Here is a 71,615-nt window from a genome sequence, read left to right on the forward strand (position 1 = left end):
TAGCTAGATGTCTTGGTCACTTGCGGATTGTTTGTGGTGGAGTGTTGCTCCCACATATTGCAGATTGTTTATGGTGAAGTGTTACTCCCACATATATTGTGGATTGTTTGTGGTGGAGCGTTGCTCCCACATACGATGGATTGCTTGTGGTGGAGTGTTGTGTTGGTGCGGTTAGCACTAACGGTCTAACTCAGGTTTTGATGAATGACAAATCAGGTTAAGTTAGGTTTGTTGTTGTCTGAGACTTTTATCAAGTGTGCAGGAAAAGTCCAGCTAGGTCGACGGGCTGACCGGATAGCTGGCGAGAAGTCCAAGCGGGTCGACGGGCTGACCGGACGCTTGGCGAGAAGTCCAGCTAGGTCGACGGGCTGACCAGATAGCTGGCGAGAAGTCCAGCTAGGTCGACGGGCTGACCGGATAGCTGGCGAGAAGTCCAAGCGGGTCGACGGGCTGACCGGACGCTTGGCAAGAAGTACAGCTAGGTGACTGGCAGGTAAGTGAGGTAAGTCACTGGAGGGGAGTGACTGTGAGGACGCGTTCCCGGGAAGGGGACATTAGGCGTCGATCCGGCTTAGATCCATTTCGGATATCTAAGTCGAGATCGTGACTAGATTCCGGTCTCGGAAAGACGGAATCTAAGTCATACTTTTTCTCATCTATAAAACTGTGCTAACATTCTTTTGCTGCAGGGTACATTTGCCTCGGACTAACCTTTTCTTGCAGGAGAAGGACTTTCCGGAGAAGAGGGGTCCGGGCGCCCGGAGGTCCGGGCGCCCGGAAGGGATCCGGGCGCCCGGAAGGCAAATTTCATCCAGCCGAGTCGTCGCCACGTGGAGCATCATGGTTTGTGCAGCTACGTCACATTCCAGGCGCCCGGAAGGGATCCAGGCGCCCGGGACAGCATATAAAAGAAGCCCCAGGTAGGAGCTTCAAAGAAATCAAGTCTGCACTGAAAACTTACTGCTTGCTCTGCTGCTCTACGCTCCTGCGACGCCACGAGGCTATTCCGACAAAGCGCTTTCTTAAAGTCTAACTCTTCTTCTCTTGTCGGTATTTTATTTCTGTCAATTCTTGTACTTATTTGTAATCTTCATTCGAATTGATAGTGATTGCCCAACGAAAGTACTCACGGAGTACGGGCCTTCGAGTAGGAGTCGTCACAGGCTCCGAACGAAGTAAAAAACACCTGTGTCTATTTTAGTTTTCCGCTGCGTTTATACTCATCTTTATCGAATCGATATTCACCCCCCCCTCTATCGAATCCAACGGTCTTACAAGTGGTATCAGAGCAGGTACCGCTCTGATTTGGTGCAACCACCAATCAGGCAAAGGGGGGACTTTTTGAAAGAAAAATTAAATATCGTTTGTCTTTAAAATAAAACCTTACGCCTTTCGTTTTTTCCCTCCAAAACTGTTTTTGAAAAATACATCGTCATCTTTTTACTATTATTTAGTATCGACAAAATATTACATTTTCAAAAATTTGAGATAATATTTTTTATTAATATTTTAATAATATTTTATTATTTTTTTAAAAAAAAAATTAGTGAAATATTATTTTTTCAAGCACTGCTAATCCAAGACCAAGTCTTGGGATTTTGTCTTTGTTTCATTGTGTGCAAGAACAATGTCTTTTCAAGAAGGATGGAACCCCAATGAACCACCACCGTACGATGAAGATTTCAACTACTGGAGGCGAAGAATGGAATGCTTCTTAGGAAGCGTAGATATCGATTATATGCTAATATTGAAAAAACCTTCTCAGAACTCGGAACTGAATAAAAACGTAAGTAAAATTATTTGTAATATTTTACCTAACAATATCATATGCAGACTAGAAAAATACAAGAATGCATATGAGCTGTGGACCCAGTTGATCAAGCTTCACGAGACGCCAATGGAGCTAGAAGATCAAGTTAAAGTCGAATCCGGACTCGAGTCAGATCCAACGGAGAAGCCTGCTGAATTAGGGGTTGCGCTCAAGGTTAGTAATATTTACCAAAACACCCTTGCTAGTAGTAGTTTAAAATATGTGCATGTTAATTTGGATATATCTGAAAGTATATGTGAAAATAGTGTACATGACAATACTTGCGAAAATACCCCTAGGATATTTTCTGATAAAACAAATATAATTAATTCAGAAAATACAGAAAATACCCCTAGGATATTTTCTGATAAAACAAATATAATTAATTTAGAAAATACAGAAAATCTGAAAATAATTAATAAATCTAAAAATTCGAATTTAAACCTAAACAAATTTGAAAATTCAAACAAAAAGGATGACAAGGTCAATATCAATCTAGACACAATTAATAAATTGTTTAATAATCTAGACAATATCAATCTAGAAAATTCTATCCAAACCCAAGATAATTTAGTTAACAAAAAATTAAATTTTAATGATAAGACTTATTTAATAAATTCCACTAATTATATCAACTTAAAAGGTAAAGAAAATATAAGGATAAAATCAAACACTTTGATAAAATCAAAACGGAAGTTAACAAACTTAAAATTAAATGTTAAAGATAACATATTAAACAAAAATAATCTAGAAAATTCAAAATTAACAATTAATAAAAAGTTAAAAGACAAACCCTTAAAGAAATATAATTCAAACAATGTAATTAACTCAAAATTAAATAAAAACCTAAACTTTAAAAATAAGCTACTAAAGAAAGATAAGTCAATTAACCCAATACAATTAAAATTGAAAGAAAATTTAAATATTAAATATACTCTTTTAAAGAAAGATAATTTGACCAATTTAATTAATTCAAAATTAAAAACTTAAATTTAAATTACAAATTAAACATTAAAACTTAACTAAAACTAACTCTAATTATACAAGAAATCTTAAAAATAAAAATCAACAATTTAGGGGAGGCTCCGAATAGCTGGCACCTCAAAATAGCTGGCAATCAAACAAACTTACCCGGTAGGGTACCCAAAAACCAACCTACCTGGCAGGGTAGTTAGGAATAGAATAAACAAGGACAAAAAGTTTAACTTGACAAGTAGTACTGGTGAAGTTTTGGATGATAGTACGTTGGGGAAGCTTGGGCATCGCATGTCTAGAAAGATATGGCTTCGATCTGGTGCATTTGGCCAAGTGGAACTGACCGAAGCTACCCCTTACGGATCCTAACTAGGTAGACCAAGGTTTGGTACTAAGCTCCGTGGATAGGACTATTCGGAAAACCTCGAAGGGTTGGTTACTTCTAATGATGTCCAGGTGACTCACCAAGCTTAGAAGTTTATCCGAAGAATGCCTATTTGTTGAGACCAAAGCTAAATCTGAATCTAACACAAGTTAAACCAAACTCTATAATTAAATCTAATTCATCTCACAAAATTATAGGATTCCCTGATTGATAATCTAGATCGGGTGAGATGAATAAGGATTAAATTAAATAATTTTCAAATTAAAATTAATTTTCAAATTTCAAATTAAATTAAAATTTAATAAAATTAAATTTCGAATTTCAAATTCAAATTATAATAACTTTAAAAACCATTTTAAAAATTCTTTAAAAACCATTTTAAAAATTCTTTAAAAAAAAAAACTATTTTTAAAATTCTTTAAAAACTATTTTAAAAATTTTTTAAAAATAGCTATTTTAAAAATTCTTTAAAATCTATTTTAAAAATTCTTTAAAAAAACTATTTTAAAAATTCTTTAAAAACTATTTTAAAAATTCTTTAAAATCTATTTTAAAAATTCTTTAAAAAACTATTTTAAAATTCTTTTAAACTATATTTAAAAATATTTTAAAAATTATTTTAAAAATTTTTTAAAATTCTTTAAAATTTTTTAAAATTCTTTAAAAACTATTTTAAAAATTCTTTAAAAACTATTTTAAAAATTTTTTAAAATTCTTTAAAATCTATTTTTAAAAATTCTTTAAAAACTATATTTAAAAATTATTTTAAAAATTCTTTAAAAACTATTTTAAAAATTCTTTAAAAACTATTTTAAAAATTCTTTAAAAAAAAAACTATTTTTAAAATTCTTTAAGAATTATTTGAAAAATTCTTTAAAAAACTATTTGTAAAATTCTTTAAAAACTATTTTTAAAATTCTTTAAAATCTATTTTTAAATTTCTTTAAAAAACTATTTTTAAAATTCTTTAAAAACTATTTTTTAAAATTCTTTAAAAAACTTTTTAAAAATTCTTTAAAAACTCTTTAAAAATTATTTTAAAACATTTTAAAAAATTATTTTAAAAACTCTTTTAAAAATCATTTTAAACGTTAAAAAAAAATTATTTTAAAACATTTTAAAAACTATTTTAAAAATCATTTTAAACTTTAAAAAATTCTTTTAAAAAATTATTTTAAAACATTTTAAAAATTATTTTAAAAACTCTTTTAAAAAATCATTTAAATTTTTTTTTTAAAATTATTTTAAAACATTTTTTAAAATTATTTTAAAAACTCTTTTAAAAATCATTTTTAAAAAAAAAACTTTAAAAATTCTTTTAAAAAATTCTTTTAAAACCTTTTAAAAATTATTGTTATTTTAAAAATTATTTTAACTTAAAAATTATTTCAAAAATTATTTTAAAAAAAAAACTTTTAAAAATCATTTAAAAAATATTTTAAAAATCATTTTAAAACTATCTAAAAATTTTGTATCATTTTGAATGAAATTTTGTTAACTTAAAAATAGTAATAATAAATTATTTCTATAGATTATTTTCACTTTAAAAATTATTATTTTGACTTTAAACTCATTTTTAATCTTAAACATCATTTTAACCTTAAAATTAATTTTTAATTTGACTTAACTAAAAATTAAATCTTAAATTAAAACTTAATATTGAAATTAAAATTAAAATTAAAATTTTTAACTTAGAACTTGAAATTAAACTTAAACTTAAATTAACCACTAATATTAATTTAAATCTAAAATCAAAACTGAATCAAACATATGTTAATTGACATAAAACATATTATACAAATCATTTTAAATTCCTTTTAAATGCTGTTTTAGTAATCCCTTTAAATTTTTTTAATAATCATAATTATAACTAACACTTTCGTTGACCAGCTCAATCAAGTAATATGAAATTTAAATTATTTCACTAAGTATTAAATTATTAAATCAAGTGAAAACTAATCAATAAATTATTGATAATACTTAACTGTTATTGAATTAATAAAATCTTATCTTATTTAACCTTAAACTAAAGTTAAGCACCTGAATCTAAAATTAATTAATAATTGATTAATCAAATTCAAATAAACAGTTATACCAAGGATACAGAGATAATAATATATGTATTACTAAATTAGACAAATGTGTTAGGGCTTTGAAATTTAACACAACCAAACCTTAGTATTAAAGGGGAGATATTAAATTAAGGGGAGTAACCAATTCAGGGGGAGGTTCAATTTCTTTTAAATCCCCTAGAAAAATTAATAAATAAGGAGGATTAATAAATTAAAGGAATATCAAATTAAAGGAATATCAAATTCAGGGGGAGGTTTATTTTTTAATTATCTCCTTAAGCGTTATTTTTTTTAATCTTCTCTTTAAAATCTCTCTAGAAAATTCTACCTCATTTAAAAAAAAAAAAATTACTTTGAATATTTTTAACAAATATTTTCAAACTTTTAAGTATCAAGTTCAGGGGGAGAAATTAATTAAAATTTTGTGTGTTTGAAACATACTTTTTTACATCTATTTTAAAACTAACTTATTTTTAAAACACCAGTTTTCAAAAAGTTAAATTTAACTAAGTTTAATAATCTGTTTAAAATTGTGAAAATTTTAAACTCACAAAATTTGTTTAACCTTTCAAGTATTTTAAACCATGATTTTGAATCTAATATTTTTTAAACTTTGAAAAATTTGATTTTGAAAAACATATTTTAATACACCCTTGAAAACTAAAAGTAAAGATTTAAACTTAATCTTACTTAATTTGAAAGATAAATTGAGCTTTCTCAATATTAGTTTCCTTGATTTTGAAAATTGAATCTTAAACACCTAGTGTTGAAAAATAAATTTCAATTAGTTTTGAAAAATAGACCTTTCAAACTTAGTTTTGGAATTTCGGTTTTGAAAACTTATGTTTAAGTAGCATTTCAAAGTTAATCTGATCTTTTCTTGGATTTAAAAACTCAGTTATTTTTCAAAGTCTTATTGTTTTCAGTAATTCTCACTATGTTTGTTTACCCTCGGTTTTTGATGTATGCCAAAGGGGGAGGGTTAGGTTGGTTAAGTTAGAGCAACTTAATGCAAACTTAAAAAACTAACTTAAACCTTAAAAATCATGCTTGATTCTTGCATATTTTTTTCACTAACTTAACCAGGTTGTCATTCCATCAAAAAGGGGGAGATTGTTGGTGCGGTTAGCACTAACGGTCTAACTCAGGTTTTGATGAATGACAAATCAGGTTAAGTTAGGTTTGTTGTTGTCTGAGACTTTTATCAAGTGTGCAGGAAAAGTCCAGCTAGGTCGACGGGCTGACCGGATAGCTGGCGAGAAGTCCAAGCGGGTCGACGGGCTGACCGGACGCTTGGCGAGAAGTCCAGACGGGTCGACGGATAGCTGGCGAGAAGTCCAGACGGGTCGACGGGCTGACCGGACGTCTGGCAGGTAAGTGAGGTAAGTCACTGGAGGGGAGTGACTGTGAGGACGCGTTCCCGGGAAGGGGACATTAGGCGTCGATCCGGCTTAGATCCATTTCGGATATCTAAGTCGAGATCGTGACTAGATTCCGGTCTCGGAAAGACGGAATCTAAGTCATACTTTTTCTCATCTATAAACTGTGCTAATTCTTTCTTTTGCAGGTACATTTGCCTCGGACTAACCTTTTCTTGCAGGAGAAGGACTTTCCGGAGAAAGGAGGTCCGGGCGCTCGGACGGCGCCGGAAGGATCGGCGCCAAGGCAAATTTCATCCAGTGAGTCGCCGCCACGTGGAGCATCATGGTTTGTGCAGCTCGTCACATTCCAGCGCCCGGAAGGGATCCAGGCGCATATAAAAGAAGCCCTAGGTAGGAGCTTCAAAAAGATCAAGTCTGCACTGAAAACTTACTGCTTGCTCTGCTGCTCTACGCTCCTGCGACGCCACGAGGCTATTCCGACAAAGCGCTTTCTTAAAGTCTAACTCTTCTTCTCTTGTCGGTATTTTATTTCTGTCAATTCTTGTACTTATTTGTAATCTTCATTCGAATTGATAGTGATTGCCCAACGAAAGTACTCACGGAGTACGGGCCTTCGAGTAGGAGTCGTCACAGGCTCCGAACGAAGTAAAAAACACCTGTGTCTATTTTAGTTTTCCGCTGCGTTTATACTCATCTTTATCGAATCGATATTCACCCCCCCCTCTATCGAATCCAACGGTCTTACATGTTGCTCCCACATATGACGTATTCTTGTGATGAAACGATGCTCTCACATCTGATGATCTATTACTGTTTATCATACATGGTTATACTATCATATATATTATCCAGGTGTTATGAGCAGGTTTATTATTGATCCCTAGTGAGTTACTGATCATTATACTGTTTATGTTAGACCGGTATGGGTATGTATATTTATTATGTCATATCTATATGATCATGTTCTTATTTTTCTACTGAGATTGTATATCTTTGATCGCCTTACACTTTTGTTCATGCACTATCATATTCTTATTACTCGCTGAGTGATCCACACTCACCACTCCTGGTACTAATTTTTCTTTCGTCAAATAATAGGTAGATGATGGAGGAGTTGCTTGGAGGATCCTGACTGCCAGTCCCACGTCACATCTGAGTTCAGTTTTCCATGCTATTTTGTATTGTGCTATTGATACTTTGTATTTAGTTTTTGGTATTGTGTTATGTGGATTTGTTTATGGTTTTGAACATTGTAGCCTCATTTATTCGTTTTAGGTTTGTATTGTGGTGTAAATCATGTTGGCATATAGTTAGTCTATTATGTTGTATTATTTTTATGTTTTGTTTATGTCTTCCGCTGTGCTTTATTTCAGCCGTGTGGGATGTTTATCAACTGCATGGTTGTGTTTACTTTCAGCTGTGTGTGCTACTTATAACTGTGTGATTGTGTTTATATCCAGTTGTGTGGGTTGTTGATAGTTTATGAGTAGCCTTGTGGCATTGTATACATGTTTCATTTGTCACTGCTATAGGAGAAGTATTGTCCGACGAAAATCAGACAACCTTAGCCTCGAGGCGTGACACATATTCTAGTTATGTTACTACCTTGCCAGAATTTTCTAGTAATTTAATACTATATCATATGGTGTATTAGCTTCTTTAAATTTCAAGTAATTGAATTTAAGAAGCATCTTCTCAATATAATGAGATTGACAAAATGAGTAACCCCCACTATTTTTCATGACTTTTATATCTAAGATAGTATCTACCTCACCAAGATTTTTCATCTTAAATTATGAAATTAGATACTTCTTAGTATCATTTATACCTTGCATATTTGTTCCAAGGATAAACAAGTCATCAACATATAAGCATAAAATAACTCCAAAATCATTTATGAATTTTGAATATATGCATTTATCAACATTATTATGTTTAAAATCATGAGATAAAATAACATAATCAAACCTCTCATGTCATTTTTTTAGGAGCTTATTTTAATCCATAAAGTGATTTGACCAACTTACAAACCTTCTTTTCATTTCCAGGTAATACAAATCCTTCAAGCTGTTCCATATAATTTTTTTTCATTTAAATAGCCATTTAGAAAGGTGGTGTTTATATTCATTTGATGTACATGCAACTTATAAATTGAAGTAATAGCAAATAACACTTTTATGGATGTTAATCTAACTATTGAAGAATATATATCAAAATAATTTATACCACGTATTTGTTTAAAGCCTTTCACTATCAATCTAGTCTTGAAAGTTTGTAAAGACTCATCGCTATTGTACTTTTTTCTAAACAACTATTTATTGCTTATCGATTTAGATCCTAAAGGGAGGTCAACCAAAATCCAAGTTTGGTTAGATATTATTGAATCCATTTCATCATTGGTGATCTCTCTCCAAATGGAGGCATCACTTAATAACATCACTTTGGTAAAATTTTTGGATCTTCCTCTATATTAAATAATAAAGGTAATTTATTAAGTGCACTATTTCTATCTCCTTCGACTAAAAAGGTTAAAACTTGAGATGAGACCAATTCTGATGCTAATTTTTTTTTCCTTCCACGATGACTTATCTTTGGTTTAAAAGATATCATAGACTCTTTTCTTTTATTTTGAGTCGAGGTACCAGGAGTAGGTTCATGTGATTTAGTATTATTACTAGATTCCAAACTATTTGTACAATCAAAGAAGAATTTATTTTCGATAAATTCAACATCTCTTGATTTCACAATTACATTAGAATTTAGATTGAACAATCTATATGCTTTTGAATTTTCAACATAACCAACAAATACACTTTTAATTCCCCTTGCAACTAACTTTGATGATTTAGGATCATGTACTCTATATAAGACTAAACAACCCCATACCCTTAAATACATCAAGTTTAGTTTTCTTCCTTTCCATACTTCATAAGGACAAGCATGTGATTTTATAGAAGTAATTATATTATGAACATGACAGACAATAAGTAACGCTTCTCCCCACAAGTTATTTGGTAACTTAACATTAATACATTAAATTAATCATATATGTATAAATTTTATTATTTCTTTCATTCAAACCATTTTGTTGAATAAGTAGTGATAACTTTTGGTGAATAATACCATAATATTCATAGAAGGCATCAAACTCATTCAAAAGATATTCACCACCTCTATCACTTTAAACCATTTTGATCTTTTTAAACTTTTCAAATGCTTCATCTTTTGTTCTAATCAAATATTCATAGGAATATCTAAAACAATCATCAATAAAAGTAATAAATTATCTTTTTTATCCTCCAGTTAAAACACCATTATACTCACAAATATTAGTATGAATGATATCTAATATTTGTGTTTCATTCAGCTTTTGGAAATGACTTCTTAGTCCATTTTTACTTGTATGTAAATTTCACACTTAGCATATTTTGTATCTTTACAATTAATCAAACCATGTTTAGACATATATTTTAAAGATCTAAAATTTAAGTGTACTAAACAAGCATGCCAAATATCAAAGGAGTCAACAAAATAAATAGAATACATAAGTTGACTATCATTAACACTTAACTTATATATGTCATCGCATAAATAATCTTATCCTATGAAGGACTCATTCTTTGATACAATACATATATTACCCTCAAGTACAACCTCAAGTCCATTCTTACACATAAGACTAGCAGATACAAGATTTTTTCTAATGTCAGGAATATGGTAGACATTGTTCAAAGTTATTTTCTTCCTGGAAGAAAATTCAATCTGCACCATTCCTTTTCTGACAATCACCATTGCATTATAATTCCCCATAAGAATAGTTTAATTTGTTCTTAATTCTCAATTTAATTTGAGGAAAGTAATTGCTTGTTGTTGCAAACATGAATGGTAGCACCAAAATCAAGCCGCCAATCATTGGACTTTGTTACAGTCATGTTGGTTTTGATTATCATGTCAGTTTCCATTTCTGAGATCATTGCATAGATTTCTTCATGTTGTTTTTCAACAACATTGGTGTTATTGATATTGATTTCTTTCTTGTACCTACAGTCATTTTTACGATGACCTTTCTTGCCACAATTGAAACATTTACCAAGAAACTTTTTCTAGTCATTTCCGGACATCTTGAACTTTCTATAATTATTGACCTTAAAGTTCTTTTTAAACTTGCTTGCTTCGACAACATTAACTTTAGAGGACTCATTGCTATTACCCTTGGGATTACGAGACATAGTCTCCTCTTCAATCCTCAAATGTTTTTCCAAGTCATTCAAGGTTATACTATCTCTACTATGCAAAAGTTTCTTTCTATAACCATTCCAACTTTAGAGTAATTTAGCAATAATTGTACCCACTTGTAATGATTCAAAAATTTTCACTTTTAATTCACAAAGCTTGATAACAATGAGTTGCAGTTCATATATTTGATCAAGAACAAATTTGGTATCAATCATGACAAATTCAATGTACTTCAAATAAAGAATTTGTTTGTACCTTCTTTTTCGGCTTTATGTGGATTCCATATCTCTATTAGATATTCAATTGAATTGTAGAAATCATAGAATCTATCAGAGAGAGTATTGAGAATATGACTATAGCATATCACAATGTCTTCTTCACACTTCTTCCGTGCAACCTTGACTATATCAGAATCATTATCCATTGGTTCTAGAAATAACTCCAACTTTGGACTAAGAACATATGCACCCTTGAGAATAGTAAGTAGGAAAAATAATTTTCCTTTCCAATGGGTAAAATTGGTGTCGTCGAATCAATCAAGTTGAACATTTGGATTAAGAAAAGATGACATATTCTTTTCGGTTTCCTTTACATGAATAAAACCTTAAAGATTGTTGGAGGAATATCTAAGTAAGCACTTGGAAACGAAGAAAATCTAGAAACAAAGATCTATGAAGGTGGAACGAATTTATGGTTTATCAAAATGCTTGGGTTGAGGCATATGATGTTGGCACAGCGAGACCGACAAAAGGGGGGTGAATTGCCTAAAATAGAAAAATAAAACCCCTTCCCGATCCTTGGACTTAGACTAGAAACGCAAGTAAAAATAGAATTAACAACTTAAAGAAATAAGTAAAAGGTCACTATTTACTTGATTACAACCTAGTTGGTTGTTAATCCAAGGTGGTTGAAAAACTCACTGAAAATCTTCTTCTCTGAAGGCGGAGAAGCCTTTTACACACACTGAAAGCTCATAAATAACTAGGAAAGTGATTACAGAAGTTGTTATTAATTTCCTAGGTCCAGGAGTCTTTTTATAACCCTTAGAAAATCTTATCTGTGGCTTAAAGGCACCTCCAAAGAGGTTGGAGAGCATCTCCAGCGAAGAGCAGTGGATTTATCCACTGCCAACGGCTAACTTTCTGGTCGAAGGCGCCTTCCATGTTCATGGAGGGTGCCTTCCATTCTCATGAAGAATGCCTTCCATGCCCATGGAAGGCGCCTCCCGCCTGAAGGTTGCAGAGGCGCGGGGGCGCCTCGGAGGTGCCTTCAATGTCTTTTGAAGGTGCCTCTAGCAGCAAGTATAGTCTCTATATGCTCTTCTGCGGCTCTGATCGCCTAGGTGATTGCGGCCAAACGAAATAGGGCTAACCCAAATTCAATTTCCGACCTTCTCCTCGAGCAGGCTTCCGCTCAAGGAACGTCGCATACATTCTTCTCGTCTACCGGTGTACTCTTCCACAACACCTTGTCCTTCGGATGCACCGAGCCGGTCGGCTCCCTTCTCGTGTCATCCTTCTCGCTAGCTGTGTCTTCCACTCGACTTCCTGTGCTCCTAAGCTCCTGCACACTTAGATACAAGGATCAAACTAAAACAAGACCTAACTTAACTTGATTGATCACACCAAAACAACCACGGGATCCAACATATGAAAATACTTTCCTTTAAGATTTTATTTGCCCTCACTATCTACAATTTGTTAATGAGTTTTATCTACAAATCACTCCTAAGATACAACAACCCTTTCAACACAATATGTAATAAAATATTGAGTTGCCACAGACATGGAAATCTCTAGAAATCTAAATATTTATAGAGATTGGTCTCTTTTCACGAATCAATGTGTCTTTAAAAAAATACAACCATTCAACTAAGAGACCCATTGCTTTAAGAACAATTCAAATGAAAAGACACATTGAATCAAATCAAATTCTTCACATGTATTACAATCTCTTACACCTTTATTGCGAGCACAGAATAGAAAGAGCACGTCCAAGCGAGACTCGGACAGAATGTTCCTACATGTATGGGTTTTCCTCGAATACATCACATGTCTCCCTAAAGTCAAGTTGAGGAGTAAAGTGGAACAAAGTCTGATTCTGAAAACGTAGTGTGCTGAGCAATCTAAATATAAAACTGATCCATGAGCACAAGTCGGGGAGTCAAGTTGTTGAGCTAAAATAGTCAACTGCTCGATCCCACTATGGTCATGAGGATAATAAGAAGGAAGCAGCGGAGAGACATTCCCAATCGGGTGTGCTCTATAATGAATAAGCATTATAATGAATAAGGAGTGCAAGAATGTTCCCAAAATGAACGCACAGTTAAAATTGTGTGTGACTTTTTCAAGGATATTCTCAATAGGAGCAAAACAGATGATATCCTTCCTTCCAAATGGTCCAGTATTATCTACGCAATAATGTTTCCAATAGGGATGTTCATAAAGTGTTCATGAATAAAATCCTATGTCATCTTTCTCATGATGTTTCCAAAATGTGTGGACGGTTGAAATCATGTATGCTCTTTTATTGGGTCGTATGGACGATGAGTACCAAATTGTAAGACTGCCTGGCCTCATGGCCTAAGACATCTGTACGATGATCTATATGCTAGCCGTGTGCCTGAGAAATTCAAAGCCACCCTTGGCTGTGAAGCTGTTCAGAAATCCAGCCGCACGCACGAGGTGCTTAGAAATCTAGCCACGTGGTGCCTAGTCACTCGGAGTAATGCAACAGATCGCTCGCTTACTCATAAGGCGGCCACTCGGCTACTCCCTGCTCGACACTTCATTAATTTGATGGGTTCCGCATGGGGCATCTGGCGCTCTTCCCCGGTGGAAGGTCCATGGTGCATCACTCGAAAACAAATACGTTACTGCTGCAATTCGCATTCTTATTCGTGTGATAGCAAGCTGAGGAGAAAGAAACCCAGCAACTCATGCGCAATAGAAAGACCCAAAATCAGGCAAATACATAAACAAGCAGCATCTGATTCTTTTTTGAGGAAAATATGAGCTTCTTGCAGTGACCACTTCAATTCATCAAAGAATGAATCTTGCAGCACTTCATCAAGTTCATGCGTCTCTCCTTGAGTTCAAAGAACATGACATCACGGCTTCGCCGACGGAGAGGAATATCTTGTCCTGGCTTATCAGCTCTGTGAACTTCGCCAAATGGAGCTTCTGAATCACCACTGGGCCAGGGTTTGCAAGAACAAGCTGGAGGACAGATATGAAGACTGTAAGACTAGTTTATCAAAGAATTCGGTTGGTAGTCGGCAAGTGACTTCGGTTGTTACTAGAACGGGATAGCACTACTAACTACAAACCTGAACTTCTTGCTTTTGGAGGGTCTTGTAGAGTTCTTCAAAGGCGTGGATGCCACTCGTGTCGATATCTATCACAGCTGCAAAATAAGGTACATCAGAATTGTTTGATAACAAGGGAAGACAAACAAGAAAAAGCAATTAGCCGCTGACGTGACATGTCGACAATCAATATAGTTATTTTAGGTAGACTTTTAGCATTTAGCTGCTCCTCTTCATCTCTTAACCATCTTAGGATCCTGCAATATATAACCAGCCATAGCAATCATGAGTAGTTATGTGACTAAAGGAGTTTATAAAACCAGTATTTGCACTGAAATTTGAGAGCACTATACTAATAGTTCGTTGATAAAATGATAAATAGAACTGATGCTAAAAAAGGAAAACTAGCACACAATATCAGCACTATGAAAAACAGTGTGATCTTGATTGCCTACAAACGCATTCATGAAACATAAAACTAAGATACTGAATAGCACATTCTATCACTCAAACAACTTTTGAAAATTTATAAGATTGATTGCATTGGAAAATACAGAACCAAGAAGAAATCATAAAATTGAAAATACCCATTGTCAATTTGTCTTTACCTCTCCTTGACATAGTTAGAGTTCGTGAAGTACACAGCTGAATCAATTCTTACTATCAAAGCTCCGGGAACCTTGGCTGCTTCTGGGTACTGTTCAATGTTTCTATATAGTGTTGTTTTTGGAAGATTCCCAAGTAAAGCAGTTCTTGGTCTTGTTACTTGCAGGAGGATCTTTGCAAGTGAAATGCAGACCTATATGGAGGAACAATTTCATTGCAGATGAAAGTGGGGCAGCAATAATAAAAGGAGAGACGAAGATCAAATAGATTCTTACAGCAATCAAGAGACCAATTTCAACAGATACAAAAACTACTCCAAGGAAGGCTCCCATGCACGCAATAAAATCAAACTTATCAACTTTCCAAATGCGTAATGCTGCTTCATAATCAATGAGACCAATCACTGCCGAGATAATAATAGAAGAAAGTATCGCGTTTGGGGTGTACTTGAAGAGAGGTGTGATCAATAGCAAGGTAAGCATCACTACCAGTGACATAACAATATTGGACACAGTTGTCTGACAGCCAGACATGAAATTGACAGCTGAACGTGAAAAGGAACCTGCAGGAAATACATATTTCGATATCTTAATGGCGGTGATAGTTCTCCTCCATCAATGAACAATTTCAGATAATGCCTAATTCATTACCTGTTGCCACATAGCAGGAAGTCATTGAGCCAATTATGTTCATGGTTCCAAGTGCAACCATTTCCTTGTTTCCATCCAACTGGTAATCCTTCATGGCAGCAAATGTTCTTCCAATTGCAATTGCTTCCTGTGGATGTACAGTGTGTCTTCTAACTTCAATTGAATTGGAAATATTAATTTTTGTGATTTTAGTGTCACGGTTAGGGTTTGGTACCGTTAAAGCTATCATTCCAGCTACCACTCCGATTTTGAATCCTTTTGCAGCGTAAGGGCCGCTGAAATGAATCTGGGTGACAGAGGATGGATTGATTCCTCTGTCTATCTTTTTCACCTGCATAGAATTTGCAAATGAAACCCAGTTCAGTATACTAACTGAATATAATTATCGTCACTTGCACAGCTATAGCAGAGGTAAGAACTTACAATCTGTACGCCGTGCTTATCAGCCCTGGTTATGTATACGAAAAAAGTGGAGACGATAACCGATACCAGTGGTGCCATTGCAGGTACCCAAAAAAACTTTTTCCTTTTCTTCCCCTGTAAAATTAATTGCAATTACTAAAAGATGTAAAATTAATCATAAAAATTCTCCCGTTTGCATTCTTCTTGAAATGAGGATTGAGGGCGCACAATGTACTTAGCGAACATTAGAAATGCCAAAAAGGATGCTCCAATCAATATTGTCTGCCAGTTCCACTGCAAAATTGTCAAACTTCAGTGAGATTTAGCGAAACAATCAACTCGCAATAAGTAAAAGACAGGGATAGTTAGTAGAATTACCCCATGGTGAACAGAACCCCAAACAGACTTCATCACGGAAACAATATCTGTATTCTTGGTGAAATTTTTAATTCCAAGAAATCCCTTTAGTTGCTGAAGAGCGATAGTAATTGCAGCACCACCCATAAATCCAACAATTGCAGCATGTGAGAGAAATTCGATAAGAAAGCCTAGCCTGTATTATCAAACAATAGAACTGGCATCACTTTTTGAACTAGGATCATGCACAGAGAGAGAGAGAGAGAGGGAGAAAATTCACCTAAGCAAACCCAATGCTGCTTGAACGACACCAGCAAAAAAGGTTGCTGTGAATGCGAGCTGACGGTATTCCTCCTTGTTAGTTGTAGGATCTATTTCATTTTGTAGAAGAGTTCCAAGCAAGAGAGAGATAACTGCTACTGGTCCAATAGCAATATCCAATGAGCTACCCATTACCGCATAAATTAGTGGTGGAACAAAACTAGAGTCTGACAGGGAGAAAAGTGGTTAGTTTTAAATTTAAATCATAAAGGACATTAAGTTTACTTCGTGTGATCTAAAGAAGTCTAACTTACAGAGCCCATATTTTGGGTCAAGATTAGCAAGTTTAGCGTATCCAATGTCCTAGTTCAACAGTGATATGGTTTCAGAAATTGTATAAAAAAGAGAATCAACATATTCATATCTGTAGACATGCATACCTGAGGGATACAAAGACTAGCAATTGTCAGACCAGCAATTACGTCACCCTTAAACTTAGTAATGTTGTAGTTTCTTCCCCAGTCAAGGATCGGAAACAAGAACTGAAGACCCAAAACCAGCTTCCTGGATCTAGGCTGATCCTTGTAAGGGCGTAAAGGATCGTCTGCGAAGAATGTCTCTTTCAATGCATCTTTGAATTCTTTGACAAACTTCCTCTGAGGTGGGAATCCCACCTTGTGAACACACTTTAAGCTCTCTGTGTGTGTGATAGAGGAAAAATGATTGTCTAACTCAATATCCTTGTTTTCAGCTTCAGCTGTGACTGACTTCACCATTGTTTGGTTTGTGCTGATAGAAATGATGGTGCTAAAATTGGTGGGAACAAACACTGGCCTCCAAAAGCAAAACAATGCTCAGAAATCAACTTAATTGTCGTTGAATTTCAGCAGATGCTGCCACACAAAGTAACTATGTTGGATCTACTTGTTCTGTCCGTACATTATTCAGCATAAATGCAAAAGACAGACACTAAAAAACAAATTAAAGTAGATAACAATAGCAATGTGTCACTTGTTTACAAAACAACCATGCCAAAAGAATTAATTGATTTTGTTCTAATACCAACATATCAAATGAGCGTGTGTGTAACAATTTAAAATTTTAATAAAATCAAAGCAAAAGTGACAGAAACCATCACGACATATGCAATTTACCAAGAAGAATCATATTCTCGTGAGTATATAGAGACAATCTAAGGGCTGAGCACCATACTGTTCAAATTTATCGAGTGTCTCTCAAACTGCCATCCCAGTTGTGAATCTAGACGGTAAATGAACTATATGCAAGATAATAAAAGACTGTAAGAAATTTAGAATAAGAGATTTGTAGCAAAATATCGATGATAAATGTTTTACAATGTGTGAGAGGCCTATGTCTATGAGGATTGACTTAGAAATCAATCGGCATTTATGATGAAATGTTTCCTCCTTGCAGATTACCTTTCTCAAACCCATATATTCTTTTTTATTCCATTAGTTCGATGCCTTTAGGTGAAAGTGGCAGGAATGGACTACTGTCAATACGAAAAAAAGGCACTTCACGCAGTTCTACTACTACCTTCGTCGTGCACTAGAAGTATTTAGCACAAGCATAGTTAGGAAGAACAAAGCACAACCATGAAACTTTCAGAAAGTCCAGCGCTTCCAAGAAAAAACATCTTAATAAATGAAAAAGGTTCATTGCTAGAAAAGTTTGAAGTGTATACGATAGTACTCCAGATAATCTTCTGAGAGTGGGATAAGGATCGTTTGCCATCCAAAGTGCAAAAGACAGATTGAAACGAAAGGAGCGACCTATCGCCAAACCCCGTTGTTGAATTAAAAATCCTGGCTTTTAGATCAAAATACAGAAAATTTAAAATCTAAAGACCAAAGATCCGAAGCAATCAGCAGGATCCAGAAACCAAACAAAGTAAAATCCCCACCATGTCAAACAAATGTCGCATCAGACAAATCTTCCTCGAATCATTACAATGCGGAAAAGGTCAAAACCTTTTAGCCAACACGCCCAATGATAAAGAAACGGGAAAAAGTGGTGAGGAACCCAAAAGAACTCACATTTAAACTGCCGGACTAAATCTCCCTCATCCACAGTGGAGTATCCACGATTTGCCTCTTGCCAGTTCGTGCACTGCCCACCGCCACTACCCGTTCGAACATTCGCTGTAAAGGTCAAGAATGAACTACTCGCATGCAAAGCGTTCTTATATGAAAACCACCCGATCTCCTACCTTCCTCATTATGCCACCGATCCAAACCCTCGATCCCCGCCGGGGTGTGGGATTTGGAAAGGTAACCGTAGACAGAGTGAAATGCTCTGGAAATCGGAGGAGGAAAAGAAGGAGAAGACCGCAAACGCGTCCCCATCCATTGAAAATGATTTGACGACAAGCTTCCTTACCGAATATTACCGTAATAAATGGGATGCCAAAAGTGTGATCAAGTAATTACCAGTAATTATAAAAGTAAACTAAAATTTAGGAAGATAATAGGCAAAATACCGTGTTTTTGGTATTATTTGAGCATGGATTTAATTAAAAATCCATTTTAGGAAGATAAATTAAAAGGTTCTTATTAGTTTTGTTATCACAACAGCCCCCCTAGATGAAAAATATCAAAATAAGGTCTCTATCTTTTTTTTTTATCTTTATTATAATATATTTGTCAAAATTATTACAATCTACTTAATTAAAATTTATCAAAATATGTATTTCTTTAATAATTTTAAGCAAAAGCTGCTATAATAATATTATTAAAATAAAAATAAAATGAGATCTATTTAAAAAAATTTAAAATTTGATAATAAAAAAGCGTCATGTTTATTGTTGCGCTAAATTAAAGATAAATCCGCTGGTTTAAATGCTAAATAAAATTTTTTATTAAGAATAATTGAATATCTAGCGAATAAATAAAGAAAATTATAGCCATTTAAATTTTTTATGATAATTAAAATAAAATAAAATTTTAAATACTGTGTTTACTCTTAGGGTATATATATATATATATATATATATATATATACAGGAATGATATCCTGCGGGACTTAACATGCGCGTTTGTTCCCGCCTGCTTCGTTGGCGGATCGCGACGTGGACGCGGCATGTGGAGTTGGATGCATTTCCTCTATTTCTTTTCTTTGACTTTTGACTTTTGCTTTTGCACAGAACACACGAACCTGTCCTCTAGAGCAAAGGGCTCACGCGATCCGCCCTCTGGAGCAAAGCTAGGGCAAGCCGCACACCTTCCTCCTCCCTCTCAGTGCCTCGCGGACCTCGGCGTGTTCTCCTCGCTCTCAGCTTCACCCCCCCCCCCTCGCCTCCCTCGACCGCGAAGCGTCCAACCCCTCGCGCCTCTCTCGGCAAACCTCGGAAGCGATAATAGGGCACGCCGTCCTCGCCCCTCCAGTGTTCCTCGTTCTCACATCTGTGACTAGTATTCCTCTCTCTCGCGGCCACGAAGCTTCCAGATCGGTACTACATTCCCTCTCTATTGTCCTACAAGATAGGGCACGGGTTAGCTAATACAACACATTGGTACTACATTCCCTCTCTATTTTACCACATTGGTACAACTGGGAGGTAGTAAGTTAGCTAATACAATATTAATGCTACACTACCACAACACAGAGCTATACCTCACATCATGTAAACTAGATAATTGTTCTAAGTGAGTGACTTAACTAATTAACTAGAACATTTTCTGATACTACACTTAAACTATGAGTTATTATGGTCACCACTTTGTTCATCTCTGTGATCTCGAATGCTTGATTTTTTCATCTCTGTTTTTGAAGAAACAAGAACCTGTTCCAATTCATGATTTTCCCCTTGACTACGATGCCCTTCTGTAAATGTTTTCCAAATATCCATGCTTCTTACCCATTGGCTAAAGATCTGTGACAATTTTTAGATTAAATAGAATAGCATGTTTTTGTCATAATTTATATCTGTGTGTTTTTGTCCTGGTTGCATGCGTGAATAGCATGTTTAGAGACCCAGTAGTTTATAACTATCTAAATAGCATGTTTAGAGACCCAGCAGTTTATAACTATCTAAATAGCATGTTTAGAGATTTATAAAAATATGAGTGATAGCCATATTGCAAATCCTTGCACCTTATAAGAGTAGTATCTAGATCTTGTCTTCTATTTGTTAAGCAACTTGACAGTCAAAAAAATATGCACATTAGAGTGTTCTGTTTTTATGGATTTCATAAGTTATATCTGTGTGTTTTTGTCCTGGTTGCATGAGCTTGAAGTATACATTTACAATGTTTTTTCTGTTTATTTGATAATGATATGCAGAATTTCATTTCATCTACATCTGAAATTTATTAGCAATGGGTGAAAATCATGGTGAAGATCAGTTATACATTCCTCAAGTTGCAGATGATCGAAAGCCAAAATATGGGATGGAATTCTCATCAATAGATGAGGCATTTTCATTCTATAACCAATATGCACGCGAATCTGGATTTAGTGCAAGGATAAATAGTAGCAAGAAAAATAAGATAACAAATGAGGTTGTGTGGAAAACATTTGTATGCTTTAAAGAAGGACATACAGATGATCAACGGAATAAACAAGCAAAGGGTGATCAACGTACAAGGGAAAGAACACGTGGTGAAGTTAGAACTGGTTGTAAGTCAAAGATTTCACTTGTCAAGAAACAAACTGGATCTGCATGGGTTGTCACTAATTTCACGGAAGGTCATAATCATCCACTATCGACTCCTTCAAAGGTGCATTTGTTACGCTCCCATCGTCATGTTTCAGCAGCAAAAAAAGCATTGACTCAACGATTTTCAGAGGCCAATGTGCCAACTTGCCAACAAATGCGATTATTGGAGATAGAATATGGAGGGCCCGAGCAAGTAGGTTGCACAGAAAGAGATATCAGAAATTTTGAGAAGGAGCTAAGGGATGAACAAAAGGGTATCGATGCTGAAACACTAATCGAGCTATTTGCATCTGAGAAAGAGAAAAATCCAGCTTTTTCTTTGAATACCTTACTGATTCAGATAACAGATTCAGTAGATATTTTTGGGCTGATCATATATCAAGAACGGCATATAGTGTATTCGGTGATGTGGTTGTATTTGATACAACATATAACACCAATAAATATGGGCTGATTTTTGCACCATTTGTAGGAGTGAATCATCATCACCAAACAATTATTTTTGGTTGTGGCTTTATAAGTGATGAGAAAACTGAATCTTTTGTGTGGCTGCTTAACAAGTTCATAGAAGCCATGCCTAAAGGTGCACCAAATGTGATCATCACTGATCAGGATCCTGCTATGACAAAAGCCATTGCCCAAGTTTTTCCACAAACAGTGCACCGATATTGTTTATGGCACATACTGAACAAATTTCCAGAAAAATTGCATCCTTTGACTTTTCGTGACTACTATCAAGGTATAAATAATGTTATTAGAAATTCTACTACACCTGATGAATTTGAGAATTCATGGCAAGAGGTTATCAAGTGTGCTAACTTAGAGAACAATGATTGGTTATCTTTGATGTATGAATTGCGACATAAGTGGGTGCCAGCTTATTTTAGCCATGTATTTTGTGCTGGAATGTCAAGTAGTCAGAGATCTGAAGGCTCCCATGCATTTTTCAAGACATATGTTTCAAATAAAAATTCATTGATGGACTTTATCACCCATTTTAATAGGGCACTAAGACACCAAAGACACAATGAGTTAGTTGCAGATCATATTGATATGAATGAGCATCCTAAGATTAAGACAAACTGGCCAATGGAAACTCAAATGGTTAAGTTGTATACGAAAAAGAAATGAGTGGAGTTTCAAAGTGAAATGAGTGAGAGTCATGGTTATTATGTTCAACAAGTGTCTATGGGAGTTGACTCAGTGGTTTATCATGTGATGAATTTTCAAAGTTGTTCTTCCTCTAAACCAAGGGTGCTCATGCATGACAAACAGAGGGATAACATATCCTGTAGCTGTAGGAAATTTGAGTTTGATGGCATTCCATGCAGACATATGTTAGCTTTTTTTCGTATCAACCAAGTGTTTCATTTGCCTGATAAGTATATACTCAAACGATGGACACGAGATGCAAAGGTTGGAGCAATATATACTTTGGGGGTGCAAAATTTTATTGATGATCCAGATAGGGTTTTGATGTCAAGACACTCAAGGTTATCTTATAAAGCTTCAGTATTAATTGATGATGCATCTTTGACTGATGAGGGGACAGACTTCTTGGATGAGCAATTGGATTGTATTTACAGTAAAATTCAAGAGATGAACATTAGTAAAAAATGTGACAATAGAGGTCAAAGGAAGAAATCTGTGGATGAGTCCCCTAATATTATTGATCCTTCTTTAGTAAGAACAAAGGGATGTGGGAAGAGATTGAAATCATCAAAGGAGAAGTCAACCTCAAAGTCCCGGTTATGTCGTGGATGTGGGCATCGAGGTGTGTCACATGACAAGCGCAATTGTCCTATTTTACAGCAAGGGTATGTGTCGATTAATTCTCCATTTGTATGCTAATTTTATTTGCAAAATCAATATCTTTTATTAAATGTGTACATTTGATGTGGTGTTGATTGTCAGATCAACTTTGGATAATCATCATGACAACGATGATGACACATATGAAGAAGAATTGGCATCTATAGCAGGCAAGTACTATCAAAGTTTAATTTAAAGTTAGTGGTTGATTGATTGAGATATTAAAATTAATAATTGTCTTTATTATTGTAGGTTCTACCAATATTCGTTAGCAAATAATTCAATGGGTCCTCTAAATCTCAATGCATTTGATCTAACAGCAATGCAGGTAGACATCATTCTACAATTGGTTTGTCCAATATTTTTTTTTTTACAAGGATTAAATATTTTGGCAATATTTAGCTTATGTTTTTCCTCTTGATTGAGTTGGTGATGCAGAAACAGAAATTAATGGTTGACTGATTGAGGTGCAACACCTAAATCTAAAGCTGCATTACCTAAAGGTGGAGAATATGATGACGTACCAGACCTAGTGCGTGGAGAGACATTTGAACAGTTTCATACGTTTCATATTTCAGCTGGCTGTTTTAAACTCTTTAAGCATTTCTGTAACTGTTTAAACAAGTTTCATACTTTTTACATTTGAGTAGGCTATTGTGAACTTTTTAAGTATTTTCGTATCTGTTTAAACAAGCTCCATCTGTTGTCAGTCATTGCAAATTTATTTTGAGACTAGTACATTAACAACAAAAAGTCTCTGCTTTGTCCATATTTTTGTTGGTCTCTGCTTCGTCCATATTTTTGTTGATATCTGCTTCATATTTTTATTGGTCTCTGCTTTGTCTATGTCTCAAAGCATATCTGTTGCTTTGTTATGCTTTTGCAGTTTGTTATATTTTATTTTCTTGTTATAGTCCCATTGCCAATATCGTAGCTTTGTTGCTTTGTCAGGTCTCTGCTTTGTTGCTTTGTTATGCTTCTTCAGTTGTTTTGTTATGCTTCTTCAGTTGCTTTGTTAGCTGCTTTGTTAGCATTTGCAAGTCCCATTGACAATATCGTATATCAGAAATAGAACTGGCAAATGAAGATGTTTGTTCTTGCAAAAATGTCTATTTTTTTATTTGGTCATATAAGATGAAAATAAGATCTAATATATATGCAGTCATTTGTTGCAGCAAGGGAGAAGCTAGCAGCAGACCTACTTTTTTCAGCAACATGCATGTCTTGTTTTACTGATTATATTTGGTGATATTGATCAATCAAACAGGCTAGAATATCTTCTACAGCATGATGGTAAACAAGCAGGTGCTTTCCCAAGCAATCATGTTTGATTTCCACGCAGATCATACCTACAGCGCTCGATATATAGTGGGTATGGGTATTTATCTAAGGATTATATTAAAGTGAATGGATCCATAAAGAGATGTTTAGTGATACAAAGTCTGTTGATTATATTAAATATCAAATCATAATTAGTATTCTATGGTATTTATCTGTTTCTTTTTATATTAAATTTATTTTCTTTTATTTATTTATTGTGAGTAGATGATCAATCCTGCCTTCGTCCTGCCTTCGTCCATGATCAATCAACTAAAAAATGACAACAATAATTGATAATTAGCTACATCCTAAAGGAATTAAAATAACTCAAGATCACAAGAAGAGGAAGAAAAATGCTTTATAAAGGAATTAAAATAACTCAAGATCACAAGAAGAGGAAGAAAAATGCTTTATAGTTTGCTGGCTTTCGTCCATGGGAGGACTAAGTGTATTAAGTCTTAAAGAACCTAATCTAGCCCAGCTAAGCCAATGGTGGGGGATTCTGCACCGAGTGTTCGGTTGCTTGGATCTTGGGTGGTCTCAAAAAACTGCTTTCTAGAAAAATCATGGGAGTGTAGTGCTCTCTGTTAGAAGTCAGCCACATGATCATATGTTTCGAAAACATAGAAGATGGGTTCGTGGAGAACTGCTTGAATTGGAGTTCCATAATCTCCTTTCCCTTTGTCCAAATCAAGGTGTTAAGCTAAGACACCTACATCTCAACCACAACTTCTATGTTTCGAAAACATAGAAGTTGGGTAAAGCTGCACTTTCTGAGGAGTTTTCTTTGGAAATCACTTGGAGATGGAGCGATAACGGAAAGTTCACTACCAAATCTGCCTATCTGCAGCCTCTTATTTTGGGCAGGTGGGCATAGAGCAAGGTGGATTCCAATCGCAACACCTACAGTGAAAGTTTTGGCTTTGGTTAATCTTTTGGGGCCGAGCAAATCTGCACCAGAAGGAAGTCCAAATTCTGGACTTCAACTGCGACTCATATGACGACCAGGTAGTGGAAGATGTCATTTGTTACACAAATAGTCTCAGTCAGTCTCACTGATAGCAGTTAACCATCCTGTAATATTCCTTGCATTATATAGTAAGTTAGCTCTTTTCAACTACACTTTCAATATACAAAAAATCAACAATATATAATGGCAACTTGAGCATACGAGGAGTTAGTGCAGTTGTAATACGTTTTTGAAGCACATCCCATGAAGCAAATCCACAACTTAATCACATTACTTATAACAACGTAGATAAAGCAATTTAGATTAAATCATCATTTTAATTTGGATACAATACTTGTAACAACTCAAACTAAAATCAATGTATGAACTTTAAGTCATATAACGACTTCAAACAACATGCCTAATCATCATCATTATCATCACTGATCATAAGAGAATCTAACTGATGCTCTATCTCTTTTAATGCAGCTTTCAACTTAATAATTTTTTCGGTTTTTGAAAGTTTCCTCTCTAAATCTGAACTTGACCTTGAACTTGAAGTTGCACATGATATTTTATTTGGAATAGATGCAAAGGTAGTTGGTGCAGATCTTTGTTCAAAGTATTCCTCATAAGCTTTTTGTGCCTCCTCTCTAGTTTTGAAATATTTGTGTATGGCGCCCTTAAAGCCATTAACATGATCAGAAGCTTCTACCCACGTTTCATAAATTCCTGGTTTACGTCCAACAAATACAACATATGTTTTCCCCTGCATTTTAAAGAACATTCAGAATCTTATATAAACAAAATATTAGAACTTAAATCAAATGATTTACCATAGATTGTCAGTCGAAGTTTTGCAAGTTTCCTGTAAATTATAGAACCAAAAGAATATAAGTTATCACTAGTTTCTTATACAAGGAACATTTCAACTGTTTGAGATAACTCTTCAATTCACTAATTTTCAATATGGTAGTAAATAACTAAAATGAAATATATTATTCAAACATCTTAAATTTTCAAGCATTGTGAGGTCAGTGGAACATAAAACCTTAGCCTATAAATTAAGACATCTGCTGAATAGGTCAATTTCCTTGAAAAAATCTTCCCATATTAAATAACAACTACTCTGAAAAGTCCCAATACAAGCTACTTTTCCAAAGTTTGCAGCAGCTAGCAAGAGTCAAACATGAGAATCCAAAATTCAGTACTGCACTACTCAATCATATCATTCAAGATTAGTATGTTAACAAATGGGTTGAGCTTTGATTTAAGGTAGTACATATCATTCAAGATTAGTATGTTAACTAATGGGTTTAATTCACTGAGCAATCCACTCAGGACAATTACGTTTAACTCTGAGTGAAAGTAACAACTTGTTGTTCCTAAGGAATAGAATTACTAATTGGAATGATCCCACCAAATGACCCAATTATGTCATTATGTTGTGTCTTCGAAATGGTAATAGCATAGTGTTTGGTTTAGTACTACTAATGGGTTGAGCTTAAAGCAGGTCCCACTTATAATAATGAATTTGGGGATGATCCAGCTTTTTAGTTTGGGTGTAGTATTAGAAAAGCTTCAAATTAGCAAAGTGGTGACCATAATAACTCATAGTTTAAGTGTAGTATCAGAAAATGTTCTAGTTAATTAGTTAAGTCACTCACTTAGAACAATTATCTAGTTTACATGATGTGAGGTATAGCTCTGTGTTGTGGTAGTGTAGCATTAATATTGTATTAGCTAACTTACTACCTCCCAGTTGTACCAATGTGGTAAAATAGAGAGGGAATGTAGTACCAATGTGTTGTATTAGCTAACCCGTGCCCTATCTTGTAGGACAATAGAGAGGGAATGTAGTACCGATCTGGAAGCTTCGTGGCCGCGAGAGAGAGGAATACTGGTCGCAGATGTGAGAACGAGGAACACTGGAGGGGCGAGGACGGCGTGCCCTATTATCGCTTCCGAGGTTTGCCGAGAGAGGCGCGAGGGGTTGGACGCTTCGCGGTCGAGGGAGGCGAGGGGGGGGCGAAGCTGAGAGCGAGGAGAACACGCCGAGGTCCACGAGGCACTGAGAGGGAGGAGGAAGGTGTGCGGCTTGCCCTAGCTTTGCTCCAGAGGGCGGATCGCGTGAGCCCTTTGCTCTAGAGGACAGGTTCGTGTGTTCTGTGCAAAAGCAAAAGTCAAAAGTCAAAGAAAAGAAATAGAGGAAATGCATCCAACTCCACATGCCGCGTCCACGTCGCGATCCGCCAACGAAGCAAGCGCGGACAGACGCGCATGTTAAGTCCCGCAGGATATCATTCCTGTATATATATATATATATATATATATATATGATCCTGTCCGAATCACCGAACCAAAGGACGCTGGGCACGTGGTGCGCTCCTAGTCGAGGACGTAGGCCTCCGTCTGGGCGCACGAATCTCCGGCGAACCTGCACAAAAGTCGGGCCGGGAAGGGTTCCCGGCGTCGACCCTCCGACGCTTAAGTCAGGCAAGCAAATAATGCCAAAGGTGGCTCTAGAGATGATTTTTTCGCGTACCTGCGGCGAAGTAAGAGGCTCTATATATAGAGCGAGGAGAGAACTAATGCACGTTCACCGAGGTGCAGACGTGTCAACCACCCATACCTCGGTATGTACTTGTCAGAGAGCTTACCTGACACCATACCGCTACAGTCCGAGCATGTCTTTGATGGGACAACAGGACACCCCGTCGCCAGACTAGGGGTATGGCGTAGCCATACGACTTGACGGCTGTCAGAGGGTGTTCCCTTCCTTTACCCACCGCCCGGCCGGGACGTCCGTCCGGCCGACCGGGCGAAGAACGTCGTCCGGACGACCTTAATTCCCTGCGTCGGCCGGGCGGCCCGTCCCTCCGCTCGGTCATTATGTACTGTTTCATTGAGCGTCGGAACCCTGATCCCTACCAGGGTACCTTTTACTACCAGATGTCCCTTCCTTCTAAATCCGGTCGGCTCGTCCTTCTCCGGCGGGCCACTGGGCCCTTTAACCTCCCCGCGGTGTTGATCCCTCGTTATGGGGTTCCGGATTCTTACCACCGGATCACTTGCCTCCCCCTCGAGTCTAGTCGAAGGAGGCGAAGTCTGACTGACTGGACTGCCGATCTGACTGAGCAATGATCCTTGCATTAATCCGCTCGGCCTGGCATAAGGATGCTCATCCGCTCGGCAATATCTCGTCCACGCCTTGTGCTTCTCTCGGAATCCCTGTCCAACGCTCCCCCCCCACTGTGTATCACGTGCACTGCGCACAGTAAGGGGAGCTCATTAAATGCGGCCAGTATCTCGCTGACGCGTGGCGATCGTGCGCTTGTCAGCGCATGGCGGTGTCGTCACTTCCGATGGGACAGCCGCCGTTTGAAATGAACGGCTGGATGATGACCTCGTTATCAACGACCTGGATCGGACGGTGGAGGTTGCTTCCGGGCGGCAATATAAAGCTTGCGGCTCCGCTTCCGCCGCCGCCTCGCTGCTTCATTCTCCTCCGGCACTTCTCTGCTCGTATTCTCTTCCGGCAACCTCGCCCCTCAACTCTTCGGCAAACCTCGGCCCTTCGTCGATCATCTTCTTTGTTTGTAAGGCCTTTTCTCTTGTTCCCAGCGCTTTCTTCTTTTTGTTACCCGTTTCCTTCAATCGGCTTTTTCTCCATTCTTTGCTCACCCCTTCCCTCGGCATCCTATATTCTCGTCCCTTGACCATGACTAGCACTTCACAGTCGACTGGCGGCGCTCCAGGTCTATGGTACACGACCATGGAGAGCCGTTTTGATGAGGAAGACGCCTTGCGTCTCGTCCGGACTTATGACCTGCCGACCGACCACCAAATAGTGTTAGCCACACCAGCCGATCGGCCTCATGAACCGCCGTCCGGCACAGTGCTTTTCTTCCGAGACCAATTTCTGGCCGGACTGCGTTTTCCACCTCACAAATTTTTCTTAGAAGTCTGCAACTATTTCCGCATTCCGCTCGGCCAGGTAGTTCCCAACTCTATTAGGCTGCTGAGCGGAGTGATAGTTTTGTTCAAGCTGAACAACATCCCCTTGGACCCAAAAATATTCCACTACTTTTACTATCCCAAGCAAGCCGAGTGGGGTACCTTTGTTTTCCAGTCTAGGATAGGCTTCGTGCTTTTTGATCATATGCCGAGCTCCAACAAACATTGGAAGGAGCATTTTTTCTATATACGTTTTCCCGAGCGGCCGACTTTCCGCACCAAGTGGCAGACGGCTATGCCCGCGCAACCGGAGCTCGGCAAGTTTAGAGGTGACGCGGACTATCTCCATGCAGCCGAACGGCTAGTCGGTCAGCGCTATCATATTGACGAGATGCTCCTTCCGGGAGTAATGCATATATTCGGCTTGTCTTCTATCCCAGCCGATCTGCCCTACAGCATGAGTAAGTTTCCTTATCTTCCCATTTGTTTTGTTCTAACTGATTTATTTTTTGCTTCTGCAGCTGAAGTCATGTGGCGTGCCAGGGCTACCGAGAAGCTCAAACTGAAAGCTGCTCAGATTGAGGAGGTGACGAACAAGGAGGCCGCCGAGCGGGGCCTTGCTCCATCCGATCCGGCCGGTGGAGAAAGTGAGGGGGCACCAACTGTCCCCGAAGCCTCAGATGTCCCTGCCTTTCACAATGAGGCCGCGGGCGACCTGGAACCTCCTACCGAGGCTGAGGTAGGGGGCCGTTCGGCCGATGATGTGCCGCTACGCACTCGGAAGCGCCGACGACCAGAATCTGCCCCTGCCTCTAACCTTGATGAGCCACTGCCCGAGCGGAGCGCGGGCGCACCGGTGCTGTCCGGGACGGTTTCCCTCGAGAGTACCCCCAACTCCTCAGGGCTCTCCGAGGGCCAGCTCTGAGGTGCCGCCGTCCAGCCCTTCCAGAACTTTGCGCCGTATCAGGCGTATGGGTGAGCTTCCCTCCTCTTCTGCCGGTGGGCCGTCCGATAAGGCCGCTGCTTCTCAGAGCGAGCCGAGCGGCCAGAACTTGATAAAGACTGTTCTGCGCCTCCCCTCAGAGGCGTACATGGCTGCTGCTGATCGGCCAATGGTCCCCGAGCAGCAGATTACTCTGACGGGCCCTCTTGCCCAAGCTTGGATAGATGCTCGGCGTCGCATAGCCAAGATGACTCCCGGGCAGCTCGGCGATAGCAACCTTCAACAGGCCACCGGGGTATGCTCTCCTTTTCTTTATTTGCATATTCGAATTAGGTTTCTAACCTGTGGACATTTGTTGGTAGAACTGGGTGGAGCAGATCGCTATTAGCAATCGATTGGCCGAGCTGGAGGACGAGTTGAAAAAACAAAAAACCGTTGGGGGTAACGGGCAGTCGGCTGCCGCTCTGGCGAAGGCCAAAAAATCACTGGATGCCGAACGGAAAAGGGCTAACGATTTGGCAAGCAAAGTCGTTCGGCTTGAAACGATGATCAAGCAACGAGAGAAGGAGCTCAAAACGGCGACCACTCGGAAGCAACAGGCCATCAATGATATGGACCGTATGAAGGTGGAGATCAGGGGGTTGGAACAACGCATCAAAGACTTGGACGCCCTGTTGGCCGCCGAGAAGGAGGGCCGCTCGGCGGATCTCCAAAGATTCGAGGGAGATCTGGCAGAGCTCCAAGTCGCCAGCGATGCTGCCCATGCCGCGCTCAAGGAATACCAAGAGGGGGAGTCGGCCCGCTCTGACGAGGTGAGGAAAGCGTTCCTTTGCTCGGAGGGCTTCGGAGAGAAGTTCACCGACAAGATATCCCTCACGTTCGAGGAGGCGATCAAGGCGGCGGTGGGATATCTAAAGACCAAAGGTCACTTGCCTGCCGAGTTGACCATCCCCCCCCCCCCCCGAAGATATAGCGAGCGTGATGGACACCATCCCCGACGCTCTCTTTGATTTTGATGTCTGAGGAGCGTTTTTATAAACTTTTTTGTATTCCAGCCGTTCGGCCCGGACTACCTCTGTAATGACTTTTTTAGCTTGCGTAATAGATGATCTTCTGTTCCTTTCACCTTTTATTGTGGCAAGAACTTACTAAGTATTCTTTATAACCATTCCGCTCGGCACCTCGCTATGCCAGACAAGCGAATTATCTTTAATGTCTCATTACGCGCCTGATCAGCCGCTCAGCGCGCAAACTTGTTTGCCTCTTTAATTCCGATTAACCATCCTTTGCTCGTCTCTTGATATTTATCGTCGGTTGTCGACGGCACGGTTATTTATAGCCGGTCGGCGCGGCTCTCGATTTTTAACGACGGGGCTCGTCGGCGTTCCGCTCGGACGTTTATAGACGCCGGCTCGTCTCTCGATTTTTCACGACGGTGCTCGTCGGCGTTCCGCTCAGACGTTTATAGACGCCGGCTCGTCTCTCGATGTTTAACGTCGGTGCTCGTCGGCGCGGATGTTTATAGCCGATCGGCGCGGCTCTCGATCTTTTACGACGGTGCTCGTCGGTGCGGATGTTTATAGCCGATCGGCGCGGCTCTCGATCTTTAACGACGGTGCTCGTCGGCGCGGATGTTTATAGCCGATCAGCGCGGCTCGTTGGTCTTTAACGACGGTGCTCGTCGACATTTCGCTCGGACATTTATAGACGCCGGCTCGTCTCTCGAATTTTAACGACGGTGCTCGTCGGCGCGGATGTTTATAGTCGATCGGCGCGGCTCTCGATTTTTAACGACGGTGCTCGTCGGCATTTTGCTCGGACATTTATAGACGCCGGCTCGTCTCTCGATTTTTAACGACGGTGCTCGTCGGCGCGGATGTTTATAGCCGATCGGCGCGGCTCTCGATTTTTAACGACGGTGCTCGTCGGCGCGGATGTTTATAGCCGATCGGCGCGGCTCTCGATCTTTAACGACGGTGCTCGTCGACGCGGATGTTTATAGCCGATCGGCGCGGCTCTCGATCTTTTACGACGGTGCTCGTCGGTCTTCCGCTCGGGGATTTATAGACGCCGGCTCGTCTCTCGATGTTTAACGTCGGTGCTCGACGGCGCGGTTATTTATAGCCGATCGGCGCGGCTCTCGATTTTTAACGACGGTGCTCGTCGGCGCGGATGTTTATAGCCGATCGGCGCGGCTTTCGATCTTTAACGACGGTGCTCGTCGGTCTTCCGCTCGGGGATTTATAGACGCCGGCTCGTCTCTCGATGTTTAACGTCGGTGCTCGACGGCGCGGTTATTTATAGCCGATCGGCGCGGCTCTCGATTTTTAACGACGGTGCTCGTCGGTCTTCCGCTCAGGGATTTATATACGCCGGCTCGTCTCTCGATGTTTAACGTCGGTGCTCGACGGCGCGGTTATTTATAGTCGATCGGCGCGGCTCTCGATTTTTAACGACGGTGCTCGTCGGCGCGGATGTTTATAGCCGATCGGCGCGGCTCTCGATCTTTAACGACGGTGCTCGTCGGCATTCAAGGCTAACTCCTTACCAGGTCGAGCGACCTTGGCCTTCATAACTTATCTCGCGCTTGAGCAGTCTTTGTGCCCGGCCGAACGACATGGGTCATTTGCTTGCGAATCTAATCGGCTGGGAGGCCTTCACTTATTCGGGTGCTTGGCTCGGATAATCCATATGCCCCTTTTACCCAGCTTGGAGAACATACTCCTGGCCGAACGGCTCAGGGTCTGCTTCGAGCATTTTGGCTCGGATAATTTATCTCCGTCCGGAAGGTACTGGGTCTTCGATCCTCGAGCGCTTGGCTCGACCCATTTACCTCCGGCTGAGCGGCTCGGGGCCTTCGTAACTTGCCAATGCCTTATATTTGTTCTCTTGATTCTTCATTTCTGTATTTCCAGTATTAGTCGAAAAAAGTACACAGGATGATTTACAGTGGTACACCTTTCATCCCGCCCGGTAAGGCTGGAGGTGGTTCGCGCTCCATGGCCTATCTAACTGCCGACCGTCCTCATCCTCCAAATAATACGCGCCCGAGCGGAGCTTTTCGATGATTTTGAAGGGACCTGCCCACGGAGCTTCAAGCTTGCCGACGTCGCCGACCGGCTTGACTTTCTTCCAGACAAGGTCGCCGACCTGGAATGATCGGGGAATGACGCGCCGGTTGTAGTTTTGCTTCATCCGCTGACGGTATGCCATCAGCCGAACGGATGCCTTTGCCCTCTCCTCTTCTACCAAATCCAGCTCCATGTTTCTCCGTTCGGCGTTGTCATCATCGTAGCTCTGGATCCGAGCGGACTCAACGCCGACTTCAACCGGAATGACGGCCTCGCCGCCATATACCAAATGGAACGGTGTGACTCCTGTCCCTTCTTTTGGCGTCGTTCGGATGGCCCACAAGACGCTCGGCACTTCATCCAGCCAACTTCCTCCCAAATGGTCGAGCCGAGCGCGCAGAATACGGAGAATTTCCCGGTTGGCCACTTCAGCTTGACCGTTGCTCTGAGGATAGGCCACGGACGTAAAATGTTGCTCGATGTCGTAGCTCTTGCACCAATCCTCTAACATCTTCCCTGTGAACTGCCGCCCGTTGTCGGACACTAGTCGACGAGGGATGCCGAACCGACAAATGATGTGCTGCCAGATGAATTTTTTAACCATTTGTTCAGTGATCTTTGCTAGCGGCTCGGCTTCCACCCACTTGGAGAAATAGTCTACCGCCACTAGTAAGAATTTCCTCTACCCGGCCGCCATCGGAAATGGACCGACAATATCCATTCCCCATTGGTCGAACAGGCATGAAACGCTTGACGCCTTCATTTCTTCGGCCGGTCGGTGGGAGAAGTTGTGATACTTCTGGCATGAAAGGCAGGTAGATACTGTCCGAGCGGCATCTGTTTGTAAAGTTGGCCAAAAGTATCCGGCCAAGAGGATCTTCTTGACCAATGAGCGCCCGCCCGGATGACCCCCGCATGATCCTTGATGTACTTCCTGGAGGATGTAAGCTGAGTCCTCCGAGCTTACACATTTCAGCAACGGGCGCGAGAAAGCTTTCTTGTAAAGCTGATCTCCGATGAGTGTAAACCGACCGGCTCTTCTTCTGAGGAGCCGGGCTGCATATTCATCGGAGGGTGTGGTGCCCGAACGGAGAAATTCTATAATAGGTGTCCTCCAGTCGCTTGGAAACGTGAGGCCTTGCATCCGATCGACGTGCGCCACCAGCAGTACTTTTTCAATTGGTTGCTGAATGGCAACTGGTGTTATTGAACTCGCGAGTTTGGCTAACTCGTCTGCTGCCTGGTTCTCCGTTCGGGGGATCTTCTGTATAAGAACCTCTCGGAAAGTAGCTTTGAGTTTTTCAAAGGCCTCAACGTAGAGTTTAAGCCGAACACTGTTGATTTCAAAGGTGCCAGAAAGTTGTTGAGCGGCCAACTGTGAATCCGAATAGAGAGTCACCCGACCGGCACCCACATGCCGGGCTGCCTGCAATCCGGCTATGAGGGCCTCATACTCTGCTTCGTTGTTGGTAGCTTTGTAATCCAGCCGGACGGATAGGTGCATCTTCTCTTCTTGAGGTGAGAGCAACAATATTCCAATCCCACTTCCGAGCCGAGTGGAGGACCCATCCACATATATTCTCCACATAGCTTCCGGCTCTGGCCTTTGCACTTCGGTCACAAAATCAGCCAAGGATTGGGCTTTGATCGCCGAGCGGGGTTGATATTGGATGTCAAATTCACTTAATTCTGTCGTCCACTTGATGAGCCGTCCGGACGCTTCTGGATTCAACAGTACTCTTCCGAGTGGACTGTTCGTCCGGACAATGATGGTGTGAGCCAAGAAATACGGTCGAAGGCGCCGAGCGGCTAGAACTAAAGCAAAGGCCAACTTCTCGAGCCCGGTGTAACGAGATTCAGCATCTTTTAAAATATGGCTCAGAAAATACACCGGCTGCTCTTCGCCGTTCGCCCTCACAAGTGCTGAGCCGACAGCATGCTCAGTTGACGACAAATAAATATAAAGTGACTCACCCCCGATCGGCTTGGCTAGCACTGGCAAAGAATTAAGATATGTCTTCAATTCTCCGAAAGCTCGGTCACATTCTTCATCCCACTGGAACTTAGTAGCCCTGCGCAGGATCTTGAAGAATGGAAGGCTCCGGTCGGCGGTTTTGGAGATGAATCTGGACAAAGCAGTTATCCGACCGGTCAACCGCTGCACTTCCCTTGTATTTCTTGGAGGCGACATGTCTTGCAGAGCTTTCACCTTGTTGGGATTGGCTTCGATTCCCCGCTCGATCACTATGTACCCCAAGAAACGTCCTCCTTTTGCTCCGAAGAGGCACTTTTGGGGATTTAGCTTGACTCCATATTTGCGAAGCGTTTGGAAGGTTTCTTCCATGTCCTTGAAGAGATCGGCCGCTCGGACGGATTTGATAAGAATGTCGTCCACATAGACTTCCAGATTACGCCCGATCTGCACCTTGAACACCTTGTTCATCAAGCGTTGATAGGTGGCCCCGACATTCTTCAATCCGAACGGCATCACATTATAGCAATATGTGCCGTCGGCCGTTACGAAGCTTACTTTTTCTTGATCTTCCCGGGCGAGCGGCACTTGATGATATCCTTGATAGGCGTCAAGCATGCAAATTAATTCGCAGCCGGCCGTAGAGTCCACCAGCTGATCTATCCGGGGCAGAGGATAGAAGTCCTTGGGGCATGCTTTGTTTAAGTCCCGAAAGTCGATGCAGACTCTCCACTTGCCGCCCGGCTTGGAGACTAATACTACGTTAGCCAGCCAGCTCGGGAACTGCACTTCTCGTATGTGGCCGGCCTCCAGAAGTTTCTCTACTTCCGCCCGGATGATGGCATTCTGCTCGGCACTGAAATCCCTTTTCCTCTGCTTCACTGGCCGAGCGTCCGGTCGGACATGCAATTCATGCTGCGCCAGGCTCGACGAAATTCCGGGCAACTCATGTGTCGACCAGACGAAGACATCATGATTTCGTTGGAGGCATTGGATCAGTTCCTTCTTCTGCTCCTCCTCCAGATCAGAGGTGATAAAAGTTGTAGCCTCCGATCGGGTCGGGTGAATCTGTACTTCTTCTTTTTCTTCATAAATTAAAGAGGGCGGCTTTTCAGTGATGGCATTTACCTCGATTCGGGGTGCCTTCCGAGCAGAGTTGGATTCTGCTCGGACCATCTCGATATAGCATCGCCGAGTTGCTAACTGATCTCCTCGTACTTCTCCCACTTTGTCTTCGACGGGGAACTTCATCTTCTGATGGAAGGTTGAGACGACCGCTCGGAATTCACCGAGTGCCGGTCGTCCCAAAATGACGTTGTAGGACGAGGGAGAGTCGACCACCACGAAATTTATTGTCCTGGTCCTCCTGAGCGGCTCCTCTCCCAGCGAGGTAGCCAACCGGATCTGTCCAACCGGTTGAACTTCATTGCCCGTAAACCCGTAGAGGGGGGTCGTCATGGGCTGCAGCTCGGCTGATTCAATTTGCAGCTGATCGAACGCCTTCTTGAATATGATGTTGACCGAGCTCCCTGTGTCAACAAATATACGGTGAATAGTGTAATTTGCTATTACCGCTTTAATGAGCAGAGCGTCGTCGTGGGGCACTTCAACTCCTTCTAAGTCTCCGGGCCCGAAAGTGATTTCAGGTCCACTTGCCCGCTCTTGGCTACAGCCGACTGCGTGGATCTGCAGCTGCCGGACGCCCGCTCGGTTGGAGTCTCCTCCGGTCGGCCCGCCTGCAATAACGTTGATCTCGCCCCGGGAAGTATTGCTTCTGTTTTCCTCTTCTCGAGTGGACGGTCGGGACCGTTCTCTGGACGACCGGCGATTATCCTGTCTCGGAGATCGGTGCCGATCGGGTGTCTGTTGATGTCGCCTCTCGGTGCGAGTCCGGTCAGCTTCATGAGTCCTTTGTCTCCTGCCGGTGGGAGGTGACCGTCGTTCGGCATTCCTGGGAACGGGATTGGCCACGAAGGGAAGACTTCGACAATCCTTCGTGTTGTGCGTATCCGTCTGGTGGAAGGAGCAGAACATAGGGGTCCACCTCTTCTTTGGCTTGGGCCGAGCGGCAGCCACTTCTTGTACGTGCGACCTGACGTGGGGGGATCGGATTGCTTCGGCTCTCGGTCCTCTAGGTGGCTGCTGAGCGGCGTGCTGTTTCCGCTCGGCATGAATAGGTGCCCGCTCGGTAGGAGTTTCCTTTTTCCGAGCGGCTTGTGCTTCTTCCACGTTTATGTATTCGTTGGCACGATGTAGCATATGATCATAAATCTCGGGGCGGCTTTCGGATGAGCGACCGGAAGAAGTCCCCATCCACAAGGCCCTGCGTGAAGGCATTCATCATCGTCTCCGATGTGGTCGTTGGGATATCCATCGTCACTTGGTTGAATCGCTGGATGTAGGCTCGAAGCGATTCTCTCGACTCTTGCTTGATGGCAAACAAGCTGACATTTGTCTTCTGATAACGCCGACTGCTAGCGAAGTGGTGGAGGAAGGCCGTTCGGAAGTCCTTGAAGCTAGTGATGGATCCGTCCGGCAGCCTCCGAAACCACCGTTGAGCCGATCCCGAGAGAGTTGTAAGGAAGACGCGGCACTTTACTCCATCTGTATATTGATGGAGTGTAGCCGTGTTATCAAACTTACCCAGATGATCATCCGGGTCCGTTGTTCCGTTGTACTCGCCGATCGTCGGAGGCACGTAGTGCTTGGGTAGAGGGTCTCGTAGAATAGCCTCCGAGAATTGGCGATTGATCCGCTCGGGAGATGAGTCCGCCCGGGGAGCTTTCCCTTTTCTGTCATCCCGCCTTGGCATTTCGTCTGAAGAAGAGCCTCTATCTCTTCGAGCTGGTGCGGCTTCAGGGGTGCGAAATAAGGCCCGGTGGAATGCAACGGTGGCTTGAGGTGCGTCCGCTCGGCCACCGGATGCAGATGTTGCTTGTTGCTCCGGCCGCTCGGCTGATGCTTTTTGTTTTAACTCCACAAGTTTGGCGGCCCTCATCTCGACCAAAGCGTCGAGTTCTTCCGTCGAAAGCGTCACCGTGTGTTGTCGTCCAGCCTCGTCCATTGTTCCCGTTCGGATGCAGGAGCGTTCCCACAGACGGCGCCAAATTGATCCTGTCCGAATCACCGAACCAAAGGACGCTGGGCACGTGGTGCGCTCCTAGTCGAGGACGTAGGCCTCCGTCTGGGCGCACGAATCTCCGGCGAACCTGCACAAAAGTCGGGCCGGGAAGGGTTCCCGGCGTCGACCCTCCGACGCTCAAGTCAGGCAAGCAAATAATGCCAAAGGTGGCTCTAGAGATGATTTTTTCGCGTACCTGCGGCGAAGTAAGAGGCTCTATATATAGAGCGAGGAGAGAACTAATGCACGTTCACCGAGGTGCAGACGTGTCAACCACCCATACCTCGGTATGTACTTGTCAGAGAGCTTACCTGACACCATACCGCTACAGTCCGAGCATGTCTTTGATGGGACAACAGGACACCCCGTCGCCAGACTAGGGGTATGGCGTAGCCATACGACTTGACGGCTGTCAGAGGGTGTTCCCTTCCTTTACCCACCGCCCCGCCGGGACGTCCGTCCGGCCGACCGGGCGAAGAACGTCGTCCGGACGGCCTTAATTCCCTGCGTCGGCCGGGCGGCCCGTCCCTCTGCTCGGTCATTATGTACTGTTTCATTAAGCGTCGGAACCCTGATCCCTACCAGGGTGCCTTTTACTACCAGATGTCCCTTCCTTCTAAATCCGGTCGGCTCATCCTTCTCCGGCGGGCCACTGGGCCCTTTAACCTCCCCGCGGTGTTGATCCCTCGTTATGGGGTTCCGGATTCTTACCACCGGATCAATATATATTTTTCAAAAAAAATATTCAAATATAATTATAAACAAATTACCTCGTAATTTGGTAGTTTTATATAGCTAAAGCTTAAATAATGGTAACAATTGGTTTAGGTTAATTAGGTTTGGTTAAATTAATAGTAATTGTTCAGACTATGTATCTAAGTTTTTTTTAAAAATATTTAAATTACTAAATCACAAACTAATCTTCTAAAATATTCCTTCCCTCTTTCCTTTTTTTTTTTAAAAAAAAAGGAAAACAATAAATTGTTTGTTTAATCGAGTGGCTAAGGGTTATTGTTGATAATTTTAGTAGGTTATTAATAATATTTTATTTGGTTTAAATATTCAGTAATTCCTATAATGTAACATCTCCTATGTTAGCATTTTCTATAAAATAAAAAATGACTTTTCATCATTTTTTTTAGAAAATACTATTTATTTTTTAGAAAATAAACATGAAAAATATAAATCAAACATTATTTTTCAAAAATACATATTTTTAAAAAAAAAACGTGTAAATCAAATGCACACTTAGTTTATTTGTATTTCCATTTTCATAAAACTGTATTTTTCATTTTTTTTGGAAAATGATTTTTTCGCATTTTCTATTTTCTTAGAAAATGTTTTTTTTAAATGAATATGGGAAATACAAATAAATGTATTTTCTATTTTCTCATAAAATGAAAATAAAAAACAACCTTGAAAATATAAACTAAACAATGATTACGGAGTTAATAATATTTTTTTCAAAATTATCTTTCGAGGCGAGCAAGCGGCGATGACAAGCCGACGACGACTGCGAGCAAGTTGTGATGGCAAGCAGGTGGCGACTGTGGAGCCACAACGGTGACGGCGACTATGGAGCAACGACGACGATGACGAGCAAGTGGCGACCACAGGGCAATGGCGGCGACAATGAACAAGTGGCGATGGCGAGCAGGTGGTGATTGCAGAGCAACGGTGGTGACGACGAGCAGGCACCGACTGTAAAGCAATGATGACAACGAGATGATGATTGACAGTGGCGGAGGCAAGGGGGCGTGAGGGTGTGCGGAAGCACCCCCTTGCTCCCGGAAGCACCCCTGCCTCCACGCCCAGCTCATCAACCCAACCTCTATGCCAACTTTGGACAACTCCATCGTGCCCTTCTCATCTTCGCCAACGTCTGCTGCCACTCCGGCGTCGTCGCTTGGAAGTCTGTCATCGCCCACATCTCCCGCTCCTGCCGCTCCTTGACGCCCTCTCCCTCTTCCCATAGCTCCACGCCTTTGCCGCCCCCGCTCCCAACTCCCACACCTTCTCCTCCATCCTTCCCGATCGCATCGACACTGATGCAGACCGCTTCGACTGCCAAGTCCATGCCCTCGTGCTTCAGAATAGCGCCGCGGTTGCCGTCTATATCGCTAGCACCTTGACCGACATGTATGCGAAGTGCGACCGTGTCTTGGATTTCCGGAAGGTGTTCGACAAAATGGCTATCAGGAACCTCATTTCTTGGAATGCATTGATTGTGGGGCTTGTCCGCAAGAAGACATACTATGACACGATGGAAGCTTTTCGCTCGTTGTTGAACGATGATGGGCTCTTGACACCTAATCAAGTGAGTTTGTCCAGCGTGCTGAGTGCATGCTCAAATGTGTGTAGCATCGGATTTGGGAGAGTGGTGCACGACTTGGCGGTTAAGCTTGCAATGGAGTCGTCTTTGGCCTATGTGAGGAACTCGCTCATTGACATCATGACATGTACTATAAATGTGGGTGCTTGGAAGAAGTTGCGAAGGTGTTCGACAGATGCTCCGATAAAGATGTTGTGACTTGGAATGTTATGATGATGGGTTGGATTGAAAGTAATTGGCCCGATGATGCTTGTGGTTGTTTCCTACATATGGTGGGAGAGGGAGTTTTCCCAGATGAAACCTCCTTTTGTACCTTACTCCAAGTTTTGGTCATGCTAGTTTCATGGGGTCAGGGTGCTACAGTCATTAGTTGATAGTGAAAACTGTGTGCCCAAAAACCAATGTGTTGGGTGATCACCATGTATGCAAAGTGTGATTGCTTTGAAGATGCATATCAAACCTTCGATGAGGCAAAGGACCAATTAAATTTGATTGCTTGGGCATCCATGATAATTGCTTTCTAACAACATGGGCATGGATATAAAGTGATCAGACTATTTGATGAAATGATAGATTTGGGGATTGACCCAAACTATATCATATTCGTTAGTGTTCTTTCAGCTTGCAACTATAATGAGCTTGTCGACCAAGGATTCAAGTACTATATTTGCATGGTAGACTTGCTTGGACGAGCTGGTCGCTTGGATGAATCAATGTAATTCATTGATGCAATGCCAATACATCCTGATTCATCTGTGTGGGGTTCTTTCCTTGCAGCTTGTAAGAAGTTTAGGAACCTGAAACTCAGTAGCAAAGTGACACAAAATCTCTTTCTGATCGAACTCCATAACTTTGGAAACTATGTATGCATCGGATGTAATGTTAGAAGAAGCTAAAGAGATCGGGAGACTAATGCAAGCTAATGGGATAAGGAAGGAGACTAGATGCAGCTGGAGTACTGTAAATGTTGGTGGTGATGGATAATTTTTTTTTATTTGTTGGTGTTAATCTTTATCACTTTGAATTTTATTTGTAAATTGTAAATTCATTTATTCTCATATGCATAAGACAGTTACAGCACATGAGTACTGTATTTATATCTGATGAAATTTTTTATATATATTTCATATCAATTTTGGAAGATTTAATTAAAAGTTGGTGTTGATGGACATTTTTTTTTTAATCTGTTGATGTTAATCTTTATCACTTTGAATTTTGTTTGTAAATTGTAAATTCATTTATTCCCATATGCATAAGACGGTTACAATAACACATGAGTACTGTATTTATGTCTCTTTAGTTTCTTGAGAAAGGATCATATACAACATACATAAATTTCGAACAAAAAGGTATTTCATTTGAATGATTCATAATATCAACATCTACTATTTTCTCAACCTACAATGTCATCATTGGTAGCCAGCCTATTTGCTCGTCGGAACCAATTCTTGAATGCCAAGATCAAGTGTGGGCAGTCATCGATGCTATGATTGTAAAAGCTTAAGCACAACCTCAGCAAATCTTGAACAAATCTTTAGAATCTGATAATGACGACTGATGTGGTCATTGCTGCTGATGAGCCAAGTCCTGTTTTTGCAACCTTAGGTTTGCATTCCTCTCCAGGAAGTGTTCCATTAGAAGCCACTCGATTAAATGTTATTGAAGAAAAAGGAGGAAGTGACGCCAATGACTCTCGAGTCAGAGGTAAGCCGTGCGCTTCAATCTGAAGATAATATTTGCAGATAATTTATCCATATATAACTTTAGCTATGTAAACTGACATTTATGATCAATACAACAGAAGATAATTAAAAATAAATAAATGCAAGTATGATAACATAAAAAAAGTGTGAAAAAATTAAATTAAGCTATAAAAAACTGGATCCATCAGGTGCTAAGGGCAAACAATCCAGGAGAAAACAATTTCTTCCAAACAGAAAGATGGGAGTCACCTGATTTCTGTAAGAGTAGAAATCATTGCTTCCTAAGATTGTAATATCAAGACCTGCATGGAGAAGTGTAAAACTTAGAGACAAGAGCTAATAAAGTACAAATTATATATCTAAAAATAAAGAAAAAAACATACCTTGTAGAAGTAGTTTTTGTAATTTATCCTTTTCCTTTTCAGAGAGTATTACCTTGGATGCAGCTATAGCATATTGCACAGCTTGCTCCACAAAGGGGTTGACTGAGTCCCTGAAAACATAAGTTGATAGAGAACTAAGCAATTTACCCTGTATTAGAATGCCTCATTTCTATGCAACCTTTGTAATATCCATTGATCATTATCTTTCGAGGGTGAAGAATCAACCTTTATTGAGAATCAATTAAATCCTTTCTTTTGTATAACTATAAACTACAGAACCAACTAAATCTACAGCCACGTCAAGGCAATATGTTGCTGTGTCCAGCGGTAATTTTGTGATGTTTAGACCAAAATCGATAAGGCTGCATCAAATCCCACTGGCCTTGTGATTGCACGAACAGATGCATTACAAATAAGGAGGCAATAAAGTACTTGCCTTGAAGAAGTGCACTGCAGAATAGAGTTTTTCAGAGACAACTTGTATGTGGCCTCCCAAGAAAGCTGAGGGGAAGTTACTTTAACATCTGTCCATGACTGAAGAAGCTCACTCATCAGTCGAAAACTATACACAATTGCAACAAGGAAAATACTCGATTTGGTATATAATTCAAGGCACAAACACAATGCAATTGCATTCACACTTCTCTTCACCCCAAACTAAATTAGCAAGGAAACTTATAATTACCAATATTGGTGATGGCTATTTTCAAGTTTAGATTTTCTTTTCTACTTATTCACCGAAAAAATCCCATTGGCGAATCAAGGATAGATCTTTTTCACTTGCATCATATGATAATGTGATCAAAGAACAAAAGGAAAGGCACCACTCACCCAGACCCAACTATCAGGTTTGATATCGTCGTACAGCGGTTTGACGATGGCATAGAAGCGAGCGGTGGTGGTGAAAACTATGCCAGCATTTGGCCTCTCCAAGATGAGGTAGCGACCTGTGATCAAGACCTTTCCAGGAGCCGAAGCAACCCTAGAGAAACAGAGAAAAACGCATATGACAGTGTTCGGATGCAGAATCCCAAAAATGCAATCCGAACTAGACACGGAAAAAGAAGACGAACTCACACTTCCATTGCTCTCCGATGATGTTCCTGTCCTGTCCTGAACTCTGTTCAGGCGGAGGCGGAGGCAGGATGTTCCTGTCCTGAACTCTGTTCAGGCGGAGGCGGACGCAGTGGCAGCTCCATCCACCGAGGCGAAGGCTAGGGAAAATCTTGGATTTAAAAAATAAAATAAAATAAAAAAAGAAGACGCGCACGGGAGCATATAAGAAGACGCGCCGAGGAACACCGAGTCGAGGAGCACGGCGTCGCGGGCGAGGAACGCCGAGGAGCAACGAAGCAAGCAACTGAACGAGGAAGACCGAGGAACACCGAGGCGACACCGAGGCGAAGGCTAGGAACTCCGCGGAACGGCGAGGTACTCCGCGGAACGGCGAGGCGAGCGAGGAGAAAAGTTAAGTTTCGGCAGGAACGGCGAGGCGAGCGAGGAGAAAAGTGAGGTTTTAAAACATAAAAGCCAAATTTTATCGATGAGAAATTTTTGGATTTAAAAAATAAAAAAAATAAAAAAACGAAGACGCGCACGGGAGCGTATAGGAAGACGCGTACAGTATCAAAACTATATATATATATATATATATATATATATATATATATATATATATATATATATATATATATATATATATATATAAAAGTGCTCTATATATAATTTTTTTATAAAGTTAATTAAATTATTATTTTTACATATTATAATAATTATGTGGCTATTTCTATCAAAGAAATGATATAATCTTATTTAAGTTTGTTTTTATGAGAGCCATTTTCCTTTTTTTTTCCTTATATATTCTATTTTCTATTCAAGGTCTAGACTCTAGATCAGACTTTTAAGTCTTATTTAAAGTCTAATTTAGATATGCATAGAACTTGAAGAATATTTTGCTTTTTTTATAATCACTGTTAATTAGTTAGTTGATTACCTCCTAAAAATATCTCTTAAGATTTTCTTAAAATATATTTATATGTTTATCTCTCTCTATATATTTCTGTTTTAATTATGTCTATTTTAAGGGATTTGATAACATGTATATATTTGTGTAGCTGTGCTATCATTAATTTAGAGCTCTATAATACATTTTGATTAAGAGAAAATAAAATTCATCTTCTCCAAGTGAGAGTCTTCACCATTAGAAGGTTATATACAATTTCTTATGATTCTAAAAATTAAGATAGATCCCTACCTCAAATAAGAGATATAAAATATCCACATCAAGTTTTCCTAAATACATAATTTATTTTAAATTTTATATTTTACGTAAAAAATATTTGTATCATCTACCTTATCCATTTCATAAATTTAGATTTCATGAATAATATTCCTTTAAATTTATGAAATGAAATTCAAACACTAAATATTAAAATATCATTTAATTTGAGAGAGAGACAAAATAAATGGAATAGATTAGATAATAAAAAGTATATACAAAGGAGAGACAAAAAAATAAAGATACGATAAAATAAAATAAAATAATATTTTTCAATATTTTTTCTTTCCTAAACTCTCTATTATTATAAATATAATAATAAAAAAAGTGGAAAGAGAAGAAAATAATTTAAAAAATAAAGATAATAAAAATTTTAGGTTAGCTCATATATAATGTGTAGTGAATAATGATTATCTAAATTTAATAAAATAAATAATTTATTTTCAATTTTAGAGATATTATTTGAAAACATATGACATTCTAAAGTATTTTGAAATACTTTTAAATGTTGAGGATTCAAATGTGTATTATGGTGTTATTAGAGGGAATCTAATCCCTCATGCCTTATGATATTCTAAATGAGGATTATCTTTTCCCTTGGTAATGATCATCATCAAGGTGTTTGATAGATTAACTAAGTCTTATGATTCAATTCTTAATTAAGACGTACTGCAAAATATATCTTTTTCTAGTAGAATAAAAAATCTTATATAAATAAAAACAAATATCTCTATGGGCTTTCATTCCATGGGCTTAGGCCCAATCCAAGTCCGTCATCGCCTTCACCGCCACGTCCTCACGTCCGACCCGTCCTCGGTAACTATAATAGTCACGATCAGGGTTTCATTGCCAACCATACCCCTTTTTTCTCCTTTCGAACATGGCGGAAGAGCTAACGGAGAATCACCCCCAGATGCTCGTCGGAGACGAACGCGCCGCAAATAAGGTGAAGCGCCAGTGCGTCTGCGACGCGCCGAAACAGGGAAGAGAAGACCGAGACGAGGAAGGCCCTGATTCGAAGAGATACAAGTTGGAGAAATGCTCGGAAGCCGGCGAGAAGCCCGATGGAGCCAAGCAAAAGGAAGAAGTCGGAGGAAATCTGGAGGCGGGAGGAGGCGGATCGGACCAGATCGAAACGGCGGCAGGAGCAAGAATCGGGCCGAAGGCGTTCCGATTGTCGACGGACATGTTCGAGTACTTTTTGAAGCTTCTCCGATCGTGGCCACCCAATCTGAATCTCAACAAGGTGCGTTTTGTCAACCTTCGGCAAAGATTTCTCCTTTTGGATTTTTAGGGTTTTGTAATCCTTTTCCTGTTTTATGGCGACAATGTGGTTGTTAACTCACGATACTGCCTTTTTCTCTGTCTCTGGTTGCAGTACGAGCACCTGGTAATGCTGAGCTTGCTGGAGAAAGGCCACCCCGAACCTGCAAAGAAGATCGGGAAAGGCATCGAAGCATTCCAGGTGCGCTACCACCCAACGTGGAAGAATCGATGCTTCTTCATTGTTCGAGTCGATGGCAGTGCTGATGATTTTAGCTTCCGCAAATGCGTCGACAACATACTGCCTTTGCCTGACCATATGAAAGTGAACTCAGCATCAAACAACTTGTCCGGCGACAGAAATGGAAGCCGTTTCAGGGGAGGTGGGAGAAGAGGCGGTCGAGGCTATGGGAGGAAGGGCAAGCATTAGGCGATGGTTCTCTTTGGTTTCTTTGAATTGTAAATCAATGCTAGATCGAGTGCTAAGTTAAAAAGATGGGACTTTTTTGTTTATATTGATGCCCCATCATTGGACATTTTGGTGCCTTGTTCAGTGATTATAGACTTATAGTTCGTCTTAGTGCCTTCTCATATTAAGCTCTATCGACCTCATAAGCGGAACCACTACTAACTCTGTCTAAAACTCATTAATGGCTAAGATGTATGCTAATGAGATATTCAACAAAAAAAAAAAAGAAAGAAGAAGATTGAATAGAGGAACTCTGCCTTTTGAATAGAGGAACTCTGTCTATTCAAAACATTTATTATCAATATAAATCACACAGGTCTGATTCAGCCGCATCCAAGGCCATTTTTATTTATTTGATACACGATACCGTCAAACTCTTCGATGGTGAACAACAATCTACTAATCACTGACCATTTGTTAACCTATTAATCACACAGAAAAAATTATCTGAAGTCAGGCAATATGATGTGTTTGAGAAATGATAGGCATTTGAGCCACAGGGTAGAAAAAGACGGTATGTTCCAGCATTAGGAAGACGGTATGTGTTTCAACTTGGCTGCACGATTACCTCAAATAATCATTCAAGTCATCGGCTCTCCTGCTAGTTCCTACGCCATCTTCCCTGCCCATTTTTATGCTCAAATTCGCCCTTTGGACTAGACGAACCAAAGCTTGCACAACCTCCGACATCGGTGGTCTAAATTCTGGCTCAGGCTGCCCAAAAAGGTATGACAATTGGTGTGAGTTTATGGTCTTTAGTTTCAGAAAGTCCAACATGTTTGAATTACTACATGATGCATGTTTACCTGAACACAAAGAGCAATTACATCAGCGAATCGAGATAGTGATTTCGGAGAGTATGACCCCTTGAGAACTGGATCGACCATCATATCCAATGCCTCTATGTCATGTAGTATGCCCATCTAACCAAGTACTGCTCAGATCGCGGTCTTGTGCTGACACAAGTTGGCAAAACAATTGTGAACATGCAACAGATTCATTTACCTAGAATCTATGATGCATTTCATGATTTAACTGGTGAACTTTTCCCAAAAAATAAAACCGAGTATACCTGTCAAATGGCTTCCTCCCTGTCATGAGCTCCAACATGACGACTCCAAAGGGATAAACATCACTCTTTAAAGTGTACTGACCAGACATGGAGCTCTCAGGTGCATCGAGGCCCATGTCCTGTTCACCTGCCTGTGCACATGTGAATATATTAAAATATCATCCAACACTTATCTCTAACAAGATCTACCACATTAATCTTGAAATTTGAATCTGAAAAGGGAAGTTTCGACTAATGGAACTATATTGTTTACAATCAATATTCGTTTCATCTCATGCATTACCTGAATCTCTGTATTGGGAATAAGATTTTCAAATCCACAATCTGAAAGATGTGGATTGAATTCTGTGCCCAACAGAATGTTAGATGACTTGAAATTTTTGTGGAGAACAGAGGGCGAGCAAACCTCATGCAGATACCTGGAGTCAAATTTAAAGATACAACTTTGAGACAAGAAGAGAGAAAAAAGAGAGAGATAATTGAAGGTTTAGACAGAACAGAGGACAATCTTTAGGCTACAATAATCAAATATCTGCTAAAGAGGATACCATCCCACTTACTCTAAAGCCCGAGCAGCACCGAGTGCAATTTTGATCCGAGCATTCCATGACAGTGGTTCGTCTGAGAGATGGAGGAGTTCATACAGCGAACCATTCTTGTGAAAATCATACACCAACATTCTCTGTCCATACTCAGAACAGTAACCTACCAGCTCTGTCAAATTTGTATGGCGCAGAAGAGAAATATTTGTGACTAGATCAATGAAGTCGCCAGTTGATTTGCTCGGCAGGGACTTTGGATTTAGTTTCTTCACGGCCAAAATCTAAACAAAAATGTAGAATATAATCCAAAAGTCATACATGATATTCAATCAGTTGAGCAAACTAGTTGTGCCATTAAAACTCTTTAAATAGTGTTACCAAAATCCATGGAAAACGATTAGATGAATCAGCTTCACAGTGCAAACAAGATGGATGATTCTAAATTTTGCCACTATCAAACATGTGTCCGGAATAAATAAGAAGCTTTATTTTTGGTCATATTAATACCTTTCCATCATCAAACTCTGCCTTGAAAACACGACCAAAGGTGCCTTCGCCAATAAGATTGTCTTCGCTGAAGCTATCTGTAGCTATTTGCAAGTCAGCCACAGAATAAATAGTTGATTTGATACTTGTTACGTCCACCTTCTTTGTGATAAGTTTGCTTGAGCAATCATCTTCATCAAATGATTCATAGTGATGAGGTTTAAGACATGGTGGAGGAAGTGATGGCAACTTTTCTATGTCAAATATTGAGGATGTTCTATTCATCTCCTTCTCTGCAACATAAACTAAATCATAGTACAACCCAATTAAATGTGTGAACTGCAACAAGAATCCTAATGTAGTAATAGACCAGATTTTTCAGAAATCAGACGCTTGTTATACCAACAAATGTGGAGTACCTTTAACTCTATCTGAATCTAGATGAGCATATAGCCGGTCTTGACCAAGATTTTCTTCAATCGAATTTTTTCTTCTCTTTCTCCAAATTATAAAAAATGCAATTAATCCACCAATGAAGAAGACACCTGCAACACTTCCTGCTATTCCCCCTACACCTACACCGCTACCATGGCCAGTATTGGAGTTTTGAGCAGATGGAGATTGATTTGGTTGAGATGAACTATCTGTCCCAGAGCTCCAGTCATTATTATCAGTCCTACAGAATAGGATCCACAAATGAGCCATTCAATTTATCCTCAATTAAATCATATGATAGCATGCAAGTTCATTTAGTACTCACTGAAGGTTATTAATCCCCTTTAACTGGTTAGGAATGGATCCATTGAAGTGGTTATTTGCAACATTCCTAAAGAAGGGTTACGAAAATCAAATCTTTCTTGTAATCCAAACTAATTCTAATTTTGATATAAACTGGCAACTTTATTTATTACTTACAAACTCTGAAGGGTAAGATTGGCAAGGACATTTATAGTACCAGTGAATTGATTGTTCTCCAAATATCTGAAAGTGGATGAAGAAATAGTAAGCATAACATTCTTCACGCAATTTGTTTTAGGAGAAAGATTAAAAAAAAGGCCAAATGATAAGATATTATGTTAATGCTTGGAACATTCATTATTCCTCTTACAAGTTTGTCAAACTTGTCAGGCTCCTGAAGCTTTGTGGAAGGGTACCATTAAGAGAATTGTAAGACAGGTCCCTGCAGTAAAAAGGCCCCTTTATCAGAGAGTGGAGTATGATAGAGTAGAAAGTACTCATGGACATGTGGGTTTGACAGTATTGAAGGTAAAAACATAATTATGAATAAGAAACTTATTTTGAGAAGATACAAGAGGTAAATGATATTGCATCACACAGAATATAAAGATAGTTGATACTAAGAAGTAAGTTTCTTCTCGAATGAAAATCTTGTCTACACTTACATTGTTGTGAGTTTGGAGAGGCCTTGAAAAATATCATCCAGACGTCCACGGAGTTGATTGTGAGCAAGATTTCTGTGACCATTGATGCATTGCCTTATTTTACATTAATGACAATATCACATGATAAATTGAACTAGAGAAGAAGGCTGCTCACAGAAGCTCCAATTTGGCCATATGAGAAACTGAATAGGGTATGCTTCCACCAAATTGATTATTGCTAAGATCTCTGCAGACAGGATTACCATTAGATGGGCACCTACAAAACTAAATGATAGTTGGAAGCATATTCAAACAACTCACAATCTAAGAAGGTTTGGCGGGAGGTTATAAGGTATCAAATTACCATTTCCTAGATTATTTTGGCTCATATCCCTGTAACAAACAAGCATTGTGAGAATATTGAATTCCAAGAGGAATCTCTAAAAACTTTGCTAACTTACAGCTCCTCCAGTGAAGCCATTTGGTTCATATTATAGCCCAGTGTTCCAGATAGACCCAAACTTGACAATTTTCTGCTAGCACAAAAGGAAAGAGTGCATCAATCAGATAAGAAACAAGCAAAACATACTAAGATTAAAATCACAAGTTATCACTCTCACACAGCTGTCACCGATGAGCCAGAGCATGTAATTCCCAGCCACGATTCCCCGCATGGATCACCACTTTGCTTCCAGCCTGATAGCTGTGGTGCTGAATTCAAACTTCTGAACAGCACATAGAGAGCAGAAGCTGCACAGGGAGCATGAAAACTGAGTACAAGAATCAAGTTGAATTGGATAAAGCAACAATTTCACCAGGCGTATTAGGTAAAACTCAGACCACGCAGTTCTTGTGGGATAACTGCAGAAAGTTAAAACATTTCTTTTCCTGTTTTCTGCTTATTGGATGAATACCTAGAATAATAAATCTGCTAAACAAGAGTCACAAGAAGAATAGGAAGCCTTAAAAAAAAAAATCTTTTTCGGAGACTAAATGAAGCAAACTAATCGATCAGCATCATAATTTGCAGAAGGAAAAAAATAAAATAAATCAACCTTTTGCAAACATGTGAACTTGGCACTTATCAACCAAAACACCAAATCAGAAAAGCACACATCAAAGACTCAACGAGACTATCAATTCACTCACCGTCGTTGGGATTGGTAGCGCCAAAAGCGAAGCTCGGATTCGGATCGCAAGTCCAGATGCAAACCAAAACGACCCAAATCGCGACGGCCCCTTCCGCCTTCCCCCGCGCCAATCTCCCAGCCATCGGAGAGCGAAAGTTCGCCTCCCCGCCGCATTGGACTCTATAAATCCCGTCGCCTTCCACTACTCCCAAAGCTAGCTGGCGCCAAGAGCGCGAGGAATCCTAAAGCGCAATTTTTTAATGCCTAAAAATCGTTTCTTTGTCGGATTAACAAAAGAGGATTGAAGCCATGTTCGACGCGCTCGGCAGCGAATTGACGGCTGTATCAGTTGCTTAATCGAATTAGGGCCCTCTATTTTATTTGATTTGCATAAGACGTGTTGGTCAGAAAGTTTTTTTTTTAAATTAAATTAAATTAAAAATAGAACTCACATTTCATGCGGGAATTTTGATTTAGTTTCAATCCTTCACTTAATTTAATTCCGCGTGAAAGCCTTTTTTTTCATATTTTTTTATTCAACTCTAGAAATATCAACAATAAAATGGTGGTTTCCACGTTCTAAAGTTTTAATGTCTTTCCATTTATATACAAATAAATTGAATAGAAATAAAACGTTGTAATTTTTTCACAATAAGCTCTATAATTTGTCATATTTCAAACATCGACCTGGCCCATGTGGCCTTTGAGTGTGATTGTTGGACCGGGCCCATATGGCCGGATTAGGCCCGTTCGAGACCTATAGGCTATAGCTCGCGACGACTCCCCTCTTGCTTAAGAAGAGACGGAAGGGCAACTATCCAAGGGCGGTGGAAGGGAAGCGAACGATCGGTATGGGAATCGCCGGCAATCTGACCGCAGAGCAGCTTGACTTCTTTAATGTCAATGGTATCGACTTCTGAATCCTGAAAAATCTCTTTTTTTTTTGGGTTCCAAATCGTCGAAAGGTAAGGTGTCCTTAGGAGTGATGTATCTTGCAGGTTATTTGGTCGTCGAATCGTTCTCGGGCTCCGAGGAGATCAAGGAGATGAGAGACCGGATGGAGGAGTTGTTGAACGGGTTTGACGGCTCCTACTCGTCCATTTTCTCGACGACGAACCAGGTACTAGAACGCCACCGAGTTGAAGTCATGTTTTTTACAGTCGTAGGCGAAGCATGAAAGGAGCAGAAAAAAAAAGGGTTTGTTTTGTTGATTTTTTTCCCTCTTTTGTTAATTTAGCAGAAACATACGGATGCTTACTTCTTTGAGAGCGCAGAGAAGATCTCCTTCTTTTTCGAAGGTTTGTTTTTTTAACTTTCCCTCTTTTTTACAGATGGCTTATTTATCATAAAAAATTCTCCTTCGTATATTATTTTCAGTCCTTGGTACTGCTTGGTTATCTCTTTCTGACCTTCTCGGAACTAGTAAGTTTCCTAGTTTAAATGAAAGGGATGAGGATCATGTAAGCGTGGTCACTGTTGTGGATTGCAGAGAGTGCTATGCCATTACTTTCCCGTCTTTGAAAGTGAGATTACCTTGTTTCTCTGAGGATTTCAAGGCTGCACTTATTAGAGTAGCACTTAAAATATTACTATAGGAACCCTCAAGAATTCACATTTGGGTGAAAACAAATTTAATTGTTTATCTTGTCTTACAATTTCTCATATACCTGAGACATTCTCTTTTCTTGTGTGTCATGTTTTGGTATATTTGTCTTGACTTGAGCTGTTTAGATGAGAGAAAGGCATAATCAATTGCTACCATACCATGCCTAGACCTACTAAGTATATTTTAATAATTAATTGTGGCAATCCACTCTTTGAGAGAACTAATCCATTAGCTTGTTAAACATAATCATTGTCTTAAAATACTTTAGTGAAAGTTAATAATAGCTCACTCACCTAAGCTTATAAACCTATCTTATTAGTTCACAACTCACCATGTGGGGCTAGCCGGCTATGCACTTGAGTTTAGGACATATGAAGCTTTGTTCGTTAAAATGGATAGTAATTTTGTATGTGTATATAAGGTGTTTGTGCATGATGCCTGGTTTTACCAGGAAAAAAAGTGCACAGTAGTTGATTATTTGTTGGATACAAACTCCTGGTTTTTTGTTAATGTGATTTGTTGGTTCTTCCTCCACTTTCTGTCATATCCAGGCCATCGATTTCATCCATCAGTTTGAAGAACAACACCTGCATCTCTTATTTTCTGTTTGTTATCCTGATAAACTTTTTCTTATGGTATTTGCAGAGAAAGCATTTGGAGATGATGGATGTTTGAAACAGCCAAAGGAGCTCTCCATAAATAAAGTTGGTCATGGTTTGTATTTTAGACAAAATATGTTGATTGTATATTGATATTTGAGCAAAAAAACATTGATGGATCTTATAGTAATTTTTAAAGCTATTTCCGTGGTCCTATACAGCCCTACATGAAATAGATCCCGTTTTCAAAAAGTTCTCAACCTCAGACAAGTTGTTGGGCATGCTTTTTTCATTGGATTACAAGAAACCTGTGGTTATACAATCCATGTATATCTTTAAGGTAAGTTGCTATGCACCATGCATATGCTTTTAATTTCACTTAGTTTGGGTTCTTAGTCTTTTCCATATCATGATCAAAAAGTGAGTTTAAAAATATACAGGTTTTTCAATTGTTATCTTCTTTAGCTTTTGTAGTGCATCATCATTGATAATCTCTTCATTCTTATTTTTCTTTGTTTACTCGTATTGATCAAGAGTGCTTGTCAAGCCAACTTGCTATTATAATGAATCCTTCCAACATCATTGGATATAAGAAAGGAGTAAGCCTAAAGACTTGGTTGAAACGGTTTACAACCTTGTGAAACCATTTCAAAAAAAAAACTTAGTGACACTCAAGATCAAATTCCTGTCAACAACAAGTTTAGTTGAGAACAATGATATCCATCAATTTTTAGCTCACTGAAAGTAAAGAGGAAACAAAGTTCAATCCTTCAGGTTTTGAGTCACAATTGTAGCAAATTGGAATGTGTTTGCATGACAGAAAATTGTGATCAAATAATATTTATTTTAGGATGCTTGTTTCCTTTATTTAGTTAGGCTGCATTAGCTGAAGTAAAAAGTTTTGATGGAATCATATGCGTACCACTAGTAGATCAGTCTCAAGACATGAATGAGAAACTAACACAACGAACAAAGGAAATTATCATGTTTGACACTCTTCAAGGAAGCCAGTGCACAGCTCAAAATTTTACAAGTTTATGAGTTGAATCTGTTTTATGTTGTTGAACTGATTTTAATATGCTATTAGTAGGGCTATGAAAATCAGATGCCTTTGTTTTCTCACGATCATACTCTACTTTTTTTTGTCAATAACCACATAACTCGGTGTTTACCAACTCAATAGCAACCAGGCATCGGTGGAGAGGTCACTCCACACCAGGACAACTCATTCCTGTACACAGACCCTCCCTCTTGCACAGGATTATGGCTGGCACTAGAAGATGCAACCATCAACAATGGTTGTCTGTGGGCCATTCCAGGCTCCCACAAGAGTATCCTTCTTTGCCTTCTTTGCGGACTCTTTCACGATCTCTCTAGCATCATGGAACTTTTGAATCCTACGATCACTTACTCTACTTTGTTAACTGTAGATGGTCTGAAGAGGAGGTTTATTAGAGATGAAAATGGAGTACACTTTGATGAACCTTCACCATCCTATGATCAGAAAGATTTTGTACCATTAGAGGTCAAAGAAGGCGCTTTAGTTGTTATACACGGCGACCTTATCCATCAAAGGTAAATAACTCTGTTAGCCATCATTTTGATGGAGTATAGTAACTTTTTTTTCTTTTAGTTGATTTCTTTGGGATTTTCTTGTGCCAGTTTCGAGAACAAGTCGTCCAAATCAAGGCATGCCTTGAGCTTGCATGTTGTAGAAACCCAAGAACATGAATGGGCAAAGGATAACTGGTTAGTAACCCACATTAGCCATTTTACTTGGGTACCTTTGTTGATGTAATCTAGTTCCTTTTTCATCTAATTTTTATCGATTTGTTTTCTAATAGGATTCGAAGAAAAGTTGATCCAGTGCCACTTTATGCTCGTTAACTCGAGCAGTCAAGAACAAGAAACAAGTGCCCCTCAAAATAAAACGGGTAATGTATCAAATTGCGCCCGTTTTAGTTGATATTTTTTCTTTAAAATGCCCTGTTAGATAGTTTATATCAAATCTCGATGATATTAAGTTTGTGGGATTAAACCATAGACATGCAAATTGACATTTCTTTAGCATCTTAAATTCTTAAGTTATTCCAATGTGGGAAATCTGACAATGATCATGTTAGATATTTGGATGATATAAATTAAACATTAATTTTCATCCGAAAATTGTTGCTTAGAATTGATTATTCGGTTAAAATCCAAGCATCAGATGGAGCCAAACTAATTGAAATCGATTATTTTTTTTTGACAAATTATACTGATTAAATTTTATTATTAAAATTGAACAAATCAAATTGATACAATATCGATTAGTTTAGTCAATTATTGAATTAATTATTTTTTTATCATCAGTCCTTGCTACGTTGACAATCAAATTTTAAATGTATTATGTTTTATTTGTGGATCAACAATCAAGTTGTCGGTTTGATTTAATCGGGTTAATCAAAATTTAAATTTAATAATTAAGGTCTAAATTAATCGAATTTAATTTTTGAAATAAATTGATTCAGTGGTTATTTCAATTTCATGGAGATTTGCTCACCCCTTAGCATTCTATACAAACCAAACATGTTTTCCTTTCGAGGATGTAGCCTATTCAATGAAGCAAGTTGATTTCATTTGCTTCAAGTGCCTCTCATTACAGTGTTAGATGACCTCATAGATGAGAGGGTATTTAATTAGCAGGTGAATGAATTCCGTGGGAATTGACCCTTATCCAGTGAAGCAATTTTGCATTCTGAGTATCAACTCAGTTACACCTGTAGACGTTCTGGTAATGTAGCCCAAGCTGGCATTTTGTATTGTTTTGTATTGGTCCCAATGGTTGCTCTCGATGTTATGGTGTAATGGTAAGAGGTAGGACTGACTTCTTTGGTAATGAGTGTTTAAATTTCACACATGACACATTACATTTGGAGAGTTTGAAAATTTTGTAACGTTGGATTCTCCGCTCGATTCATGTGTTTAAATTTCACACATGACACATTACATTTGGGGAGTTCGAAAATTTTGTAATGTTGAACTATTTGCTTGATCCATGTGCTTCTTCTTGATTTATCTTGATAATTAATAAAAATAATTTTGTGAGATTGGATTGGTCATCTCCAATATTAATATGATCTTAAGAGTTGGGCATTAATCTCCAGGGCGTAGCTAGGGCTATAAATGAATCAAGCGTTCGTGAACAAGTTTGATGTTCGGCTTGATAAGAGCTTGTTTATGTTCGTTCAATATACATAAGATTAATTAAATAAAAAAGTTTGAACAGCTTATTAAGTTAAACAAACAAGTTTGAACACATATGTGCAGCTCATTAACATGAACAATATTTGTGAATAATGTTCATGAACAATATTCATAAACAATGTTCATGAACAATATTCATGAATAATGTTTATGAATCATATTCATTAATAAAACTCTTTTCAATAGGTTAAATAAATAATAAAATAAAATAAATAAATAAATTTAAATTATCAAGTTCAAAAATCAATCAAACAACTAAAAATTTTAAATAAGTAAACAAGCTTGAATTGAGAGCTTGATAATATCTAAACGAATCAAGTTCGAACCAAGCTTGAATTGAGAGTTTGATAACATCTAAACGAACCAAGCTCAAGCCAAGTTTCAAATAAGTTCAAGTTCATAAAAAATAAATCAAGTCAAGCTTGAACACTCATTTCAAAAGCTTGGTTTATTTTAAGCTCGGCTCGATTTGGTTATCTTATCAAACAAGCTTGAACACCTCAAAATTTGGCTCGGCTCAATTTATTTACAGTCCTAGGCGTAATGCAGACGGTAGACGCATGACATCTTTGGCATAATGATCAGAATTTGATTCTCAAGAACTGATGATTTGGGGCTTATCTCATCATGACTTAATGTTTGTGTACTTGTATTTATTTCTCTCAGGATCCCTGAGGTCGGCACTAGGCGAGTTATTAAGGTAACAGATTTTTTTTATTTTTTTTAAATTTTTTTAAAGAGTTGGACACTAGATTACTATAAAAAAAAATATTAATTCAAATGTCATAATTTGTTTCCCGCATAATTAATGTGGACCTAAATTATCACTCCAAATCTCCATGCTTAAATAATTACTATATTTAAAACTTTTGTGTTTTAATGGCTCTTACCGCTTGCTTTAACTATACGTTTATTGCTTTAGCTATGACAAATGAATTGTATGTTCCGATCTATGTCCAAATTGTAAAATTGAGATTTATCCAAAATTAAAATGGGATAGATTTCAAAATGACAACCTTAGACAAGAGGGGATTCAAATATTTAATTTGTATCCGAGAATTTTTTTTCAAACATATTTGAAAAACTTTTTGCCTTATTTTTTATGAATAACTCAAATCTGTAAAGAGTTAAATTGTAAGCCTCCGAATTTAGTGCTAGAAATGTTTATATGCTATTTGAAAATTATATTAGAAGCTGATTTATAATTTAATTCATGATATATCTTAGATTATTTATTATCATTCCATTTTATTTATATTTTAATTTGCAAACTTAAGAATTTTTTTAGTAATTGTAAATCCTGATCTATTATGGGAGGGTTTAAGCATGGCACCCGTCTTCCAGGGCTTCAAATTTGAAGGAACTTAATTACCTTATATTATTGTTATTAAATCTGAAAGTAAAGCAATTGAAACGGTGAACTTATTATAACAACCGAGATTTGATATAATATTATTTTTGTAAAAATTCCTAAATAAAATGTTTCTTCTTAGTGCCCTACATATAAAATTAACCATCCAACAAATAAAAATTAACTAATTCCACCATAAGTATTAAGAATTTATTTTTTAAAAAATAAAAATTAAAAGGACAACTTTAATTATAAAAAAGATAGTCTTTTTTTAAAAAAATTAAAAAATATCCTATCGTATTTAAAATTATTATAATTTGATTAAATTTTTTTATAAAATGTATCAAAAGCACTTTTAAATAACTGTTATTTTGTTATAACAGCTATTTAATAGTTGTTATAATTATTTTTTTAAAAAAAATAATTAAATTAGAGTTATTTTTATCAAGTTAGTAGAGTTTTTTTTTATATAATAATATTTTATATATAGTACCTTTTCTATTTATGCCCAAGTGTATATATATATATTCATTCTAGAGAAACTTCTTTTTGTTAGTCTAATCACTAATGCTTCCAATATAATTAATTTGTCTCTCTGGTTTGTTTTAGTGCTGTAATTAACGACATTAATATATTAGTCAATATTTGTCGGCAAGGATTCTCTTAATTTGTTTTGTTTTTCTAATGACCTACTTTTGTTGAAACGAGGTGTGATCATCAACCAAATTTAATATTTCTATTTTGGTGGGTGGGTCCTGATTAATTAAACAACCTAGTATTAATCAATTAATTATTCATAGATTTAACAAACATTAGGCAGTTGTTGGGTTAGGGGGCTAGCACGTTTGTCTTTAAATTAAAAATCTTTTAATTAGTGTTAATTAGACCATTTTGTGCAATAAACATTATGAAATGTTAAACTTATTGATGGATATAGCAAACATTTCACATTTAATTTGCTAAGGATTTTTTTTAATTGGCAATGGGTATCAAAGCCTTTAGTACTACTAATCTTGAGGATGATCAATTCATTCTTATAGAAATTTTTCATCGATCATCTGAATAAATCAGAGAAATGTACATCAAGGTTCATCCCATTATCCTGACAGCTAGTGCTCTTGGATCCATTATCCATTAAGAAGAAAATTTTCTATAATACATCGTAATTGAAATTCGAACTTTAAATATTTTCTTTGAAAAATAAGGAAGGAGAGGGTGAGTCCAAAATGTTAGGACCAAAAGTAGCTAGAGGGGGGGGGGGGGGGTGAATAGCTCGTCGCGTTCGCTCGTTGCTCGGCGTTGCTTGGCGTTGCTTGTTTCTTCAAGAATATGCAGCGGAAAATACAGAAACAAATACAACAACGCTAACACGGTTGGTTTACTTGGTATCCACCTCACAAGAGGTGACTAGTCCAAGGATTCACACCACGCACGCACCCTCCACTAAGAAAACACTCCTTTTTGGTAACTACCGAGGGCGGAGAAGCCCTACAAGACTCTCAGTACAAGAAGAAAGGAAAGGGAAACAAAATACAAGCGCAAAGCTTACAATGAGTACAGAAAACCCTAACCCTAGCTTCTCTTCTTGCCTTTGATCCGCCTCTTGACTTGGAAAGCTTCCAAGATCCTTCAAGAACTGGCGATCTGATCTTTGAGAGCGCTATGGAGGAGCTGGCGAGTAATCTGGAGTGAATCGGAGAAGCTGTTTTCGCAGCCATCACACGCCTGCAGCTATAAACGATGCCAACGGTCGGATCCCGATCGATTCGAATGATCCCAATCGATCGGGGAGGCTTTGGATCGATCCACGGATCGATCCAGAGCGCCTCTGTGCTCTGGAAAAACGCCTGGATCGATCCACGGATCGATCCAGCGCATATCCAGCGTCCCAATCGATCCATCGATCGATTGGGACCTCTGATCGATCCACGGATCGATCCGAGGCTCTGATTGGGATAGTCGGATCGATCCACCGATCGATCCGATGATCCCCATCGATCGATCCAGACTTGATTTTGTCCAAAACCAAGTCCCAAACCCCCAAACCAACATCCGGTCAACCTTGACTGTTGGTATGTCATGCCTAGCATCTAGTCACCCCCCTTCTAGGACTCCTTACCAAGTGTCCGGTCAATCCCTTCGACCCACTTGGACTTTTCTCTGTGCAAGTATCCGTCAATCCTTCGACCTACTTGGACTTTTCTTTCATGCCAAGTATCCAATCAATCCTTGACCTACTTGACTCCCACCGGATGTCCGATCATCCTCGATCCATCTGGATTTTCCCTGCTCGGCTTCACTCACGGGACTTTCACCTAGCTTCACTCACTAGGGTTTTCCATCTGCCTAGCTTCACTCACTAGGACTTTCACCTGGCTTTACTCACCAGGATTTCCATCTGCCTAGCTTCACTCACTAGGACTTTCACCTGGCTTCACTCACCAGGATTTCCATCTACCTAGCTTCACTCACTAGGACTTCCTTCTGCCTGGCTTCACTCACCAGGACTTCCTTCTGCCTGGCTTCACTCACCAGGACTTTTCTTCTGCCTGGCTTCACTCACCAGGACTTTTCTTCTGCCTGGCTTCACTCATCAGGACTTTCATACTGCCTAGCTTCACTCACTAGGTCTTTCATTTTGCCTAACATCCCAGTTAGGACTTCCCAGTCAAGTATCCGGTCAACCTTGACCTACTTGACTTTTCTTCAATCAATATCTTATTGTCAAACATCTAAACCCAAACCAAGACTCAGCTTGGTTACCCAGGTCAACCTTGACCTGAGGGATATTGCACCAACACAAAAGAGCTACCCTTTTTTTCGGATTTATAAGTGTGAGGTACCACGGAGCTAATAGGGAAATGGGGAAGAGATTAGGGAAAAGTGGGGATCATGGTTTCTGCTATGCCGAACCGACTAAAAGAATTTGGTCGAACTAGGAGACTCAGCTTAGCGACTCGACAAGTCAGTAACTCGGTAGCTTAGACTAGCTCAACAACTTGGCAGCTCGGACTAGATCAACAAGTCGGGCTATCTCGATAAATCAAAGCAGCTTGGACCAACTCAGACTAGCTTTGCAGCGTGACATAGCTCAGCTCAGCTTGGCAATTCACCCAAGTGTGATTCGGATAATGACGACTTAGTAATATAGCTAGGCTAACTCAGGGTGGGGCTACATAGACGCGTCATGTTGACATGGAGGAGCCTGAATATTGACGGTATCAATTCTCTTCGTTGCTACTTGAAAATAAATTAATTCATAATCAATCGATTAGGTATTCCTAGCACATAAAATTTCAATGTGATCAAGTTAATAGCACAACAAAGATTATTTTATGTTAAAAACCATGCCAAAAACCATGAGCACTGGAATGATTTTATATTAGTATGCATGATAATAAGATATTATATAGTATTTACAACTTATGAGAAATAAAAGAATCTTTCCAAAGACTTTTAGTTGTTATCTACTTGTTTGATTTTGACCTGCAATGTCACATAATTCTTTGGCAACCACGAGCCCCAATTAATCAAAATAATAATCATCAAAGACTAAATCGATAATGACAAAAGTTGAGGCGCACTTATGATTGAATGAAGTTGGCACGTAGCCATCATCACACCTATTCAATATATTCAGTGGGCAGAATGTGGAGCATTGTCTATTTGGATGGTAAATAAAGACTGCGAACGTCCCGATGGACTTCATCTGCACAGCTTGTTTTCATTTTTTTTTTTCCAATTTTTAAATTTTGTTTACTACAAGTGTATCATTGAGTATTATGTCTTTATTTGAAGGTTAGATTATAATATTTTAGTAACGGACTTTGAGCATCGGAGCATCGATGTCTTTTTCTCCTTTGTCAGGTTGGTAGTTATGAAAGTGGTGACTGACCTTCGATCGATCGGCTTCGACTGTTTTTCTCATGATGATTGGATATGGTAGCTTGTCTCTTCTCATTCGGACAAGTATTTCAGTGACTTTAGTTTTTACCGATCTCACTGAGCGTCTGACGATCTTGTCTTATTACACCGAATTGGACGAGGGTTGACTTGGATAAGTCTCTTGCCAATCGGACATTGTAGTCGATCTCTATTCGACCAATTATATAGGTGAATCCTTTGACATTCAAGTGTTGATCATTTTGACATTGATCATCATAATTTTGACCTCCATATCAATTATTCTCTTCATCTTTTAATCCGCGTTTAGTGGGTTCTTCTTTATTACCGTATCAAAATTAAAATAAAAATTTAAATCCAAAATTTTTTTTAGATATTCACGGCTATGTAAAATTCTTAGGATATTATTTTTTTATATAAGATAAATGATAATATATGACCTTACACCTCAACCTTTGAATACTAAAATCAAAACCTTATATTGCCTACTCGTAAGCTAAAAAATTCAACAAAAAGTCAAAAAAGAAATGTCAAATGCACTTGTCCGCAGCGTAAGAATCCAAAAAATATATATATTGCCTACGATTATGTTATTTAGGATTTTGTTTAAATGATCGTAGGATATGTGACGTAAAATCCTCATGGTATCATATATTTATATGATACCCTGAGCGTGTTTCCTTTTATTGTTTTTTTTTTCTTTAGCATGCGGGTTTTTTTTTTTTTTTTTTTTTTTGCAGATGTATAACGTAAAGTGTGTAGAATATCATCCTAACCGGTCGAGACGTCCGGTTCATATTCAAGCTCTCGCATCACTTTCGAATACCATAAGTTCACTCAATCATCAACGAAGTCGTGCGTATAGGACCTTACTTTGCGCCCATGTGGATCTTAGAAAAAAATTTTGATTTGATTTTTTTTTCATTTAATACTATAATCCAATTCTTAAATTTTAAAATCAAAATATTGTTGATATAACTGAGAGTTTAAAAAATAAATAAAATAAAATAAAAATTTTAAAACATGTTCAAAGTTCGTAGCACGCCCACAACATCATATATATAATTTTGATATGCACACACTCCGTAACCATCTTAATTTTTTTATTATTATTATTTTTAAGTTTTCAGCTATACTAATTAGATTTTGTATTTAGAATTTAAGGATTTATATTTTGTATTTAGAATTTAAGGATTAAATTATAATAACAAACAAAAAAAATTAAAACTAACAAATTTTGAGTGTATATATATACACACAGTAACTTATTTTTTTTTATTTTGAATTTTTTTATTTGATACTATAATTTAATCCATAAATTTTAAAGCTAAAATAAAAAATTACATATAATAATGACAAAAGTTGACTTATGAAGTCATTAGCTTCGTTAGAATTCATAAATGTGACGATTTAATTAATTATTTAGGAAAAATGAGAGATACAAAACGATAGAAGAGCCTCCATATTTTCATTCTCATCACAATAACACCTTATTTTTTAATTATAATAACTTTATCAATATTAGATCAGTTTTGATTAGATTAAAATATTTTTTATGAATATTAGAATGATTTTACTATAATTATTTAATAATTTTTATTTTTTAGAATAAATAATACCAAAATAAAAATATTTTTGGGATATAGTACGTCCTTCTAATATTTTTTTTAAAAAATATAATATTATTTTTATCATAATAGAAACAAGGGACAGTGTTTTGTATTTTTATTTTTATTTTTGCTAAAAAGTAAAAGGAAGACAAATTTAAAATAGTCCGATTCATCAAAAAAATTCTCATTCCTAAAACAAAATAAACAGATTTATAAAAAATGTTCAATTTTTTTTTTTTAAACTTTTATAATTTTAAAACATATATACATTTGAATATTTTTATAAGATAATTTTACAATGTCAAATTAACTCAAATAATAAATAAATTTATATTTTTTTAAATTAATCAATCATGTTGATAAAATGTAAAAATTTAAATGTATAAAAAAATTGAATGAAGATAATAAAAAAAATTTAAAACGCCCATTTTGAAAACTAGGGACGCCCATAGTTATTGCCTTCTTTGTTGAAACTATTTTTATTTCCCTCTGTGGAATTTAAAAAAAAATAATGGATTTTGTCACTCAGAACCCTAAGTTTCTTTTATTATCCAAACATTTCTAAAATTTTTCTCTTAAATCACTTTTACCGAGTACCATTGTTTATTTATCAGAACAATAATGACCTGGCATAACATAAGACAGGGGGCGAAATGGTGAGTTTGAAAATTGTAGGAGGGATTTCAAAAATTAAAGGTCAATATTCAAACTTATTTTTTTGAACGATGATCAAACTAATCATCTTTCACATTAGTCCACACAAAAAACTAAAATAATAAATCAAAGTTTATCCATCAAAAATTTAAAAATATATATTATGAAAAAATTTAAAAGCATCCCTATTTATTCATATCGCCAAAAAAAATATTTTCCTTTTAAAAAATATTAAATTAACACTAAAATATTTTAAATATTAAATTATAGAGAAAAGATAATCTATCTAATATTTAAAAAAGCTTTTTTTTTACTATGTATATCCATGTGATTTTAGAGTGCGTGTTCCTCGAACTTTCCCAGGAGACATGAGGACGGATAGGAGCTGCTATAGAGTAGTGTGTTCATGTAATCTCTTAAATCTCATGACTTGATTCTCAAATCTAATGTATAGAATATTTTTCTCTAATGGGATGATAAATCTAAGATGTTAGACTGTTAAACTGTTCAACTTGGTGAAATTTTTTATTAAATCGGATCGATGATTAGTCGTCGGCTAAAAAACAAAAAAACTAAGACGGACTGAAATGAAAAGTTGGCAACCGGTGGAGGTCGTTCCTCTTCCTTTAAAGGACGAAGCAACCCGAGGACTTGTGAATTGTGATCGCCACACGCCTGTCTTTCTCAGGGTGTGCGAGGATATTTAATTTATAGAAATTAATTTAGATTTTGACATCAATATTAATTATTGTAGATTAATCTCTCTCTCTTTTTTTTTTTTTTTGTTAATTTTGCAGTTGGCTGATAGGAACGATGAGCAGCAAGCGCGTGCAAATGCCTCTTCTTCTTCTTCTTCTTCCTCTGTTTTGTCAAGTACTGGTGACACTCGCCGGAGCTGAAGCCCCGGCGGCCACGCCGCCGGCGACGTCGCAGGGTCTTCAGAAAGTTGCCAGGACGCTGCAAATGTACGTGGACCCACTGCCGCAGATGCCCAAAATCTATGGCTTCGCCGTCGAAGGAGGATCTCTCCCTTCCCCTGTTCCTCTCACCATTGGCATGTACCTTAGAACTTGGGTAAATTTCTCGAATCGATTGCTTTTTATTTAGTTTTTTTTTAAATTGTTTTTTACGAGAATCGGAGAAATTATCAGAAAACAAGGCAATTTTGATTCGTGTTGTATATAATAATGCAGAAATTCCACCGGGATTTGCCGGCGACGCCGGTGTTTGTCTACGGCACCAGCTCCGGCAACGCCACGTTTCCCGGTCCCACCATTATCGCCCGCCACGGCGTGCAGCTGTCGGTGACGTGGGAGAACTACTTGCCCGACAAGCACATCCTCCCCTTCGACCTCACCGTCCCCACTGCCTCTCCTAAGTTCGGCGGCGTCCCTACCGTGGTCCACCTGCACGGCGGCGTCCACCCGCCTCAGTCTGATGGTAGCGCCTTCGCCTGGTTCACCGCCGGGTTTCGGGAGGTGGGCCCCAAGTGGACGCAGCGCACCTACAAGTACCCCAACGTGCAGCCGGCCGGCAACCTGTGGTACCACGACCACGCCCTCGGCCTCACCCGCGTCAACCTCCTCGCCGGCCTACTCGGCGCCTACGTCATCGAGGAGCCAGACATCGACTACCCTCTCGATCTCCCCGCCGGCGACCAGTACGACCTCCACCTTGTCATCGCCGACCGGAGCTTCAACATCGACGGCTCCATCTACATGAACTCCACGGGGAACAACCCCTCCATCCACCCCCAGTGGCAGCCGGAGTACTTCGGCGAGGTCATTACCGTCAACGGCAAAGCATGGCCCTTCCTCGCCGTACAACGCCGCAAGTACCGCTTCCGCATCCTCAACGCTAGCAATGCCCGCTACTTCCGCCTCGCGCTCTCCAACGGCCTCCCCTTCTACGTCGTCGGCTCCGACTCCTCCTACCTCTCCGCGCCGGTGAAGACGCAGACGGTGCTGCTCGCGCCGGCGGAGATGGCCGACGTGGTGATCGACTTCTCGCACGCCACGACCACCTCGGCGGAGCTGGTCAACGACGCGGCGTACCCCTTTCCGACGGGGGCGCCTGCCGCCGGGGCGCCAAGCGGCAAGGTGATGAAATTTGACATACTCCCGGTGGGGCGGACGCCGTCGGAGGACAAATCTAAGGTGCCGCCCACGTGCGTGACGTACGCATCGGCGAACACGACGGGCAGCGTGGTGAAGACCGATGCACATCAACGGGCTGAGGCTGGAGGATCCGGCGACGGAGACGCCCAAGTCGGGGACTACCGAGCTGTGGCAGGTCATCAACTTGACCAACGACAACCACCCGCTGCACATCCACCTGGGAATGTTCCAAGCGATCCAAGCGACAGAGCTGCTGAACCTGGCAGCGTTCCGGAGCTGCATGGCGGCCAACGACGCCGTCAAGTGCAACGTGACGGCCCACGCCGTGGGGAAGGTCGTGACGCCGCCGGAGCACGAGAGGACCTGGAAGAACGTGGTGAAGATCGAGCCGGGCTACATGACCAGCGTCGTCGTCGCCTTCAAGCTCGTCGACACCAATCAAAACTATCCCTTCGATGCCACAGCAGAGCCGGGATACGTTTACCATTGCCACGTCAGCTCCTCTCTCTCTCTCTCTTCTTTTTTGTTTAAAAACAAAAAATAGTATTAAAATTAATTAATAGCATAACTTCCGTCTAATCTTTTTGTTTATCAAATTTAAGAAGTGCGTGTTTGATTTGCAGATATTGGATCACGAAGACAATGCCATGATCCGTCCATTGATATTGGTTTGAAGGATTATAATTATTGTTATATTTTATTTTCTGAGTTAAGTTGTCATTTGATGGGGAATAAGGACTCTTGAGATCTCATAAAATCAAGGGATATTTAAAGGTTATGCAGTGGGTTGTTGATATAATTAATTCGATAAAAAGTTATTTCTTTTAGTTAATTGTGCCATCTGTTGTTGTTTTTCTGGGTGTGGGAAATTCTGTTAGCGTGCTTGGAGATTGGAAATGTATAAATTAATTCGGTAGATGATCTATCAGTGGTGTAATTTTCTACTCAGTGGGTCGTTATGCTTGAAATATCTTAAATTGTTTATAGGATCGCAAACAAACTATGTTTTTTTTTTTTTGTAATATATTTTTTAATATTATCAAACTTATTAAGGTTTATTTATTAATGATGCCGTCACATAGGGACGACACGTCGACGTCAAAATTTTGACCTATGACATGGTCGACTCTGCGATAAATAACATGTGGAATTGTGTCTGCAAGTCTTAGTCCACGTACGTAAAGACTCATCCGTACTCAGGCAAGCTCCCCAGTCCTCAGATTTCGGGTGATCGAGAGATAGGGCACTAGGATTTCGGTTCCCGAGTGTCTTGGAGTCTTCGGGTATTTGGCGTTCAGATAGTTTAGGTCGGCAACTCGGATCAACTCGGCAAGTTGACAACTAGGCTTAGCTCGACTTAGCACGACTAAATGTAATCCGAATATTGGTGACTCAGCAAGATGACTGAGTTACTCAGGATTGGATCGCGTAAGCAAGTCTGGCTGACCTGGAGCAGGATACTGACCGTATTAATTAAAAAATTGTAAGTGAATTTTTACCTAGCTCAATTAGCTCCATAATTATTTTTAGAATTTACTTTAACATTTAATCCAATAAATAAAACATCAATTAATGCTTATAATGTAACGCATGTCCTCGTTTCGTTTCGAGATAATGAAGCAGTGATTAGATCCTTTAAATAATTAATCAGATATCTAAGATCGAATCTTAATTATAATATACAGTAGAGATTAATCACTTTGAAAAGTTGACTTGACTAATACTTGAAAGGTTTTTTTTTTCAACCCGCTCTTTCTTATTTATACTTGTAACTGGTGAAAATTTTATATAGGATAAATTGATTTAGTTACTATAAATTGTATATCCGGTACAAATTAACAAAAACAAGATTTTTTTTTTAAATAAGCCATTGCTATACACAAACTTATTTATTTAATATATAAAACTTATTTAAAATCATTTATTAAAAATCTTTTTAAGTGTAGTCAAGCTCATGTTGTTATAAGTTGGAACTTCAAAATTATTTTTGGTATGATCAACCAAGTTAGGTTAGGTCTTGTTTTATTTTGATCCCTGTGTCTAAGTGTGCAGGAGCTTAGGAGCACAGGAAGTCGAGCGGAAGACGCGACTAGCGAGAATGACGGCACGGGAGAGAGTCGACGGGCTCGGTGCGTCCGAGGGACGATATGCTGTGGAAGAGTACACCGGTGGACGAGAAAAACGTATGCGACGTTTGAGGGACGAAAGCTATAGCGGAAGTTTGCTCGAGAAGAAGGTCGGAAATTGGATTCGGGTGGACCCTATTTCGGTTGACCGAAATCACTTAAGCGATCGGAGCAACGGAAGAACTAAAGTGGAGTTATGGAACTGCTAAAGGCACCTTGAACAAGAGTTGAAGGCGCCTCCGCGACCTTTAGGTAGAAGGCGCCTTAGCTTCGACCAGCCATGAAAGGCGCCTTCGACCAAGCAATTTTGACCGTTACGGAAAAGGATAAAGTTTTATCCTTGGATTCACTGGAGGAGTCTCCCAGTCCTATGGCGCTTTCAGCCTACGGATAAGATTTTCCAGAGGTCATAAAAAGACCCCTCGACCTAGGAAAGACGCAACAACTTTTGTATTCACTTTCCTAGTCTTTTCTGAGCTTTCATTGTGTGTAAAAGGCTTCTTCACCTTCAACGAAAGGAATTCTTAGTGAGCTTTCATCTACTTTGGATTAACAACTATCAAGGTTGTAACCAAGTCATTCTTGACCTTTTACTTATGGTCTTTAAGTTGTTATTTCTATTTTTATTATTTTGCTAATCTAAGTCAAAAAATAAGAAAGGAGTTTTTTTAGACTTTCAGATGACTCAACACTCTCCAACCGACCTACCCGGTCCAACATTATCAACCTTAAGTGCCTTGGTATTTTTATAATTTAGTTTTTACTTAAGCTAAAATGCCTTGTTATCTTGATCTGATGCATAAAAATTATCTTACGTTCCTATTTTTATATTATTTATTATACAAACTAAACCCAATGATTTTCTAATATATATATATATATATATAACCCAACTCCAAGATTTTTAATCTCTAAACTAGTGCTCTTTCTGAATATCCAAAAAAAAAACTAAAAATATTTGGTTGGTCAAGCCCCTTGTATGATTGTTTTTCTACATGTATTATCCCATCATATCTAATAGTCCTAAATTAATTATTTCAAATGATTAATACTCATCAACTAGACTTAGACTCACTTATTTTTATATTAGAAAAATTAGAAATTATTGGAGAAAATCTAACCAAATTTGGGACAATGATAGAGTTTATTACAAACTTACAATAATTAACCCCGATTTAACAATTAAAGCTTAAGATTTAAGATATACAAATTGGAAGACAGAGAAATGTAAAATGCATATCCAACAATTATTACATTTAGGTGTTATTCAATGATCTACCTCTAAACACAGAAACCCGACCTTTATGGTTAACAAAGGAGTTGAACAAAAACGTGGGCAATCAATAATAGTGTTTAATTACAAAAGGTTAAATGATAACTGCAAAAAAGATGGCTACAAGATCCCAGATAAAGATCAACTCTTAAATAAGATACAACATTCCAAATGGTACTCTAAATTTGACTTGAAATCAGGATTTTGGCATGTTAAAATGTATCCTGAATTTATTGAATGAACTGTCTTCTCTTTTCCTGAAAGCCATTTTGAATGGCTTATTATATCGTTTGGCCTTAAGTTAGCTCCCCAAATCTTCCAATGAAAAATGGATGATATCTTCTGACATGTTTTTATGTTTACCTGTATTTACATAGAAGATAATTTAGTATTCTCCGAAACAAAATAAGAACATTGTGCTCATCTGTATATTCTTTTTAATTTATTTGAAAAACATGGTCTTATCATTTCTCGTAAAAAGATGAAACTAGCATCAATAGAATTCTTAGGGGCATAGATATGCTAAGGACAAATAACATTACAACCTCATATTTTAGCAAAACTCCTTACTTTTCCAGATAAAATGAAAGACACTAAGACTTTAAGAGCATTTTTAGATCTCATAAATTATGCAAGACCTTATTTTAAAGACATTAGTAAAATTAGCGGACCTTTATACAATAAAACATCTTTGACATGACAAAAACATTTTAACCAATAAGATATAGCTTTAGTTCGACAAATTAAACATCTGGTAAAAATCATTCCTAAGTTAACCCTACCTCTTGACTCTGACTATTTGGTCATTGAAATAGACAGATGTGAAACAAGATGGGGAGGAATTTTATATCGAAAACATCTAAATATGAACCTAAAAGCACCAAAACCTTATGCAGATATGTCTCTGGAAAATACCAAGAAAAATGACATTTAACATTTTTAGATTATGAAATACTAGCTGTCATCTATTGTTTAGAAGCTTTTAAGTTATTTATTTGTAATAAACAACTTGTTGGGGCCTTGACGTTCGCTAGAGAGGGGGGGGGGGGGGTGAATAGCGTCTCACTCAAATTGTCGCTTCCTACGCTTGTTAGTGCACAACGGAAATACAAAACAAATCTAACAAATAGAAAGTTAAATCTAGAGGCAATAACCAAGACAATCAAACCTCTAACACGTTTATGTAACGTGGATCGAAAATCACTTACTCCTACTCCACGGCTGTCCGTAAGGTGGACGATCCTGATCCATCGATGGATGACTCCTCGAAAAACCTCCGGCTAGCTCGAGTAGCTCCTTGTGGGTGGAGAAACCTCGTCACAAACTCACACATGCTCTTGATCACTTAAGAAGACCTTGGAGACTCTAATAGGGGTTAACCACCTCTAGTTTCGTCAACCTCAACCAAGCTCTCAGGGCTTGGTTATATAGGCCACGGGTTGGAAAATTCCGCCAACCAGTCGACTGCCAAAACCATCAGTCGACTACCCACTTGTGTAAATTCGACCGTTAAATCCCAACGGCTTGATACCAGTCGACTGGTAAAAGTACCAGTCGACTGGTAAAAGTACCAGTCGACTGATGAAACCACCAATCGACTGCTATAGTACTGCTATAGTAACACTACGGTAAAACCCTAATTCTAGGATTTTACCCTCGAGTACATTCACTCAGCACTCATCCTCGCCCGACCAACCTAGACCTAGTCTTCTAGCCTCCTCCATCAGCCTTGCATCCCTCGAATGCCTCCCTATCCTTCACGTCTTGCCTTCTGGAGCTTCCATCGGGCTTGTCATTGTTGTCGAGTCTTCCTTTGCCAAGAGG

At 39.0% G+C, this 71,615-nt stretch overlaps 4 protein-coding genes and 2 pseudogenes across 7 annotated transcripts; 3 read left to right on the forward strand and 3 right to left on the reverse strand.

Annotated features, from left to right (window-relative positions):
• Positions 1 to 13,779: 13,779 nt before the first annotated feature.
• On the reverse strand, positions 13,780 to 18,825 carry LOC122038302 (sulfate transporter 1.2-like). The gene is made up of 15 exons (XM_042597982.1): positions 18,674 to 18,825; positions 18,501 to 18,605; positions 16,884 to 17,336; positions 16,758 to 16,806; positions 16,463 to 16,670; positions 16,204 to 16,378; positions 16,054 to 16,119; positions 15,847 to 15,960; positions 15,638 to 15,754; positions 15,424 to 15,550; positions 15,049 to 15,335; positions 14,776 to 14,966; positions 14,339 to 14,424; positions 14,189 to 14,265; positions 13,780 to 14,078 (listed from the first exon to the last, which is right to left on the reverse strand). The coding sequence occupies exons 3-15, from the start codon at positions 17,217 to 17,219 to the stop codon at positions 13,935 to 13,937; spliced, it is 1,977 nt and encodes a 658-aa protein (XP_042453916.1). The 5' UTR covers positions 17,220 to 17,336; positions 18,501 to 18,605; positions 18,674 to 18,825; the 3' UTR covers positions 13,780 to 13,934.
• Positions 18,826 to 41,876: 23,051 nt separating this feature from the next.
• LOC122012124 (phosphomevalonate kinase, peroxisomal-like) lies at positions 41,877 to 44,188 on the reverse strand. 2 transcript variants are annotated; one of them, XM_042568582.1, is made up of 7 exons: positions 43,987 to 44,188; positions 43,762 to 43,898; positions 43,516 to 43,666; positions 43,121 to 43,218; positions 42,685 to 42,794; positions 42,551 to 42,603; positions 41,877 to 42,321 (listed from the first exon to the last, which is right to left on the reverse strand). In XM_042568582.1, exons 2-7 carry the CDS (start codon positions 43,767 to 43,769, stop codon positions 42,133 to 42,135), a joined length of 609 nt encoding a protein of 202 aa, XP_042424516.1. In that variant the 5' UTR covers positions 43,770 to 43,898; positions 43,987 to 44,188; the 3' UTR covers positions 41,877 to 42,132. The 2 variants fall into 2 exon arrangements, with proteins under 2 accessions (XP_042424516.1, XP_042424511.1); XM_042568577.1 differs by having other exon boundaries at positions 43,762 to 44,188.
• A 1,611-nt stretch (positions 44,189 to 45,799) lies between these two features.
• On the forward strand, positions 45,800 to 46,805 carry LOC122038303 (protein EMBRYO DEFECTIVE 514-like). Its single transcript, XM_042597983.1, has 2 exons — positions 45,800 to 46,208; positions 46,341 to 46,805. Exons 1-2 carry the CDS (start codon positions 45,843 to 45,845, stop codon positions 46,653 to 46,655), a joined length of 681 nt encoding a protein of 226 aa, XP_042453917.1. The 5' UTR covers positions 45,800 to 45,842; the 3' UTR covers positions 46,656 to 46,805.
• Positions 46,806 to 46,952: 147 nt separating this feature from the next.
• Positions 46,953 to 51,626, reverse strand: LOC122038305 (annotated as a pseudogene).
• Positions 51,627 to 52,092: 466 nt separating this feature from the next.
• Positions 52,093 to 56,595, forward strand: LOC122038306 (phytanoyl-CoA dioxygenase-like). 3 transcript variants are annotated; one of them, XM_042597985.1, is made up of 10 exons: positions 52,093 to 52,212; positions 52,305 to 52,426; positions 52,544 to 52,604; positions 53,558 to 53,626; positions 53,733 to 53,851; positions 54,695 to 54,842; positions 54,942 to 55,086; positions 55,174 to 55,260; positions 55,356 to 55,445; positions 56,197 to 56,595. In XM_042597985.1, the coding sequence occupies exons 1-9, from the start codon at positions 52,158 to 52,160 to the stop codon at positions 55,396 to 55,398; spliced, it is 849 nt and encodes a 282-aa protein (XP_042453919.1). In that variant the 5' UTR covers positions 52,093 to 52,157; the 3' UTR covers positions 55,399 to 55,445; positions 56,197 to 56,595. The 3 variants fall into 3 exon arrangements, with proteins under 3 accessions (XP_042453919.1, XP_042453920.1, XP_042453918.1); XM_042597986.1 differs by having other exon boundaries at positions 52,547 to 52,604; XM_042597984.1 differs by lacking the exon at positions 56,197 to 56,595 and having other exon boundaries at positions 55,356 to 55,622.
• An 8,245-nt stretch (positions 56,596 to 64,840) lies between these two features.
• LOC122012139 lies at positions 64,841 to 67,219 on the forward strand (annotated as a pseudogene).
• Positions 67,220 to 71,615: the final 4,396 nt, after the last annotated feature.

This window comes from Zingiber officinale, chromosome 1A (assembly GCF_018446385.1).
Source record: "Zingiber officinale cultivar Zhangliang chromosome 1A, Zo_v1.1, whole genome shotgun sequence".
NCBI lineage: Eukaryota > Viridiplantae > Streptophyta > Magnoliopsida > Zingiberales > Zingiberaceae > Zingiber > Zingiber officinale.

Coding starts and splice junctions, on each gene's coding strand:
- LOC122038302 (XM_042597982.1), bottom strand. CDS start 17,219: ATGGTGAAGTCAGTCACAGCTGAAGCTGAAAACAAGGATATTGAGTTA. Junction 16,671..16,757: donor TGACCCAAAATATGGGCTCT/GTAAGTTAGACT, acceptor TCTCCCTGTCAG/ACTCTAGTTTTGTTCCACCA. Junction 14,266..14,338: donor ATTGATTGTCGACATGTCAC/GTCAGCGGCTAA, acceptor CTTATTTTGCAG/CTGTGATAGATATCGACACG.
- LOC122012124 (XM_042568582.1), bottom strand. Junction 43,219..43,515: donor AACCTGATAGTTGGGTCTGG/GTGAGTGGTGCC, acceptor GAGCTTCTTCAG/TCATGGACAGATGTTAAAGT. Junction 42,322..42,550: donor TCTACTCTTACAGAAATCAG/GTGACTCCCATC, acceptor TATTATCTTCAG/ATTGAAGCGCACGGCTTACC.
- LOC122038303 (XM_042597983.1), top strand. CDS start 45,843: ATGGCGGAAGAGCTAACGGAGAATCACCCCCAGATGCTCGTCGGAGAC. Junction 46,209..46,340: donor CCAATCTGAATCTCAACAAG/GTGCGTTTTGTC, acceptor CTCTGGTTGCAG/TACGAGCACCTGGTAATGCT.
- LOC122038306 (XM_042597985.1), top strand. CDS start 52,158: ATGGGAATCGCCGGCAATCTGACCGCAGAGCAGCTTGACTTCTTTAAT. Junction 54,843..54,941: donor CATTCCAGGCTCCCACAAGA/GTATCCTTCTTT, acceptor TGTTAACTGTAG/ATGGTCTGAAGAGGAGGTTT. Junction 55,087..55,173: donor GGCGACCTTATCCATCAAAG/GTAAATAACTCT, acceptor TTCTTGTGCCAG/TTTCGAGAACAAGTCGTCCA.